This window comes from Pseudorca crassidens, chromosome 18, assembly GCF_039906515.1.
Source record: "Pseudorca crassidens isolate mPseCra1 chromosome 18, mPseCra1.hap1, whole genome shotgun sequence".
Lineage (NCBI taxonomy): Eukaryota > Metazoa > Chordata > Mammalia > Artiodactyla > Delphinidae > Pseudorca > Pseudorca crassidens.
The window spans coordinates 53,970,570-54,042,658 of record NC_090313.1 but is presented as its reverse complement, the minus strand read 5'-3'; positions in this window follow the sequence as shown (position 1 = coordinate 54,042,658).

Here is a 72,089-nt window from a genome sequence, read left to right as displayed (position 1 = left end):
TTGAGTTCAACAGTAAAGAAGGGTCTTCATTGCCATGTGGAAGTCTAGGTCTATGACTCAATTGCCAAATTCTTCCCACATTTTACAGAATGCTTTGGAGAAGAATAGTCAGCGGTTATTTTCATGAGTATGCCCTTTTGATGAGGCTGCCAAAGCATTTTTGCAACCACTCGACCAGTTTTGTGGTAGCTCTCTGAATGTCAAAGAGGTCCGAGGAGGAGGAATTAGTAGAGAATACTTTAATCAAATTAAATGAGAAAGAGAGATTTTGGCAACTGTATCTACTTCTGAAATTTACATGTATAGGGTGTACCTTGTAATCAGAATTCTAACAAGGAGTCAACGTGGTTCTCTCAGTGGAAAAATGACTTTTTAAAATTTGTTTGCTGAAGCTGAACAGCCTTGAAAGAAGATGAAAAGGTAGCCAATAAATTCAGTATCTTACTGAGAGACTCAGCAAATACTGAATAACACTATCCTAACAAATCTTAATGAAAAGCTAAATCTGCCTGTGAACAGAAGGGATTGACTGGGAATAAATTTACTTCATAAAGACTCAAATCAAGTGGTCAGACAGTTCTGTTTTGTCAAGTTTGGAAAAGCCTTCTCATTAAAAAGAAGAGAATTCTGTTGTACTTTATCTGCAATGGTGCACGAGGGTCCTGAAAAGATTTTGCTACCAGTCACACGACCTAATGTGAGCACCTAGAGAAAACATAGGAGTAATTGAAACTTGGAGCTAAACACATCTCACCTTTCACACAAAAGCTGGTGGTATAAGTGAAAATGGTCCCAGGAGTCTTTGCCTACTACATTGGTTGCCCCCAAAGAATTAATTATAGCGTCTGGTTTAAGAGTGTCTTTGGGAAGGGAAAGCACATCCTTTCAGACCTGTGTGGTCTCAGAAGCATATTAGTGCTTAAAATGGCATGAGGAAAGATTTGGACTGCTTCATTTTAGAAAAATGTGTGCCCTGGCCTAGAAAACATTTTTAAACAAATAAGTTAGTATCTTCTCTGGGCTGAAGAGTAAATTGTTGATCCAAAAGTTGCTGCTAAGTCACCCAAGGTTCATAAACATGTGGATTAAGACTAATAATAATTAAGGATGCATTCGATGTAGGATTTCCAAGGGATGGGACTAGCAGATTGCACAACAATCTCCCACCCCATTCATGAGCAAGTTGAGAAATGAGAAATGAATAAAGATAAAACAATATATCCATCACAGCCAGGTTAGAGGGCAGGACTCAGAATCTATTAGTGCAGTGGGCTCTTTAATACCAAACCTTAGCATGAGGCATACCCCATCCCCACATCCCTAGATAGCTGGACCAAAGGCTTAGCCATGGAAGTAAGTTTGCTCCCAAAAGGATAAAACATAATGCTGTACTGAGTAAGCCTAAGTGGTTATTCTTTCAAAAATTACCAATCACATAAGTCAGGCTAATTCCCTAGGAGTAGAATGAATCAAGGAGAGAGGTCTGAACATACTTAGAGAAATGTTCCTAAACCAAAGTGGATTTATTTTACAGTTCAGTTTTCAAGTTACTGTTTATATGCCAAAAAATTTGTATGTGTGTGTGTATGTAATATTTTTCTTATGGAAAAAAAAATTCCTGTGAGATGGCTAATATTCTTAGCTTAAACTCTTATGAGTTTGGAAATTTTAGGAAAATTTAAATGAGATTTTCCCCAGGAATTCACATGAAGGAAGTAAGACTATTTATGGAGTTAAAAAATAAAATCAGTAAGTGTCAGACCAGAGTAGAAAAATGCAAAATTGCCATAAGGAGACAATTATAACCTGAGTTGAATATTTTAATACAATTAAAGAAAGAATATATTCATAAGCTGATGAAAGAATATATTCACCAGCTAAGTTAGGAGAGAGAGAGAATTCTTCAGCTGGGCTCATTAAAGCACTGGCCATGGCAGAGGAAACCTTAGTCAGTAGACTCAGAAACTCAAGTCCCATTGATAAGACCTTTCCTCTGGTCCTATTAATCACTTAATTTCTCTAACTTCCACTCCTCTGATCTCTTTCTTGTTGGACCAGTTTTGACTGCTGTGCTGCCCATGTAAGTCTGCGGAGGGAGAAAATGTTCTGTTCATGAAACTGCATGTCTGTTCGGTACATGAAATTGTTGTGAAAAAAATTTCTTCATGGAATCTGATTTTCTTTTTCCTATATACAATGTGTGTCAGAGAATGTGATGACCATGTTAATGCCAGCATCCTGATCTATGTGGTATTTACAGTTTCCTTGGAAATTAGTAAATTATTATTCCAGTTTATAGATTAGTTCCCGTGAGCCTGGTAGAGGTGAATCTGATCCTGAGTAGTAGATCCACTATTAATATGCTGACCAAATAAAATTTCTGTGCATGCAAGGCTGAGGGAGAGAGTGGTAGCAAAGTAGACCACATTATTGAAGAAAAAGACAAGACTATGGAAAAATGAGGTATAAAAGATCACATTATACAATGATTATAGGAATATAGCTGCATAATTACAAGAGCACAATTCCATAAAATTTACTAAAACTTCTAAAACATTCACCAAATGTTTCTACAACAAATTAGAAGAACATAAGAAAGCATGATCTGGTCATGCAAATTGAAGGAACATAAGAACATCAACTAAGGGCTTCCCTGGTGGCGCAGTGGCTGAGAGTCCGCTTGCCGATGCAGGGGAGACGGGTTCGTGCCCTGGTCCGGGAAGATCCCACATGCCGTGGAGCGGCTGGACCCATGAGCCATGGCCACTGAGCCTGTGTGTCTGGAGCCTGTGCTCCGCAACGGGAGAGGCCACAGCAGTGAGAGGCCCGCGTACCGCACAAAAAAAAAAAAAAAAAGAACATCAACTAAAAATGACCTAGAGATCATTCCCAGCCATTTCAGAAATATTGGGAAGGCCAAACAGACATGGTATCTCTATATTAATGGATGTATGATGCACAATGATACTTTCTAGTAAGTTTCATTTAAAAAATAGTCTGAATTGATTACAGAATGCTTCCCGTTTTTTGGTTGGAAACTCAATTACTAACAGAAAAATTGACAGAACAACAAGAAGACATTATCACTGAGAGATGATATGAGGTTACAGAATATAAAGATGATGTGAGAAAAAAGAAAGATTAAAAAAGCAAATAGAAACATGTAGTTGTGCTAGAATTTTGCTCTATACATGTAAAGTGCATACCAGTGTAACAGAGAACAAACCTAACTCCATACTGGATCTATTCCTTTAGCTCCAACTTTTGTGATCTGCTGTCTGTGCTTAGTCATGCTGGCTCTGCACTTTTGTCAAAGAATGTTGTTTAGAGCCTGAAATATACATGAATAGCCTATTCTCAAGGCTCTGACCTTTAAAGGTATAACAATTTTCCTATCATATGGAGACATTAACATTTGTCTTGTTGGAGGTTTACAGGAACATTGTGACCAGTCCTCAGTGGACAGCTGCAAGAACAAGGGATTCCTGCACCAAGGAGCTTGCAACCACCAGCCACACACCCTCCCCTTTTAGTATAAAAGAAACCTGAATTCTAACTCAGGTAAGATGATTCTTTGGGACACTAGTCTTCCACCTTCTCGGTCTGCTGGCTTTCCGAATAAAGTCACTATTCCTTGCCCCAACACTACATCTCTAGATTTATTGGCATGTCATGTGGTAAGCAGTATGAGCTTGGACTTGGTAATGCCAATGATATTAATGAATAATACTACCTGACTGATATTTATTGAATTCTCATTTATGGAAGGTACCATAATTGTCTTATGTTACGTATCTTATTTCATCTTCAGGATATTATGAGTTAAATGTTATGATTAGCTCCATTCTACAGACAAAGGAATGGAGGCTTAGAGTGATGTCATTTGACCAAAGTTACATCAGTAATAAATGGAGCTGTTATCTGAACCCAGGTCTCTAACTGAAGAGTTTAAGAGCTTAACATTACATTTTATTGCCAAAATAGTAATAAAGTATATAGAGAAATATGCCAGTGTTTGTGTTTTATGGGGCAATGTATCAGATTCATTTTTATGCAAGAAAGTTAACTTGGAAGACAGACTGATAACTGGATTTTGAGCAATACTTTGAAAGATGGAAGCTATGCAATTTAGTAGATAAAAGAAAACAATATTTTCTTTGTTTTGTAAAGTACAGGCAATTTATCAGAGTCTTTTCAAGGAAAAACAAAATTTAGAGAATAATTTGCACCAGATAATTTTGAGTCTTGTGTCTGTCCTTGAAAACTATACAAAGAAGGTCACCAAGACAATATAGAGGAAGAAACAAACAAACAAAAGTTTATGGTGCTTTCTTACAATTCTATAGTGCTTCATAGTTTTTGATGTATTTTAATATATATTTTCTAAGTAGATTCTGCTGAAGTAGATATCTTGGATACATCATTTCCATTAGATTATGAGATAATTGATGCTCAGAGAGATTAAGTGACTTGCCTAAGTTCATACAGCTCATGAGACACAGACCTAGGGCTATTGATCTGTATCAGTTCTCTTGTAAAAGTGCTGAATTGCTGAGTCATTACTTTCCATGAGTCCACAATTCAGTGAAGAAAAAAGGTTGGATTTAGATGTGAAATCAGCCAGGCAAAATGATCAGATCAAATCAGAGAATTTAAAGTAGAAAATATGGCTAAATGAGAGGACTTGGAGAAAAGTGATTGCCTCCTGGTGACCCAGACTTGGACATTGGATTCGTCTTATGATTACTATTCCCCTTGTTTTCCTATAGTTTCTGAAGATAAGAGGCTTTTTATCAGAATTATTTTTACGCATAGGCCCATTAGAGGCTATCTGTATGGGTAAGTTAGGGAAACGGCTGCACTCTACCTTTCTAAGGAGACCTTCAAAATATAGTGTTCAAATTTTGTATAGTCGTTAAGAGCACTGGCTTATTGAAACCTAACTACACCACAAAGTGTTTGAGGACAGCTTACATAACCTCTCTAAGCCTCCCTTTCCTTGTAAGTCATGCAAGTATAAGACACTAACATAGATTTGCCAGGAGGATTACAGAGCATGATGTTTGTGAAATGCTGAGCCTAATAATTATCATGAAGTGCTCAATAAATGGTTACTATTATTTATTTTACTAGAATACAAATGTTTTCCATAGGAGTAAGTGAAATTTCTATCATGGCACATAAGAGTTTCACAGAGTTCTAGGAGCTCTAAGATATATATAGAATCTTGCTTACTGAAATATGTCCAATATGTAGATATCACCAAAACACATCAGATTCAACATTTCCAAAACGGAACTCATTTTCTTTCCCTCAGAACCTGCTATTTGTTCTCATTTCCCTAATTAAATTAAAGGCATCATCACTGATGGTCCAAATCAGGTGGGAAGTTGTAGCAAAGCATCTTTCATTTCCTCCACTAACAGTGTCTGATTATCTATAGCAGCGGTCCCTAACCTTTTTGGCACCAGAGACTGGTTTCGTGGAAGACAATTCTTCCATGGACCAGGCAAGAGGGATGGTTTTGGGATGATTCAAGCACATTACATTTATTGTGCACTTTATTTCTATTATTATCACATTGTAATGTATAATGAAATAATTATACAACTCACCATAATTCAGAATCAGTGGGAGCCCTGAGCTTGTTTTCCTGCAACTAGGTGGTCCCACCTGGGGTGATGGGAGACAGTGACATCCGAAGTGTTGCTTATGTCTGGTCTACTCCATAATCTTGTTTTGGTTGCTGTCACTGTCGAAAACACTGCTTCACAAAGATAGGATGTTGGAAATGGAAGCAGGCTTTTCTGTGCCTTTGTGGCAATCTCAGGATATTCCACCTTGACTTTAATCCAGAATGTATGGAGATTTGAAGTTGTCTCACACATACTTTTAAGGCCACCGTCATTTGAGATCTCAAGAGGTTGATCCTCTTCTAGCACAGACGAAGTCGATTCACCTGGCTTATTCACAAATGGGTCGTGGATCCACTCCTTCCCAGTTTGGGGGTCTTTTCTGGTTGGGAAGTAATGCTCAAACTCTTTTGAAAGCTGAGATAGGTGATTGTGCACCAGCTGGGAGAAAGAAGGCCCTCGTTCAGTCTCTTTCAAAATCTCTGCTAATGTTTGAAACACGTCAAAAATCCCAATGTTCACTTGTCGCCCCCATAGTTCCAGTTTGCCTTTGAATGCAGCCACTTTATCTGCTGACTTGAACACAGTTGCCATTCTCCTCTGAAGTGACAGATTGAGTTTACTGAGCAGATTGAATATGTCACACAAGAAAGCAAGTTTTTTGACCCATTCTGTGTCACTGAAATGTGCTGCCAGTGGTGACTGTTTTCTAAAAGAAATCTCTGGAGCGTCCCTCAAAACTCAAAAACTCTGGCCAGTAATCTCCCTTTAGAAAGCCTTCTCACTTCTGTGTATAAGAGAAGACGTGTGTGCTCTGCATCCATCTCCTCACAGAGCTGTGTGAACAGATGTGAGTTAAGGGCATGTACTTTAATGTGGTTGATAATTTTAATCACATCCCACAAAACGTTATTAAGTTCAGGTGACATTTTTCAGCTAGCCAGCATTTCTCTATGGATGACACAGTGCATAGACTTACATTCAGAAGCGACCTCTTTGACCCGAGTAGTGAAACCAGAAAGCCGTCCAGTCATGGCTCCATCTGTGCATACCCTGACACAAAATGACCAATTCCGTTTTCCTGATATGTAGTCATTCAAAGACTTGAATAGTTCTGCAGCTGTGGTGTTGGCTGGCAACAAAAGTGCACATAACATATCCTCATGCATATCCTCCTGAAAAATATATTGCACAAAAACAAGCATCGTTGCCTTATTGTCAACATCGGTAGACTTGTCAACCTGGATTGCATACCAACGTGACTCATTAAACCTCTCTAACAATTGTGCCTCATTATCCTCTGCTATTTCATCAATTCATCTAGTTATGGTGCTAGCTGAAAGAGGAATAGGTGCCACCTTTTGAACTACAGCCTCTCCTAAAAGTTCAAGACAAATGTCCTTAGCAGCAGGCAGGATCAACTCTTCACCAATAGTAAAGGGCTTCTTACCTTTATCAATGCGGTTAGCCATTAAGAATGATGCTCTCAGTGCAGACAAATTTGATGAAGTGGTGGCATTCAATAATTGCTTCTGTTCTTCGTGCTCATGTTTTTTTTTTCTTTTGAAAAATTCCAAAGGCTTGTCTTTTAATGCAGGATGCTTGCTCTCCATGTGGCAAAGCAGTTTTGAAGGTTTCATGGCTTCATTGGATAGCCAGTCACCACATATAATACAAAGCAGGCTTGGAGAATGTGAATCACCTATTGCAATAAACCTGTAATTTAAGTAGGACTCTTGGCATTTTCTTTTAAATGTAGCTTTCTTTTTGTTGGCAGTCTTAGAGTCTTCTGCTGTCTCATCATTGTTTTTTTCCCCCTTTTCAAAGAAGCTCTCCAGCGACATTTGTTTTTTACTCATTTTGGCTAGGGTTAGCTTGTGGGCTTATCAAAACTGTGACTGAGACAAGTGCACAGTGTGGGAAAGAGGCACGGGTGAAAGTGGTAAATAAAATAATGGGCAGGCCACTTATGGACTAAATTGAGTCGGATTCTGACTTATAGCCTGCCACCAGATGTAGCTGTACAATTGAAGTACATCAACTCAATTGCCACTCTAAAGCCTGTCACCAGATGCAGCTTAATTGTCACTTGCCACTCACCGATAGGGTTTTGATATGAGTCTGCAAGCAACTGATTTTTTATGGTCTCTGTGCAGTCAGACCTCTCTGCTAATGATAATCTGTATTTGCAGCCGCTCCCCAGCACTAGCATCACCGCCTCAGCTCCACCTCAGGTCATTAGGCATTAGATTCTCATAAGGAGCGCGCTGCCTAGATCCCTCGCATGCGCAGTTCACAGTAGGGTTCGAGCTCCTATGAGAATCTGATGCTGCCACTGATCTGAAAGGAGGTGGAGCTCAGGCGGTCATGTGAGCAATTGGGAGCGGCTGTAAACACAGACGAAGCTTCACTCGCTCACCCACCGCTCACCTCCTGCTGTGCAGCCCAGTTCCTAACAGGCCATGGACCAGTACTGGTCCGTGGCCTGGGGGGGTTGGAGAACCCTATCTATAGACTCTACTCCTAAAATGTTGATGAATCCAAACTCTTTCTCCATGTTCTCACCTTGGTTGAAGTATTCATCATTTCTTGCTTAGACTTCAGTAATGTTCTCCACCCACTCATATTCCATCCAGTCTTATTTTCTTCCCTACAGCTCTCCACACGGATTCCAAAATGACTTTTTTAAAAAAAATTTATTTTACTTAAGTGTAGTTGATTTACAATGTTGTGTTACTTTCTGGTGTACAGTAAAGTGATTCAGATATACAGTACATACATATAATAGTTTGCATCTGTTAATCCCAAATTCCCACTCCATCCCTCTCCCAAACCCCTTCCTCCTGGCAGCCACAAGTCTGCTCTCTATGTCTATGTTTCTGTTTTGTAAGTAAGTTCATTTGTGTCATATTTTAGATTCCACATATAAGTGATATCATATAGTATTTGTCTCTGTCTGACTTACTTCACTTAGTATGATAATCTCTAGGTCCATCCATGTTGTTGCAAATAACATTATTTCATTCTTTTTTTTATGGCTGAGTAGTGCTCTGTTGTGTGTGTATATATATATATATATATATATATATACACACCACATCTTCTTTATCCATTCATCTGTCAATGTGTATTTAGGTTGTTTCCATGTTTTGGTTACTGTAAATAATGCTGCTATGAACATAGGAGTGCATGTATCTTTTCGAATCATAGTTTTGTCCAGATATATGCACAGAAGTGGGATTGCTGGATCATATGGCAACTCAAAGTGATTTTTCTAAAATAAAAGTTTGATAATTTCATTCTCTTCCCCTTAAAATCCTTAAATACCTTCCTATAGCCATCTGGTTAAAATCTTACTCTTTTAGCCCAACATACAAAAGCTCTTCTGATCTGGCCTACTTTTACCTCTCTGATTTCATCTCTCCTCATGGCCTCTCTCTCTCACTGTGTCATGTTTATTTGTGATTCTGTGCTTTAGTTCATATGGTTCCCATCTTTCTGGCAAATTCATCCTCACCTTCAAGACCAGAATGCTCAAGCGTCTCATCTTCATGGAAGCCTTTCCTGGCTGCCTCAGGGTTTTCTCTACTCCCTCCTCTCGGTGCCCAAGCCTCTTCTGTAGAAATGATCAAAACACTTCGTGTGTCTACATTTGACCTCTGTCAGAAGATTGGGAATGACCTGAGGGCAAGGACTAATTCCTATTTGGATTTACAAATTCATATCTGGCATGCACTTACTTTCTTCAGTAAATATTTGTTCAATAAACATATTAGTTGTCAGGACATTTTTATTAGATAATTGCTGCATCTGGACTGGTTAGATTAATGAGATTATTTTGAGAGATATTAGTGTCCAGTGACATTTTAACAGCTTCATTGAAATATATAACAATTAACATAGAAAAATGTGCACCATATGAAATGTCTCGATGTCTATATACCCATATAAAAGTTACCACAATCAAGATAATGAATGTATCCATCACCCTAAAGTTTCCTTGTATCCCTTCGTAATCCAACCATCCCATCTCTAATCCCTTCATATCTCCACATAATCACTGATCTGATTTCTATCACTCTAGATTGGTTTGCATTTTCTAGAATTTTATATAAATGGAATCCTACAATATGTGTCCTTTTTCTATCTTTTTTATTTTAGGATTATTTCATGTCAGTTATGTGTATCATTAGTATCACTAGTTCTTTCCTTTCTATTGGTGAGTTGTATTCATGCATCCCACAATTTGTTTACCCATTCACTTGTTGATGGATATTTCAGTTATTTCCAGTTTTGCAGCTATTACAAAGAAAGTTGATTTGAATACTTGTGAGTAAGTCTTTATGTGAACATATTTTCTCATTTTTCTTTATTAAATACTTAGGAATGGAATGAATCATATGGTGGTTGTGTGTTTAACATTTTAAGAAATTATCAAACTGTTTTCCCAAGTGGTTGAACCATTAACCATTTAACATAACCGTCCACAGTGTATGAGAGCTCCACTTCTTCCACGTCTTTTTTATCACTTGCCATGGTCCGTTTCAGTTTTTGTAATCTTAGACATTTTAATAGGTGTGTAGAAGTATTGAGCTAACGTTTTAATTTGCATTTCCCTAGTGACTAATGATGTTGGATGCATTTTAAGTGTGCTTATATGCCATCAATATCTTTAAAGTAGTTGTTTAAATATTTTACCCATTTAAAAAATTTTGGGCTGTTTAGTTTATTATTGAGTTTTGAGAATTCTTTATACATTCAGAATACAAGTCCTTTATCAGATATGTGATTTGCAAGTTGCCTCCCAGATTGTAGATTCTCTTTTCATTCTCCTGATATTGTCTTTCAAACGACAGAAGTCCTTAATTTTGATGAAGTCTTATTTATCTTTTTTCTTTTATGTATTTTTTTAGTTTTATATCTAAGAAATCTTTGCCTAACCCAAGATCACAGTAGCGGATTTGTCTATTTCTCCTTGGAATCTTATCAGTTTTTATTTTATGTTCTTTGAAGCTCTCTTATTAGACGCATAAGTGTTTAGAAGGTTGTTATGTCCTATAGATGAACTGACCCTTTTATCATTTTCAATTGACCTTCTTAAGCTCTGTTAACATTCTTTTGCCTAAGACCAACCTCCTGTGATATTAATATAGCAGTTCTAGCTTAAAAAAAATTGTTAACATATCTTTTTTGCATCTTTTTACTTTTAGCTCATCTGTCTTTACATTTAAAAATGTATTTTCTGGGCTTTCCTGGTGGCGCAGTGGTTGAGAGTCCGCCTGCCGATGCAGGGGACACGGGTTCGTGCCCCGGTCTGGGAGGATCCCACGTGCCATGAAGCAGCTGGGCCCGTGAGCCATGGCCGCTGAGCCTGCACGTCCGGAGCCTGTGCTCCACAACAGGAGAGGCCACAACAGTGAGAGGCCCGCGTACCGCAAAAAAAAAAAAAAAAAAAAAAAAAAAAAAAAAAAAATGTATTTTCTTATAGATAACATATAATTGGATATTTTCTTTTCATACATTTTCTTATAGATAGCATATAATTGGATATTTTCTTTTCATACATTTTGATACTTCATGTCTTATAATTGGTGTGTTCATACCTTTTGTGTATAGATGTGGTTTAAAATCTTTTTTCCAGCTATACTGAGATATAATTGACAAATAAAAACTGTCAAGCATGATGTAAAACATGACTTAATATACATATACATTGTGAAATAACTAACAATTACATCAATTAACTGATCCATCCCCTCACAGTTACTCTTCTTTGTGTGTGTGGTGAGAACACTTATGAGGTTTTTGATATGGTTGAGTTTACATCTATCATACTGATACTTGTTTTATATTTGTCCTATCTGCTCTTTGTTCCCTCTTCCCTCTCTTTCTGTTTTCCTTAAGATTAGTTTAATATTTTTATGAGGTCATTAATTACCGATTTTGGCTGATTAGCTACAATGCTTGTCTGTGAGTGTGTGTGTAATTTTAGTGGTTTCTTAAACTTATCACAGTCTATCTACAGGTGATCTTACGTCATTTCAACTTTAAGAGCCTTTCAACCATTTACTCACATTTCTTCTTTCCAGACCTTTATGCTGTTGTGGCAATAAGTTTTACTGTGATACATGTTATAAGCTCCTATAATATATTGTTAAAAAATTCTTTTAAGGTGTAGGTGATGTGTCTTTTTTCCACGGATGACTTTATTATTAGTTTTAAATATCTTGACTTTGATGTGCCTTAGTTTTCTTCATGTTTCTTGTGTTTGGCATTTGTTGAGCTTCTTTCATATATTGATTTATATTTTTCATCAAATTTAGAACATACTAGCCATTATTTCTTCAAATATGTTTATGTTTGTCCTTTTCTCTACTGTCTTTTGGGGACTCTAATTACATGTGTATTAGGTTGCTTGCAGTTTTCCCTTAGCTTGCTGTTGCTCTGTTCACTTTCATTTTCAGTCTTTATCCTCTTGGTGTTTTATTTTATATAATCTCTCTTCTCTGTTTTCTAGTTAATGAACATATTCTTCTGCTATGCATAAGCTGATGTTACTCCTATCAGGTTAATTTTTCATTCTGGATATTGTAGTTTTCACCTCTGGAAGTTTGATTTAATTCTTTTTTTATTTGCCACGTCTCCACTTATCATGTTCTCTCCTCTAGCTTTTTGAACACATGGAATACCATTAGGTTAACTATTTTTCCCTCTAATTGTATCATCTGTTTTATTTTAGGGTCAGTTTTGATCTTTCTCCTCATTATTTGTCATATTTTCCTGCATGTTTGTATGCATGGCCATTTTTGATTACATGCCTAACATGACGAATTTTACCAGTTGGGTGACAAATATTTTTTGTATTCTTATAACCATACTCTTAAGCTTTCTTCTGGGACCCATTTAAGTTACTAGGAAATAATTTGATCCTTTTGGATCTTGCTTTTAAGTTTTATTAGACAGGATCAGAGTAACACTTAGTCTAGTCTGAAATTTGCCCCACCAATTGGCAAACCATTTCTGAGAACTTTTCCTAATTCTCCAGGAATTAAGAGGTTTTTCACTCTACTTATGAGAACAGGCACTATTTCCACCCTTGTGTGATCATCAGGATTACTTCTAATCCTTTTGTGTGGCCATTTTCCAGGCCTGTGTAGTGTCTTTACATGCATGGGCTGAGCAGTGCTCAGCTGAACACTCCAAGGGAATGAATACTTTGAAGATCCTAGGTATTCTCCATGCAGCTTTCTCCTCTCCAGTAGTCATCTCCTGAACTCTAGATGCCTTATCTCTGGACTCTCAGATCCATTTCCTCAGCACTGGATGTCTGCTGTGCTTTGCCTGCCTTGTCTCTCTGCACCATAGCCTAGAAACTGTCTTCTTTAGTAATCAGGAACTGTTGGGCTCACTTTTTTTTTTTTTTTTTAATTATCTGATGTCTAGTATCTTGAGAGCTGTTGTTCCATATATTATATTACCTACTTTTATTTACTTTTAGTTGTTGCAGTCAGGGGAATAAACCCGTTCCTTCTTAGACTATCTTTGCTAGAAGCATAAGTCTTCCTAATAACTTGTGTGTGTGTGTGTGTGTGTGTGTGTGTGTGTGTATGATAAGAACAGATAACATGAGATCTACTCTCTTATTAACAAAATTTTAAGTGTGCAGTACAGTATTTTTAACTATAAGCATAATGTTGTCTAGCAGATCTCTAGAACCTTTTCATCTTGCATAACTGAGACTTAATACCTGATGAATAGCAACTCTTCTTTCCCTTCCCCCTGCCCTAGCCCCTGGTAACACCATTCTACTTTCTGCTTCTAAAACTATTTTCAATATCTCATATAAGTGGAATCACATAGTACTGTTCTTCTTCAACTTTTTAATAATGCTAATTAAAAAGAGAACTTTTGTGCTGGTAAAGCTCACATAACTACTGCAGCACTATATGAATTATACTAATACAAGGAGAAGAAAAATGAAAAAAAAACACAACTGTAACCCCACTTTCCAGAAATAATTGCTTAAAGCTTTATTTTTATCTATTGTAAGTGTGAGAATTACTTTTCATAAATGAAAATTAGATAATTCTATTTATTTTGTATTATAACTCAACTTTAATTTATCTGGAATATTTTTATATGATTCAATCATTTCCTCCAGTATAATTTTTAATTGTTCCATAGGAGTCCACTTTATGGATATGCCAATAAATTATGTGCCATAATTGTGCATAGTTGTGTCATAATTTATTGAACCAATCACTTATCATTCAGCATTTATGTTGTATCTAATTTTTCACTATTATGAATAGTGCTATGGTGATCATTCTGGTAGATAACTCTTTTTTGCTATTTATCATAATTTCCCCAGAAACACTTCCTAGAAGTAGAATTACTGATTCAAGGGATATGTACATTTAAAAATCATTGAATATTTTTGGCAAAATGTCACACAACTGTATACAAGCAGAACACCAACTTCCATTTCCCCCTTACTCCAGGCTATTCTAGGTATTATTTTTTTAAACACTTTTACAAGTGGTATCTTCTTATTTTACTTTTAATCAATACATTTGATCTTTGTGTCAGAAACCTCTTCCTCTGCCCTTCTCCCACCCCACAATGACATGCCTTTAATTCCATGCAGAAAAAATCCACAAGGCATTTTGACTTGTCACTTGGTTTTCTTCATCCCTTGGTAAATTTTAGTACCAAAGTAATGTGCCCTGTTAATTGCCTCTTTCTCTTTCTTGTTTTGACTGGTTCTTTCTTTCTCCTCAACTCTCAGTTCTCTTTTTTCCTAATAAAAATATTGAGTTTTATATGTTAAGCCCCAATTTCTTTCCTTATAGTGTGAGATATTCTTTAAGGTGAAACCAATGCATTTCTACCTCATTAATCACCCACCAACCTATTCGGGGCTTCAGAGAAGCAATTCAGAAATTCACAGCCAATTCAGAATGCAACATGAGATTAATATTGTATCCAATGTAAGGAGGTAGTCTAGTTGTTACGTTTTCTTCTTGTCTTAGGGCTCAAACTCCTGGAACTGGTTCCAAGATAGGTATATCTGAAGCATCAGACAGATATTATAGCACAAAAAGAATTAAAGAGGATAAATATAGATGATCATGCTCAAAAAAAGCAATAATAGTACTCCAAGCAAAATAGAAATGTTGGCTTAGAATATGGACAGAATCTTGTTCAAACTTCTCAATTTCACATGGGCCAAGATATATTACAGAAATTACACCTTGTTTCCATGGCCACTGCTGCTTATGTTGGATCTCTTCTTATTCCCTCTTTTAATCCATGATATTTATTGAATCTATTTGTAAGCACCCATGATAATGAGATAGACTTCTTCACGTCTCCCCAGCAGCTTATTCTTCTCTGGTGATGATGCTTATCCATTGGTTAAAATTGCTTCCTGGATGATTCCATCTTTTGCTCCTTTTCCTTTGACATCCCCCAGCATCCCTTCTTCAAAGATATGAAGTCTGCCTTCATACCAAACCTTCACTCCTCTGGTTAGTGAAGGATTATAGGCTCAAATGGAGAAAAGAAGGGCATGAACATAGGGTTCATTTCTTAGCAGTTCCTGGATTCAAAATAGATGCCATAGACTATTATAATGTCACACTGTTTTTAGAATAACCAGATAGCTTAGATCAAATCACTGGAACAGAGAAAAATAATTATTTCAGGCTTGGCTAACCAATCATTAATATTTTGCCTGACTCCAATTTTATTCACGAACCATTCCTACACAGGTTTTTTTTAAAACCTTACTAGAACTCTTCAAAAAAAAAAAAAAAAAAGTAAAATTAGAATGCTGGAAGATACAATCTTCCAAAATATCAAAATAGAATTGTATCCAAATTTATAACTCAGAGAAACTATTCTAGGCCAAATTATATAAAGCTAGGAAACCTTTATAACATTCGCTTATTTTCTTATAAATCCATTCATGAATTTCTGTTAAATTGCAAATCCAAAATTTTCAGGCTCCATTGCATTCTGGTCTGTAGGGCTAATTCTCTTTAAAGTGTCATCATAATCTAGCAATCTCCTCATAACCAACAAAAGCCCTTAAGACTGCTGAAATGTGCCAGCTTCCATCTCCATATGTAGCCTGTGCCTGCCGGGGCAGAATAGCATGAATGCTTGGATTTCTCTAGTTATTCTACCCAACATTTGGGCATGTTGAGCTCTAACTTGGTCCAGATTCTTTCCATGTTTCAATACATACAGAAAGAGAATTCTCTGGCCTGGCTTCTTTAGTCCACCTACACTGATCCCCAAGTCTTATCCTTTTAGGAAAATGAATCAAGATACTGCTTTTTAAAAACTCCAACTCTTATTTGGATTGAGTTCCATGTTCTTCTCAGCACTTCCTCAAATTTTGCTTTGCTTTAATCTTAATAAGTGACTGAATCAATAAATTAGGAGGAATCTGTTTAACAGTTTACTTCGTTCAATGACTCTCAATCTTGTTTAAATGGCAGAGCATTTGAGAAATATGCACACCTCATATAATTCCATAAATGACATATCAAACTTACATTAGCCACATATACACATTTTTGTTCTAAATTTAAAAATTGGATTTTAATATAGCAATATATATTTTAATATAGGAAAGGAAATTATGGCATAAAATAAAATTGAGAAAATTTTATTAGATGTTTTTTCCCTGCAAAATTAGAGTCTACCATTACTGATGTAATAGATTGAATCCACTTTTGATATTTTATTGCTGAGTATTTGAAGCCCCACTGCTATCCTTTCCCCTCTGCTCCATATCTGTCAAAGCAGATAAGAAAGCCTGATGCTCCCTTTTTTAGAGCCTGGTGGGAAGTTCAAATAATACATATGGGATCCCTCACCCAATCCCATTCACTAACCACAATAAAAGCCAAGCCAGTCTCCTTTCCCTGTTCTCCCAAGACACTTTTAGACCTGCTTGAGAAGCCTGCCTTGCTCTTTCCAGAAAACTTCATTATATGTCATACCTTCTTTGTACAGGCATGATTATAAGTATGCACATTTCCTACCAAGCTAAATTTCATGGAACTTTGTTCTTTATACAAAAGGTTAGCATATTTTTGTAAATGCAAAATGTTAGATTTTTTTTTCCATCAACAGCAATACAATTTAGGGTCAGGGAAACTGCAGTGTAATACAAAAGATATGAGAACTAATTTCACAAGCTTGGAAAAAAATTAGGTAAGGGTTGAGAAATAGGCCTATAAAATTATGGATAGGTCACCCTGAGCCAGTCTACTTACTATTTCTATAGTAGAAAAATTAGAGAATGCTAAATGAAATAAAGGCTGCATCATTGAAACAAATGAAAGGAAAACACATTTTTACACAGAAGATTCTGTAATTAACCTATGGGGCTCTATATGATTATAAATTATGGCAGTAAATTACTGAGAATGACTCAAATAAGAAACATGGAAAACAGTCTCTGAGTAGTTCCTGAATTAAAAGGAAGATGATATACAATAAACTGACCAGCTGAGGTCAAGAATGAGATCTCTTGCCATCTTTCTTTTTTTGTGTGTTGTAATATTATACAATTAGGGCCTTAGCCTTTTTCAAGACTCAGGCTGTTATGGAGATGAAACACTGTACAGAAAGGTGTTTGTCAAATTTTAATATATACATAAAAGAAACCATTATCTTTGAGAAAACTGCCAATAGGAAAGTGTTTTCAATCTCGTGGGAAAATGCATAAAATACACTCTCAGTCTTAGAGTTACGTATTTTTTCTTTCAAATGAGCAGCAAAAGTGAGAACCTTAAAAATGTAAAAGAGCTCAAACAATATGCAGGAGAAGTACAGCTTCAGAGGTGAAAATATTCCTTCTCTTATGTCTTTCTGGATTTGGTGGCTATCATCTTGCTGATGCCATAGATGCTGTACTGTAATCAAAGTCCTACATTTTGAGAAAATATTTCTTTTGCTTAAAAGAAAATACCTTTGGTTTTTTGTCAAAAAAATGTGGTTATTGTAAAAAGGAGAAATTATATCTCTGGGCCCCTGTGGTTATCTGCTGATTCCAATTAAATTCATTTAATGTGTGTGTCTATGTAAAGAATCTCCTTTGTATTAGATTTTGTGCTATATTCTGCAGCACAACAGTGTACAAGGTGGACTTACCTTCAGGAAACAAACAGAGAAGGGAACTAAAACACAATGCCAAAATACCTTGAAGGAGGGAATAAGTATTATGAAGGGGCCTTTTCCTCAGATGTAGGGGCTTTTAGGAGGTCACTAAACAGAGAAGAACTCTAACCAGGTGACAGGGGAGGGGATGGATATTTGCTGAATACAGCTTTAGAGGCAGGAGAGAACACGTTATGCTTTGGAAATTGAAAGAGTTTAATGTTTGCAGTGTACAGTGTGAGACAGAGTGGTAGAGATAAGGCTGGAGAGGAAAGTGGTGGCAAGCCAAGGCAGAGCCTTGCAAGGTTTATTTATTCTAATGGCAGATCTTGAGCAAGAGAAATGTACCAATTTATTATCATAATTGGGAAATTTAAGAAGATGTTCTTAGAAATAACTATATTAAACTATATAACTATGTAACTACATTAACTATATTAAAAAGAGAGAAAACTAGTCAAGGTAGAGAAAATCTAAAACACAGGTTATTGGCCAATAATCCATAACATAGAGACTATGATCTCTGATCATAAAATGAAAACAAAGAGAGGAAGAAATCTTATGTGTTGGCAAATTTAAGAACACACTTCTAAGTAGCTCTTGGATAAAATAAAACATAATGCAAACCAGAAAACAGTTAGAGCTGAGTAAAATGAGAATACTTCCTACTACAACATAAGGCAAGGTTAATACTATACTGAGAGTCGCCATCTTGGATTGCTCTGTCATGTGCAGCCTCTCTGCACAGAGCCCCTGGCTGTCATCTTGGATGCAGTGTCCTTTGCCCGACTTCTGCATGTGGCCCACCTGAGCTGAGGTGCCGGTGACAGCCATTCTGCACTAGGAACTCTGGTCAGAAGATCCGGGTGCGAGGCCTCTGCACCTGGCCCCCATGAGCAAGTGAAACCCGACTAAGCACAAAGAAAGAAAAAGCCATCTCAGAGCTGTGACCATTTTCAAGGCTATTGTTTTTCTCTGTGGAACACTGCCTTTGGGGCAAAACAAGGAAGAAGAAGGTGATTCTAATGTGCAGAAAAGAAGGACAGCCACTGCAGGCCAGCTTCTCCAACTCTGAAGGCACTCCAGCCGTGTGGCTGACAGAGTCTTGGTGCTCTGGCCGGGTGTCAGATCTGAGCCTCTGAGATGGGAGAGCCAAGTTCAGGACACTGGACCACCAGAGACCTCCTGGCCTGACATAATATCAATCAGTGAGAGCTCTCCCAGAGATCTTGGTCTCAACACTAAGACCCAGCTCCACTCAATGACTGGCAAGCTCCAGGGCTGGACACCCCATGCCAAACAACTAGCAAGACAGGAACACAACCCCACCCATTAGCAGAAAAGCTGCCTAAAATCACAATAAGTTCACAGACATCCCAAAACACACCACCACACGTGGTCCTGCCCACCAGAAAGACAAGATCCAGTCTCATCCAGAACACAGACACCAGTCCTCTCCACCAGGAAGCCTACAAAAGCCACTGAACCAACCTTACCCAATGAGGGCAAACACCAAAAACAATGGGAACTACGAACCTGCAGCCGGAAAAAAGGAGACCCCAAACACAGTAAGTTAAAGAAAATGAGAACACAGAGAAATACACAGCAGATGAAGAAGCAAGATAAAAACCACCCAGACCAAACAAATGAAGAGGAAATAGGCAGTCTACCTGAAAAAGAATTCAGAGTAATGATAGTAAAGATGATCCAAAATCTTGGAAATAGAATGGAGGAAATACAAGAGCCATTTAAAAAGGACCTAGAAGAAATAAAGAGCAAACAAAAAATGATGAACAACACAATAAATGAAATGAAAAATACTCAAGAAGGAATCAATAGCAGAATAACTGAGGCAGAGGAACAGACACGTGACTTGGAAGATAAAATAGTGGAAATTACTACCATAGAGCAGAAAAAGAAAAAAAAAGAATGAAAAGAAATAAGGACAGAGACCTCTGGGACAACATTAAATGTACCAACTTAAGAATTATAGGGGTCCCAGAAGAAGAAGAGAAAAAGAAAGGGACTGAGAAAATATTTGAAGAGATTATAGTTGAAAACTTCCCTAATATAGGAAAGGAAATAGTCAATCAAGTCCAGGAAGTGCAGAGAGTCCCATACAGGATAAATCCAAGGAGAAACACGCCAAGACACATATTAATCAAACTATCAAAAATTAAATTTGAAGGAAAAATACTAATAGCAGCAAGGGAAAAGTAACAAATAACATACAAGGGAATCCTCACAAGGTTAACCACTGATCTTCCAGCAGAAATTCTGCAAGCCAGAAGGGAGTGGCAGGACATATTAAAAATGATGAAAGGGAAAAAACTACAACCAAGATTACTCAATCCAGCAAATATCCATTCAGATTCAAAGGAGAAATTAAAACCTTTACAGACAAGCAAAAGCTAAGAGAATTCAGCACCACAAAACCAGACCTAAAACAAATGCTAAAGGAACTTCTCTAGGTAGGAGACACAAGAGAAGGAAAAGATCTACAATAACAAACCCAAAACAATTAAGAAAATGGTAATAGGAACATACATATTGATAACGACCTTAAATGTAAAAGGATTAAATGTTCCAACCAAAAGACATAGACTGGCTGAATGGATACAAAAACAAGACCCATATATATGCTGTCTACAAGAGACCCACTTCAGACCTTGGGAAACATACAGACTGAAAATGAGGGGCTGGAAAAAAATATTCCATGCAAATGGAAATCAAAAGAAAGTTGAGTAGCAATTCTCATATCAGACAAAATAGACTTTAAAATAAAGATTATTACAAGAGACAAAGAAGGTCACTACATAATGATCAAGGGATCAATCCATGAAGAAGATATAACAATTGTAAATATTTATGCACCCAACATAGGAGCCCCTCAATACTCCTAAGGCAAATGCTAACAGCCACAAAAGGGGAAATCAACAGTAACACAATAATAGGAGGGGACTTTAACACCCAACCTTCACCAATGGAAGGATCATCCAAAGTGAAAATAAATAATGAAACACAAGCTTTAAATGATACATTAAACAAGATGGACTTAATTGATTTTATAGGACATTCCATCCAAAAACAACAGAATATATTTTCTTCTCAAGTGCTCATGGAATATTCTCCAGGATAGATCATATCCTGGGTCACAAATCAAGCCTTGGTAAATTTAAGAAAATTGAAATCGTATCAAGTATCTTTTCCAAACACAACGCTATGAGACTAGATATTTTATAGGAAAAAACATGTAAAACATAGAAACACATGGAGGCTAAAAAATACACTACTAAATAACCAAGAGATCACTGAAGAAATCAAAGAGGAAATCAAAAAATACCTAAAAACAAATGACAATGAAAACATGATGGCCCAATACCTATGGGATGCAGCAAAAGCAGTTCTAAGAGGGAAGTTAATAGCAATAAAATCCTACCGCAAGAAACAAGAAACATCTCAAATAAACAACCTAAGCTTACACCTAAAGCAATTAGAGAAAGAAGAACAAAAAACCCCAGAGTTAGCAAAAGAAAAGAAACAATAAAGATCAAATTAGAAATACACTAAGAAGAAATGAAGGAAACATTAGCAAAAATCAATAAAAATAAAAGCTGGTTCTTTGAGAATATAAACAAAATTGATAAACCATTAGCCAGACTCATCAAGAAAAAAAGGGAGAAGACTCAAATCAATAGAATTAGAAATGAAAAAGGACAAGTAACAACTGACACTGCAGAAATACAAAGGATCATGATAGATTACTGCAAGCAACTATATGACAATAAAATGGACAACCTGGAAGAAATGGACAATTTCTTAGAAAAGCACAACCTTCCATGACTGAACCAGGAAGAAACAGAAGATATAAACAGACCAATCAAAAGCACTGAAATTGTAATGATGATTAAAAATCGTCCAACAAACAAAAGCCCAGGACGAGATGGATTCACAGGCAAATTCTATCAAACATTTAGAGAAGACCTAACACATATCCTTCTCAAACTCTTCCAAAATATAGCAGAGGGATGAACACTTCGAAACTGATTCTATGAGGCCACCATCACCCTGATACCAAAACCAGGCAAAGATGTTACAAAAAAAGAAAACCACAGGCAAATATAACTGATGAACATAGATGCAAAATTCCTGAACAAAATACTAGCAAACAGAATCCAGCAGCACATTAAAAGGATCATACACCATAATCAAGTGGGGTTTACCTCAGGACTGCAAGGATTCTTCAATATACGCAAACCAATCAATGTGATAAACCATATTAACAAATTGAAGGATAAAAACCATATGATGATCTCAATAGATGCAGAAAAAGCTTTTGACAAAATTCAACACCAATTTATGATAAAAACTCTTGAGAAGGAGTGTTAGAGTGAACTTACCCCAATAAAGGCCAAACCCACAGAAAACATCTTTCTCAATGGTGAAAAACGGAAACCATTTCCACTAAGAACAGGGACAAGACAAGGTGGTCCAACCACCACTATTTTTCAACATAGTTTTGGAAGCTTTAGCCACAGCAATCAGAGACAAAAAAGAAATAAAAGGAATCCAAATCGGAAAAGAAGAAGTAAAACTATCACTGTTTGCAGATGACAGGATGCTATACATAGAGAATCCTAAAGATGCTACCAGAAAACTACTACAACTAATCAATGAATCTGGAAAGTATCAGGATACAAACTTAATGCACAGAAATCTCTTGCATTCTTATACACTGACAATGAAAAATCAGAAATAGAAATTAAGGAAACAATCCCATTCACCATTGCAACAAAATAAATAAAATACCTAGGAATAAACCTACCTAAGGAGAGAAAAGACCTGTATGCAGAAAACTATAAAACACTGATGAAATAAATTTAAAATGATGCAAACACATGGAGAGATATACCCTGTTCTTGGATTGGAAGAATCAATATTTGTGAAAATGACTATACTACCCACAGCAATCTACAGATTCAATGCAATCCCTATCAAACTACCAATGGCCTTTTTCACAGAACTAGAACAAACAATTTCACAATTTGTATGGAAACACAAATGACCCCGAATAGCCAAAGCAATCTTGAGAAAGAAAAACGGAGCTGGAGGAATCAGGCTCCCTGACTTCAGACTATACTACAAAGCTACAGTAATGAAGACAGTATGGTACTGGCACAAAAACAGAAATACAGATCACTGGAACTGGATAGAAAGCCTAGAGAAAAATCCACACACATATGGTCACCTTATCCTTGATAAAGGAGGCAAGAATATACAATGGAGAAAAGACAGTCTCTTCAATAAGTGCTGCTGGGAAAACTGGACAGCTACATGGAAAAGAATGAAATTATAATACTTCCTAATACCATACACAAAAGTAAACTCAAAATGGATTAAAGACCTAAATGTAAGGCCAGACGCTATAACACTCTTAGAGAAAAACATAGGCAGCACACTCTATGACATAAATCACAGCAAGATCCTTTTTGACCCACCTCCTAGAGAAATAGAAATAAAAACAAAAATAAACAAATGGGACCTACTGAGACATAAAAGCTTTTGCACAGCAAAGGAAATCATAAGCAAGATGAAAAGACAACCCTCAGAATGGGAGAAAATATTTGCAAAGGAAGCAACTGACAAAGGATTAATCTCCATAATTTGCAGGTAGCTCATGCAGCTCAATATCAAAAATACAATCAACCCAATCCGAAAATGGGCAGAAGACCTAAATAGACTTTCCTCCAGACAAGATATATAGATTGCCAACAAACACATGAAAGGATTCTCAACATCACTGATCATTAGAGAAATGCAAATCAAAACTACAATGAGGGATCACCTCACACCAGTCAGAATGGCCATTATCAAAATATCTACAAACCATAAATGCTGGAGAGGGTGTGGAGAAAAGGGAACCCTCTTGCACTCTTGGTGGGAATGTAAATTGATACAGCCACTATGGAGAACATTATGGAGGTTCCTTAAAAAACTAAACATAGGACTACCATATGACCGTGAAATCCAACTACTGGGCATATACACTGAGAAAGTCATAATTCAAAAAAGTCATGTACCACAATGTTCATTGTGGCACTATTGACGATAGTCAGGACATGGAAGCAACCTAAGTGTCCATCAACAGATGAATGGATAAAGAAGATGTGGCACATATATACAATGGAATATTACTGAGCCATAAAAAGAAATGAAACTGAGTTATTTTTAGTGAGGTGGATGGACCTAGACACTGTCATACAGAGTGAAGTAAGTCAAAAAGATAAAAACAAATATCGTATGCTAACAGGTATATATGGAATCTAAAAAAAACAATGGTTCTCAAGAACCTAGGGGCAGGACAGGCATAAAGATGCAGATGTAGAGAATGAACTTGAGGACACAGGGCAGGGGAAGGGTAAACTGAAACGAAGTGAGAGACTGCATTGACATATATACACTACCAAATGTAAAACAGCTAGGTAGTGGGAAGCACTCGCATTGCACAGGGAGATCAGCTTGGTGCTTTGTGACCACCTAGAGGGGTGGGATAGGGAGGGTGGGAGGGAGACACAAGAGGGAGGGGATATGGGGATATATGTATACGGATAGCTGATTCACTTTGTTATACAGCAGCAACTAACCCAACAATGTAAAGCATTATACTCCAATAAAGATGTAAAAAAACAAAACAAAACAAAACTGTACTGAGAGTGATTTTTCTGACTTAAAAGCTTAGTTAGAAAATGAAAGTGAAAATTGATGAGTAGTTATGAAAAATGTAACAACAAAGATAAATCCAGAGAAAGAAGGTAAAGGGGTATGATAAACATAAGGTGTTAAACTTAGTGAAATAGAATGCAGTTACAATAAAGATCTTTGAAATCTAATCATACTGACACATCATCTCATAAGATGTTCAGAGCAAAGCAGAGTCAAAAGAAACAATATTATGAAGGAAAAAGGAGATTTAACTATAAATACAGCCCTCCCCCAATACTATGAAAGAATATATGTTCATAAATTTGACCACTGGAAAAATGTACAGTGTCTTAGAACTATATTGCCAAATAAAACTGGATCAACTATAAACAAAAAATCTGAATAAATTAGATTCTACCAAATATGTACAAGAATGGTATTGCAATCACAGTTTTCTAACAGCAAAACTGTAAAAACAACCTGTCTGTCCCTCAAAAGGGAGTTGAGGATACAAAAATCTGGTTCAATCAGACAGTAACATAATGGCATGTAAAAGAATGAACCAGATAGTTACCATGGTGGATACAAACTACAGAATAATATGCACAAAGTACTGTCACTAAAATAGAAACTTAAAACAGTATTTATGTTGTTTATTGATAAACGTATATTTGATAAAACTATCAAAATATGTATTAACATCTTACACACTACCTGGGAATAAATGATTATAGATGAGGACTACTTGAGAGGCAAGGGATGAGAGAGTGAGCCTTAAACTGTAAAGTTTTATTTCTTAAAATAGTGATCTGAAGGAAAAATTACAAAACATTAACATATGAACATTGGGTAATGTGAGGTCGTTTGTATGTTTTGGATTATGAATTTATGTAAAGCCTAGGCCAGAAAGAGAAGTCATAATTTTGGCAGTTTCTAAAGTGTAGAAAAGAAGTGGTATTTTTGTGTGTGTGTGTGTGTCTTTTAAAGCTCCTCTCTCTGCATAAGGTCCTGGTTATTCTCATGAGTCAAAATAAGTAATTAGATAATTTATAATCATCAGTAAATTAAATCATCAGTAATTTATTTTGTACCATGCCCAGCACAAGTGCCCACACAATCTGATATTCTATATATATTTGGGATTATAATATTATTGATTCAGATTGCAATACTCAGATTGATAATTTAGAATTGTAAATTCATATTTCTTTGTCAATGTAAAGTTTGACTGTGGATAACCGTTTCTTGAATAAAATAACATAAAGTCTGAGTCAGATACTTTTCAAATTCCTAATGAATGTGAGTTGAATGAACACATTCCATGAATGTGGAGACTCAAGCATTATGCAGGTAGCTCAGAACACAGACTATTAATGCTATTTATGTCTCAGAATTCTTGAGATGATGGTTATTTAGGAAATCTCTGGTTATGTTTCCCTAGGTCCAACTTTAATATACCACATGGTTAAAAGGCAAAGGCAAATTCTTCCTTCCTGTATCTTAGGCAAACTCTCCAGATTTCGACTATTTTTCTCCTGTATCATTCAAAAACATCAGTATCAATTTCAATGTTACAAACGAAAGAGAGAACTAAGAAAAATCACAGTTCAATTATTCCATTTACCTGACTCCTCAGTACATTTTCTAGAATGACAGTTAGTTTAAAGACCTAGTTTAAAAGTCAACATTTCTCCTTTTTTAAATTCTCACAAACTGTATGTAGGAATTTATCTTCCACAATGGAATTTGCATTGATATAAAGAACTGAGAAAGTTTTCAAAACAACGAGGTTTCAACAAGGCAACAAATGTAAGGCAGTTCATTAGGTAAATGGATTGTACTAGTAAATGCAATACATGTTGAGAACAGCAGCCTATTTGTTAATTTACCCAAATAGCATATCTGAGGATCAAAGATTTATTAAAGAAACGACTGACATGCAGGTTTTCTTAACAACATTATTTTCTGTATATCAGGAGAGCATTTTGTAAGATAGCACAAATGACAAGAATTTGGTGACTGCAAGTATAAAGACCATGCTGCTAATGAAAATCAATCAAGAGAGAGCACAATATTTATAAAAACTTGATGATAACAAAGATGCAACTACAGCAATTGCCCTGTGATAATGGAGAGAACAGATTATAAGGCACGACATAATGAATGCCTTGTTTCCAATCAGCTTGTATAAACAATGATGGATCCATCACCCAAAATTAGCCAAAACATCAGAGGGCAATGACGGTTTAATTAAAATAGGAAGGGTAGATAAATGGATCAAAAAATGAATGCTGAAAACAAACAAACAAAAAATGAATGCTGTACATAAAATATTAGCTAGCGAAGTGCTTTGAAATAAAAATCTTGAGCCAGAATTCATATATAAATCTAATATTACTTCTCAAAAAATTGAAACTGTGGTTTTGTTCCAAGTATTACAATTACGGATTTATCTGCATTTATCAGAATAGTTTGAACTTGGGTAGACAATGGCACAGATATGCAGCAGACTATATTTTGGAGAGATTTCACTATGTTTTATATGAATCATTCATATAAAAGTATTTATTGACTTAGTCTAAAACAACTAGACTGTGGCCAAGCTATGGTGATACATTTTGGAAAAATAATGCGATTATTATTAGATCATGAGGAGTTTTCATACACACAGTATAGAACTGGTTATTGGTGCATAATTTTAGAATTCTAAATTAATTAGAATTATAGTGTTTCAACTATTTTCATATCATTTTGGAAATATCTGCTTTATCCTTTATTGGAATTTCAAAATATAGTACCTTTGGCTCTAGAATTTTAGAATACAATGTAAATTTCCATCTTTAATAGCAATTAAAAATTACATGAAGCATAAAATAACTTTAAAGATCTTTATTTTGGCAGAAAAATATATTTTTAAAGTTTTGAAATAGACTTATTGTTTAGGTTGTAACAGGTCCCAACATCTGATCAATTTGACATAAGAGTAAAAAAAAAAACATAAAAAAATGGGCTTCCCTGGTAGCACAGTGGTTGAGAGTCCACCTGCCAATGCAGGGGACACGGGTTTGTGTCCCGGTCCGGGAAGATCCCATATGCTGTGGAGCGGCTGGGCCCGTGAGCCATGGCCGCTGAGCCTGCGCGTCCAGAGCCTGTGCTCCGCAACGGGAGAGGCCACAGCAGTGAGAGGCCCGTGCACCGCAAAAAAAAAAAAAAAAAAAAAAAAAAAAGCAATCTTTTCTCTTAATAAGGATGTGTTCTCATTAAATTCTACATTACTGATAAAGTAATATCGAACTGTGAAAACCATAAATATGGGATTGTAAACAAAACTTTAAAGGTCAGATTCAGAGAGTTAAAATTTGGTATGTATACAGGACAATTTTGAACAGGAAACATGAGATATTTTTAGAAGGTCCATTATTATCTTTAAGCAATCTAAAAATTCCTATGTGAATGTTTTATCCTTATTTAGATAGTGGTTGTTTCTGTCTTGCCTTTCTAAAACTCAAGATATAATTTTTTAAAAAACATATAAATATAGGAAACTGGAAAGTACCTTTGCTTAAAATGATCACTACCTGCCAAGCTCTTAGTCTCAGCGACGAACTGCTTGTCCTTTACAGAAGAGACTCTCACTTTGAAGTCGATGCTTGCTCTTTGCAGATATTCAGGGCATGAGAAGAATGAAATCTGGTCTAAGAACTGGAAGATAAATGACTAGCTAAAAGGAATAGCTTTTATTAAGTTAGTGTACATAAAGAAGATGGAGCTTCTAGACGTTGATGAAATTACCTTTCAAAAGGGATGGAGAAATATATAGATAAGAAGACCCAAAGAAGTATAGTTTGTGTAGAGTACTCAGAAAGTCAGCTTCCACTTCCAGTTCAGACAGTGATGCTTATTTCATTTTACTTCCTCTGCTCCATGCCATGTATCTTCTGTGGATCTGAGGATCCTGCTACATGGACGGTCAGATTACATCTACCCTTCCTCCCTACTAGAACATTCAACATTACCTTTGTCCTAACTCTGTAGTCTTGGCTTGCACCTTTTATTTTTTAATTTTTTTTTTTTTAGTTTTAACTGACCAACAGGTATTTATTAATGTAGTTTTCCTTCTCTTGCCATAATACATAAGCATGACCCTGATGGGCTGATACATCAGTGTGAAGGTGTTGAAAGCCCCACCAGTCATTGATTCCAATGTTACAGGATTGCACTTATAGTGTGGTTTCAAGTCCATACAGGAAGCAGACCAACCCTAGGGTCTCCCACATCTGCCAAGCTCACTGGCTGTGCTGTGGTTGTGCTTTCCCTTACAGAAGCTGGAGTTGTCCACCCGCAAGGCTGCTCTGTTACAGGCCTGCTTCCCTGGGAAGCATCTCCCTTTGGCTGTGGGTGGAAGACTGCACACCCAGATCACCCTGAGAAGCAGTCCCCACATGCCAACCTGAGCCTGAGCTGCTATCACTGTCTTTCCCGTGGGTCTGCACAGCCCGCTGGTGCCACTGCTCTTGTGTGGAAGGGCTTCTTGGTTGTGAGGAGCTCCCTGGTGATCAGGGTGAGGATCAGGCAACCCACTGTGGTTGCCCGCAGGATGCAACCACAGTGGGTGGGTACCACCTGACTCCCCTGTGGGTGACTGCCCTCCTAGGGCAGAAAGGAAGGTCTGGAGCTGGAAGTCTTGGGCTTGAAATCCAGCTGTCACCTTCAGCAAGTCTCCCCTGTAGAAGTGGGGAGGGTACCTCCTCATGCTACAGACCAGGGCTCCTGGGCTCCTTCATCAATAGAAATTGACAAGAGGCCAGACAAGAAATTCGGGCAAGGCTTTATTGGGGTCCCTGCTGCAGCAGAGGGGAGCAAGAACAAGAAACAGGTTTCCTTGCTCGTTTGCTGGCTTGATCCCCAAGGTGGGGGCAAGGTGGTTCTTCATTTGGGGTGAGGTTAGGGGTGTGTCCAAGAGTCAAGCCAGAGAGGTGGCTTAGGTGACTTGCCCACCCCTTGGTGGTGGTGTGTGCAGGGGACACGAGCAGTACCCTGACTTTTGCTCCTGGCTCTTCAGAAATGGCAGTTAGGGTTTTGCTCTTTTTGTATGTTGTAAATAATTTACCCCAACTGCACATGTACGCAGTTATTTTTAGTCCCTTTTAGTTTCTTTGTATTTTGTTTCTAGAGGTCCAGGTGCAGGCACTGCAGCAAAGGGTCCCAGGTCCCAGGTCCCAGCCTGTCTCTCTCACAGCATCAGACTCCAGCAAAGTGCACAAGAAAGCCCAGTGAAGGTCAGCAGCTAGGCCCAGCACACAGTGGGCCTACCAAATGCTCCCTGCTTCCACCTCAGGGCTCGGCCCCACCTGGGTGGGAAGAACCTCAACCTTGATCCTCCATGTCTCATGTCTGAGTTCACAGACTGCTAGCCTCTGGGTTGCACAGAGGCTTCAGACTGCGGGCTCCCGCCTGGAGGAGCAGCAAGCAAGGAGGCTTTTTACAGTTGGACTTCATCCCCATCTAACTTGAGAATTACTCCAAGTTTGAGAGATTAGAGGAGCAGACACCAGGGGTCAAGCCACAGTTTCACCTCTGCTTCAGGTCCTGTCCCTTCTCCTATCTGGAAAAGCAGGGATTGCCCAAGGACGACTCACCCAGAACCCTCCCGGAACCCAGCTTTGGGACAGAGGGACCGTATACTCAGGCTACTCACTGAGCTGAGGATATTTGAAAAAGTCACCATGACAGATGCAATGGCCGAAGATGTGGTGAAATTGAGGCTCCGGCTAACGAACATTCACGTGAGAGAATTGATGGTAGCCATTACGAGGACGCCTAAGCCGGATAAGCAGAATCCCATACTCACCTCGCTGCTGAAGACCTGCGCGGTGGAAGCTGCGCCAGGGCCCTGAATGCGCATGCGCACAGGCAGTTTGAGCACTCCCCAGAAGTGGTACCGCAGCATGCAGGCTGGGAAGTGCGCCGCCACCTCCATCTTAATTTTTTTTTTTTTTTTTTCCCGGAATGCAGGCCTCTCACTGTTGTGGCCTCTCTTGTTGCGGAGCAGAGGCTCCGGACGCGCAGGCTCAGCGGCCATGGCTCACAGGCCCAGCCGTTCCGCGGCATATGGGATCTTCCCGGACCGGGGCACGAACCCGTGTTCCCTGCATCGGCAGGCGGACTCTCAACCACTGCGCCACCAGGGAAGCCCTCCGTCTTAATTTTTAATTAATTCATTTTATGTCTCTTCTTCCCTCTCTTTGAATTGTGTTGTTGTTTTTTTAATCTTCTGTATTGATTTGGAAAGTGAGCACTTTAAAATTTTAACCATATTTACCGACATAAAAAACAAACAAAAAACATTTACTGTAACAGCTCTTGGATGAGTTTTCATTGATTATCAAACTCAAGAATACAATGACACCTTCTGACTTTGATTTTTTTATGCACCTTCCCCCTCTCCTTCACCTTTTCAGTCTTTGTTAAAAGAAACTCAGTTCGGATCTAGGTTTATGTTACAACTGTTTCTTCTTAACATAGTGGCTAGCATTTTGACAGTCATAACAGTGTTTCTGTATGACAGTTACCACCATTAGTGTTTTTTTTTAAAGTCATTCTTTTTCTTGCTTGTGATTTCTTGCTCAGTTGGTTTGAATTCCAATATTTCCCAAGAAAGGCAAGTGTTTGATTTAGAACATGTGAATGCTTTTTATTTACTTTCAGCAAAAAATAATAGGCTATGTAAAGCATCTTGTGCTGCTGTAGTTTCCACAAAATATGTGTAGACATTTTCATTGTTTAATGGCCATTAACCAGAATCTGAGTGCAACCATGCTATTGATGTTTTATAATGTGTTTTGCTGCCCTTACTTATCTGTGAGACTTTAAAATATTTTGTTTATAATTCAAAAATTTTTGGATATATAAATGATGTTCTTTTAATCTTGGCTAAAACATAATTCCTTTTACACCATAATGTTTCCTTCCATATTTTAATTAAAAATTTAAAAACTTTAAAAAAGTGAAAAAAATAAGAAAACAAAAACCTATATGCCTTTCACATATCATTAGTATGTTGCCACATTTGCTTTATCTCTCTCTCTCTCTCTCTTTCTCTCTCTCTATATATATACACTCTATATATACTTATATACATATGCACATCTCTATAGGGATAGATGACATATATCAATCAATATATAGGTTGGTCAATAGATAGATGAGTAAATGTGTGTGTGTGTGTGTGTGTGTGTGTGTACTCAGATACTTGTGTGTGCATACATAGGTTCAATCAGTTGGAAGTATGTTGCAGACATCATGGTATTTGCCCCAAAATACTTTGAGGTATTTTATGAGAATAGTGGCACCTTATAATTATAATGTCATTACCTCATCTAACAAAGTTAAGATTAATTTAGTAATATTGAGTACACCATATCTTCATTCTCTGTCTTCTGTATTTGTCAACATCATTCTCATCATTTAAAACTCTTCTGTGCTTTTCCTTTTGATTCTGGCTTACTTTGTAAATATATTCAATGTTTTTTGTTTCAGTTTTATTTAGTAATATTTCTGTTCTTTGATTGCCTCCAATGGATAACTTAATTCTGCCAATGAAGATTCGTCTTTGTATAATATCCATATTCTGTTTTCCCATCTCATCTTGGTATCATCCTGATCTGTTCTTATGATTTCCTGCTTTTTTGTCTTATGGCCATATTTAATTACATCATGTTGAGAGTTCCAAATAACATTATAGACTTCTATGTCTATATTTCATTATGATTTTAAGATACAGTTTCTCTTCTTCTAAGTTTCTAAGCATTTTGTTTTTCTTTTTTGGCCTTAGAGTGATCTTTATTGTTGGTTCATGCAGCTTTTTTTAAAATTAATTTTTATTGGAGTAAAGTTACTTTACAACGTTGTGTTCGTTTCTGTCTAAATTGAAAGCCCGTGTTACTTTCTCTATAAGTGTTATTCCAAAAAGAAGAACATTTTATTTGCTGTAATATTAATTCCTCCTCATAATGTATATAGGTATCAAATGTGAAATCATTACCAAAGGAGATAATGGTGGGAAAATTAGTCTTACCTGTTCTCTGCAGTACATATAATTTGAAGGGATTAATGATCAATCTAAAAATATTGGTAACTATTTGATATATTGGATTTTTCTAAAGAAATCTAAATGCCAGGACATAGGAATATTATAAAATTGCTTTTTATAGTTTTTTGCAAATTGAATGCACAGCAAAAAAGTTATAATTTGTTTCTAGGCATCCAGATTCTCCCAATTCTTCTTTCAAATATTTCTTCCTGGGGAAACCTTTGCAATAATATTTAATTAATTATTGTTTCCCTTCCCTAGAAAGCTGTTTAGTAAAAATCTGCTTTGGACTGTCCAAACCTAAAGTGAGTTCACTTAAAATGCTTCGTGGAAATGTAAAGAAAATGTACAGTCTTTTAAATAAAAGGTGCTGAGTTAACTGAATATTCATATAGAAAAAAGTGTATCTTGGCTCCTACCTCACCACACACACACACACACACACACACACCCATTCCAAATGGGCTGAAGATCTAAAAGAAAATTTTTTTTTCTACTAAAACATATTTTTGTAGAAAATTTAGTAAGAATATCTTCTTTAATTTGGAGTAGATTTCCTAAATATGGCACAAGAATAAGTAAGCATAAAAGAAATAAGTTGATAAACTGAAATATTAAAAATCAGAACTTTCTTTTCATCAGAAGACACCATAAATGAGAAGACAACGTGTAAATGGGAAAATATATTTGCAATACATCCACCTGCCAAAAACTCCTGTCTGGAATATACAAAAGATTCCTATAAGTCAGTATGAAAATTACAGATGACCACTGCAAAAATTGGCAAAAGAACTAAAGATAATTTTTACAAAAGAAAGGAATCAAATAAACCTGAAAAAGTGCTCAACTTCAATAATCCAGTAAATACAAGTTTAAATCCACAATATGCCACAAAAACACATCCTTACCTGAATGGCAAAAGGGAAAAGACTAAAACATACCAGACTGTGGAAGTGTAGTTAGGTATAACTACTGTGGAATATTATTTGTCAGTATGCACTAAAGCTGAACTAAAGTTGAATATTCCCCTGATTGGGCATTTTAACTCCACAGTATGTACCTGATTGAAATATAGGTATGTGTTTTTCAAAAGACATATATTAGAATGTTCACAGTATCACTGTCAGTAATAGCCTAAAATTGGAAATTATCAAGATCCAGTAACAGAAGCAAGGATAAATACATTATGATATATTCACACAGTGGAATATGATAGAGCAATGAGAATGAATGAACTACATTTAACATGCCAAAAACATCGATGAATCTTAAAAACATAATTTCAAACAAAAGAACCCGGAAATGAAACAGTTCATGGTTTCATTTATACCAAGCACAAAAGATGCAAAAGATGGAAAACTAATCTATAATGTTAGAATTCAGGAAAGTAATTTCAGATTTGGGGGTAAGAGTGTTAATAACTAGAAGGGGCACAAGATGAACTTCTTGATAGTGGTTCTTGATCTGGGCACTGGTTATACAGTTTTGCACAGTTTGGGAAAATCCGTTGAGGAGTACATCTATAATATGTGCACTTTTCTGTGTCTATATTATACTTCAATGAAAATGACTCGATCTTTAACCTGAAAGTTGACTGGGAGTTAAAGTTTCAATTTTTTGTAGGTAAAAAAATGCAAAAATCTTTTGAATGTACCTGATACTGTAATATATACTACCAATGATATATACTACCGCATATGGGGGCAGGTACAATGTTACAATCTGGAAGATTATCAGAGAATCCTAGAGATTGTGACATCCTCTATTTCAGACTCATGATTTTGAGTCAACTATTTATTGTTGTTTTTATTAAGTAATATCTATTCATCAGGCTCAGAGGTGTCAAACTGCTTACACAGTTGATGTGGGTAGTATATCAAACCTCTCTGAGTTGTGTAGGAGCCCTACTTCACACTAGAATCATGGAACTGGCTGATTCTGTTTGATTCAATGTAGAAATTCCATTTAAATCTAGCCCCAGAGCTAAATGTAGTCCAGTATATCACTGAAGAATTAACTTCCGAACATAAAGGAGGTGTCTCCAAAGACTTACGATGAGCAGGCTAAACGTATATATATTAAAATCACCATCATGTCAATATGACGTGTACTGATATGTATGATATATGTATTGAAGGCTCTCTAAGCTTGAAAAGCTTTCCAAGCATTGTTACTTTGAAACTTAGCTGAAGGTCATCATAAAAGAAATTATAATGTAAGAATAGGAAGAAGCACACACTCTCTGTTCTGTTAAGTTTCTCATCTTTGAACTATAGTTTCTAGAACAATTAGCGGAAGTAGGAAAACCATAACAATCGCATCCAGGAGCTAGAGAACTGAATTTCAGGCTAATTTAACTGGTAGCTAGGTGTGTGATCATGGGCAGTTGTTAAAATTTCTCAGGCATAATTTTCATCACTGGTTAAATAAAGAGATAGAATTTGATTATCATTAATTCCCCTTCAAACTTCATGATTATGTAGTTCTTATCATAGAACCAGCATTTACATAAATGTATTTCATGCTTGCTTTTCTGAAAGTCTATATCTCATTAACCCCTCATTTTTTTTTTTTTTTTTTTACTTTATCTGGACCAAAAATTGATCTTTACTGAAACCTGAAATTCAGCTAACTTCAAGCTTATTCATTTACTGTGAGGTGTGGGAAATATAAATAGAAAATTACTAATTTTGCAACTAATTTAAGTACCTCTAATGATCAGCAATTATCAGAAATAAAATGGTGTGAGTAATACTTTATAAGCCTCGTTAATTAATAAAATCTTTGCTTGTGCTTGACAAAATTAAATACAAAGGAAGCACTTATAAGTAATCTCAAAATTACCGCAATAAGTATATTTATAAAAATGTCAATTCAAGCTCTGGCTAATGTTGAGAATAAGTTGAATTTGAACCAGCGTTCAAGTAGTAATAACATTCAATTCATGAAGAATTTACCATATATATATTCTATCTTAAAATTATGTGCCTGAAATTGATGTTCAATTTCCAAACCTCCTTTCTTAAATCAGCTCTCTAGAAACTTTGTTCAGAAGAGTTTGAAGTTGTGCTAAAAATATAGTTATTTTTTAGCATATTTATTTTACTTTAAGATTAGACTTAACTAAATGAAATAGCTTTGTTAGATAATTTTAGAAAATAATCAAGCATACAAAATAAGGTCAACAATAGGAAAATTTGAAGAATGAAAAGGAAGAATATGAAACAATTAAACCTTTTGAACTTCTTTGGCTTTTGAAGAATTCAGCCGATAGATGAAGAAACTACCAGAAATTATTCCATTTGTAGATACCAGGTGAAATTGAAGAGTTCACGTACACAAGAAAGATAAATTACACAGGCAGTACTTCTATCCATTTCCTAATTTTAAAGAAATGAGAAAATTAAAGAACACTATTGTAAGAGAAAAATCTATGTTAAGTACAATCCATAAACATCTTTAAAATGGTAAGACCTTGGTAAGGAAAATAAAAGATGTAAATGTCTGACACCAAGAAAACTAAAATTTTTAGAGTGGAAAAAATCATTATATAGCAAGTCTATAACAGAAGTATTTATTGACTTATAATATCAGTACAAAAGGTTAAGATCACGTAACACTAAAAAAGTAAGTTCAAAGCCTCTCTACTCAGCCTTGCCAAAGAGCTTTCAATAGCACTTCTATTCTGCCTGGAAAGGATAGCTGGGAAAATGGACAATTTCTGCACCACTGAAAACCTGAAGCCATTGTTATCAGTATAAAAATACTTGGATGTGGACAACAGAGCTAGAAACTGGGCTTGGCTGTTCCAGGAAAGAGCTTGAAAGAAAAATCTCCCTCTACAAATGCACTAGAGATAACCTGATCCAAATGGACAAATAATCCAATTACTGTACAAGAAGTTCTTAAAAGCAAAATCATCTAAAGCAGAAGCTACACAAAGGAAGACTAGAAAGTTCTTTAGGGATTATACAGTGGTGATGTTAAATGGCTGGTTTGACTTCTTCAAATCAATTTCTTTAATAATTTTTACAAAATAATTTAAAAAACCCATGAGTTCAAAAGTTGTACGTATTAACTCAATAACTAAATTCTTCTAGCTCATTAGTAGGCTGCAAAATACCTGAAGTAACAAATGAGCAGGGGTAATTTGGGTAATAAGAATTTATTTGAGAATTCAAATAATTTAAATGTACTACATATTTTGTAATGTATTTTCATGTGAAGCTATCAAAAATACATTCATTCTTTCAATCACTTTGCCCTTTTAAAATCTACATGCATTTCAAATAAGATTAAAGCAAACTTTATGATTCATTGAATTTTATTCATCAATACATTGCTTTTTCAGAGTTCTTTGATGTTTGAGAAACCTTGTGTGTCTTTTGGATAAGCCTTCTTAAACCTTTTTCCCTCAAGTCAGAAAGTTATACTTCACTAACTATAAAGAAACATCCAGGGACTAAAAATTGCTTTGCCACAGAGAACCCAGGATATTCCAAAGAGGTGCCAACAGAACATCTTCTTTATCCACAAACTAAACAGAAGTAAGGGAGCAAATAGTTGACAAGTGATCAGTGTATTGGAAAATAATCAACAGCAGAGAAAGAAACTAGAAATCATATTGCAAGACTGGAATAAAATATAAAAATAAAAATACTGCTTCAAAAGTAAGGGTACTGACAAGATATATGATGAAAATGCATTCTAAATGGGATATGTCCAGTGTAAAAAAAAGGTGAAAAACCAAGAAAAGTGATCTTTTTTCTTGGATTTAACTTTAGAGAAAAACAAAGAAAAAAAAATGTACCCCAAATTGAGTTTTGGCTGTGAATGTTTTAGGAAGAACTTGAAAAAAATAGTATTTTTTAAATCTCTAATACATTAATATTTACCACTTTGCCCACTAACAAGAGATCATTAGCCATGTCAATTGCACCATAGATAATATTTACCTTTGACCTAAGGGATATGCTGGAAAGTGTATATACCTGAATACTACATGCTTATCACATTTTTTTACCATAGAATATAAACTAGAAGGTTTAACATTAGAAAAAGAAAACAATTCAAACATGTTCCATGAAAATTATGGGCAATAATAGTATGATGTAGCAGAAAATTAGGTGCATTTTATGTCAGAAATTCATGGCTATGAATCCTGGATTGATTTAATCATTCTCAAATTCAGTTTCCATATTTGTAGGATAGTCACTAAATTATACTAAAATGTAAATGAAACAATATGTGGAAAGGGTTTAGGACTATGTCATTTCTCAACAAAAGATTGCTATTAAAAAGGATTCTGTAGAGGAACTGATGATGGATTTTGAACTAGAGAAAGCAGAAAGGATGATCTTCTCAATGTAGGTGGTGAGTTTGAGAGTGAGAAACTGCCACATCTTCCCTGTATAAATACATGGTTTGTGCACCAAGTGACTCTATGGTACTCGCTTGATAAGGCTTGCACACTGAAAGAAGTGCCTGGAGTTGTGCAGTTCCCTAGTTTCACAGTCAGCCAGGATAGTCCTGCAGACTACCCGGCAGACAGTGGTACATTTACTTCTCCTTTTCTATTCAATTTAATTCAGTATAAACTTATTGCCAGATATTAAAATTTTCAAAGGTAAATAGTGCATGATTTGTTGTTATTAGGCACACACAAAAAAAGAAGGTCACAGTAAAGAAGGTCAATGCTTTCAAAAAAATTTTAAAGGGATTACTGGAGCACAAAAGTGGGACTCCAACCATAGTTTTGGGAGAGAGGGTATTAAAGAGGGTCATACAAGACTGATGAGAAGGTGAGTAGATAGCCTTAAAGAATACACGTGGTCAGGCTTCCCTGGTGGTGCAGTGGTTGAGAGTCTGCCTGCCGATGCAGGGGACACAGGTTCGTGCCCCGGTCTCGGAGGATACCACATGCTGCGGAGTGGCTGGGCCCATGAGCCATGGCCGCTGAGCCTGCGCGTCCGGAGCCTGTGCTCCGCAACCGGAGAGGCCACAGCAGTGAGAGGCCCGCGTACCGCACAAAAAAAAAAAAGAATACACATGGTCCAATCAAGTGGAAGAGTGTTGGTTGTAAAAAGGAGACACCCAGAGTCATAAATAATCTAGGTGTTTGGGAGGCTACTAGAAGTTGGATATATCTAGATAATTGATTAGAAAGATAAATGGACTGTAATGTTGACAGTAGATACACTAACAAGACAAAAAAGACTAGAAGAAATCAACTGGTGGTGGCTTAACTTCCTACAATGCCAAAGAGTTATTTATCCAAAGGGAATCTTCACTTTTCAAATACAGTATAAAACAGTCTTGCCCAGCTGACCTGTGTCACAATCCCTTATCATCACACTGAATCAAAGCTGGGGAATTTGTGCTGAGATACTGCCTGTCTTGGGCTTTTAGAGAGAAGATAAAGACTTCAAATATTGAGTGACTTCATTGGTATATCAATAATCATGAAACAGACCAGACAGGGTCTGGTATCAAAATATTGCATGGGAAGTGGTAGTTTAAGACAGTAAATGAAAATCCCTTCATGCTGAGGCCCATGGATTTCTCATTTGTCAAACAAGAGAACTGAATTAAATCTGTATTTCCAATATTTTTGACACAATATGATCTTGTTAATATATAAACTAGTAAATCTAACTAGGAATGATTTTTTTTTTTTTTTTTTTGCTATACGCGGGCCTCTCACTGTTGTGGCCTCTCCCGTTGCGGAGCACAGGCTCCAGACACGCAGGCTCAGCGGCTATGGCTCATGGGCCCAGCCACTCCATGGCATGTGGTATCCTCCTGGACCGGGGCAAGAACCTGTGTCCCCTGTATCGGCAGGCGGACTCTCAACCACTGCGCCACCAGGGAAGCCCAGGAATGATTTTTAAGTGCTTTTGTCATTTGGGGGCTCAGTATTTACATTTAATTGATTATAAATTAAAAATACGATTTGTTAACACATTAGTTTCCTAGGGCTGCCGTAATAAATTACCAGAAACTGGTAATTTTAAACTGATTTAAAACAACAGAAATTTATTATTTCACAGCTAGGAGGCCATCGTCTGAAATCAAGGTGTTGACGGGGAGGTGCTTCCACCAAAGGCTTCAGAGGAGAATCCTACTTTTCTTCCAGATTCCGGTGACTCCAGGGTTGCCATGGTTTGGAGCTGTATCACACCAGTCTCTGTCTTCATTTTCGTAGGACCTCCTCCACCATGTTTCTGTTTCTGTTTTCTTTTCTATATCTTTCTTACAAGGACACTAGTCACTGGATTTAGGACACACTCTAAACCAAGATGATCTCATTTCAAGATCCTTGTCTTAATTACATCTGCCAATACTGTCATTCCAAATAAGGCCACATTCTGAGGTTTTAGGTAGATATATCTTTTCAAGGATCACTATTCAAATCACTACAGTCATCAACAAATTATTGAGTGATATTCTTATTTTTGCTTCTCGATATGAAAGAATAGCTTGTATCAGACCGTTTCTCCAGCTAAGAACTTTGAAATCTGTATACAATACACAAAAACATCAGATCTAAGACCAAGCCGAGAATAACTTAGGCAGCCAGGACTTCAAAGAAGCCAAGATGTGGGGAAAAGCAGAAACATCTTGAGAAGAGCCAGACTGTCTACCACTTAGCCTCCTGTCTATTCATAAGGAGCAGAGGCTGAAATGCTAGGCAGAAAGTCATGGCTTGGAGCTTTTGATAATCTCATGGGATGAGGGAGACAAAAATAGAGTGTAGGGTGATCAGTGCAGCCAGGATTTCAGTGACTAAAATTTTGAAGAAATGGAAGCAACAGATTTTAGCTTCTGGAAATATTTTTGAAAAGTATTTGTGGTTTCATAAATGCTACCTCACAACTGTTGGAATGGCTATCATCAAAAAGAAATAATTAACAAGTGTTGCCAAGGATGTAGAGAAAAAGGAATTCTTGTGCCTTAGTGGGAATATATATTGGTACAGCTACTATGAAAACAGTATAGAGGTGCCTCTAAAAATTAAAAGTAGAACTACCATATGATATAGCAATTCCCCTTCTGGATATATATCCGAAGGAAATGAAATCAGGATCTCCAAGAGATACCTGCACACCCATGTTCATCACAGCATATTCACAATAGCCAAGACAGGGAAACAACCTAAGTCTATTTATATGGATAAATGGATAAAGAAGATATGAAATTGATAAAGAAGATATATATGTATATATCTCATATATAAATATATATATGCACATATACACAATGGAATACTATTCAGCCATGAGAAAGAAGGAAACCCTGCCTTTTTATGACAACATGGATGAACCCTGAAGGCATTATGCTAAGTGAAATGTTAGACAAAGAAAGATAAATAATGTATGATATTACTTATATGTGGAATCTAAAAAAGCTGAACTCATAGAAACAGAGAGTAATTGGTGGTTGCCAGGGCCTTGGGGTGGGGGAAATGGGGAGAAGTTGGTTAAAGTGTACTAACTTCTAGTATAGATGAATAAGCTCTGGGCACCTAATGTGTAGCATGGTGATTGTAGTTAACAAAACTGCATTATATACTTGAAAGTTGATAATAGAGTAGATCTTAAATGTTCTCATCTGAAAAAAGAAATAGTAATTATATGAGGTGATGGAGGTGTTAGTAAACCCTACCATGGTAATCATTTCACAATATATAAGTGTATCAAATCAACATGTTATACATCTTTAACTTACACAATGCTAAATATCAATTATATATCAATAACGCTGGAAAAGAAAAAAAATAAAGATGATTACAGACAATTCAATGTGTTCCTAGTTACTCAAACTTACACTATTACTTATACCATTTCCTTTGCTTATACTGTATATATTTTGGTAACTCCTCTGTAACAGTGGAGTTCCATCGTACATAAACACATTTAATGTACTTAAATTCAAATAAATATGCTTAGAGAAATGCAAACATTATTCCTTCCCCAGTTCAACACACAAGCACAAAATAAATTACAAACCATAACCTAAAATCTTGTAGAGCTTGTGAGTCCCTTCTGAATGATAAGGTGAGTATGTGATCTAAGCAATGGATGCAATCAAATCTGAACTAGTAAATGTCTGTCGGCCAAAACCAATGGAAAACATTATGTGAGTAATTTAACATCTCCCTGACCATTAATGAAGAAGTGAGATATTTTGTTCAGCTGGCCATGAAATTTGTTGTGATAGCCTTTATGTGAAGAATCATTTATAGAGGAACAATGCCTAATGAAGAGTTAAAAGTACTGGTCTATAGAAAAGAGTTAAAAGAATAGTCTATAGTCTAACAGAGATCAGAGAAAAGCCTAATTTTATTCAAGTTTTTCTAGCAATGAGACATTTGAGAGATTAGATTTCTGAATATTGTTTCTCTCTGAGATTATTTACCCTACATTACTATATACAGTAGACATCCTTACATCCCTAGGACTATGCAGGATTGTATATACAAACTGTATACCACATTTTATGGGTGAGTGTAAGCATCTCCAGTAGGGTTATTTTGTTTATGGATGACTTTTGCATTATGTGCTGATCTTAGAAATTAACCTGCTACATCTACCTTATATGCTGAAAGTCCCTTGTATATTTAAATATTACACCCAAATGCTATTTTTTTGGGAAATCTTCCTTTTTTAAAAATCCCATCAGGATAAGTAAGATTTCCTTAGTTTGTTGGCAATTTCACCAACCCTCTGCCCAAGCACTTATCTCTGCTCTCTAGTTAGAGGTTTGATTGGATTGTGAGATTTTCTAGGGCTGGGATTGACTTTTATTTGTTGGCTCCACTTGGCTTACAGCACCATGACGGTAGCATGCTATGTGTTAAAGGCATTTGCAATGAATTAATTTTAAAGTCTGTTTTTCAAAAGGGCAATTTGATGACTCTCACACAAATATAAAATGAACATGTGTCAGAAACTTTATTCAGCTCATTAATTAATGAGAGAATCAAATCGGTAAGATAGTATAACTAGTGCAAAGAACATTTGAGAAGGAAAGTCTGTGTGTGCGTGTGTGCACGTGCATGATTTAATCAGGGAAGTTACGAATATTTCTGGCTTATATTCAAAACGAGTGAATGTATTACTGTATAATAAAAGTCTACAATCTAACATATGACTTCACTTAGTCTGAGGGCTTTAATCAATAGTAAATAGTGATTTGATATCAGTATATTCCCCTAGAAAATGCTTAAGTGGCTTTTACTCCTGAGTGATACTGAAAATACATGCTTTCTCTAAGCCACAGAACAACTGCCAACTGGCTTGAGCTGATGGGTTGCATTACCAAACACTTGTACAGTGCAGAAGTTTCTGGAACTGGAGTGAGGAGGTTCCAGTTGTGGTTTAGTTCCTCTACTAGTGTGAAAACGCTATATAATTTCAACTGAAAAACATTCTGAAAAAGGCAAAATTATGGGTATAGTATATCATTCAGTGGTTGCAAGAGATTTAGAGGTAAGAGAGGGATGAATAGGTAAGCACAGAGGATGTCTCGGACACTGAAAATACTTTGTATGATAATGACAGACACATATCATTACACATTTGTCCAAACCCATTAACTGTGCAACACCAACAGTGAACCCTAATGTACACTCTGGACTTTGGGTGATAATGACTTGGCAATGTAGGTTCATCAATTGTAATAATGTATCACTTTGGCTAAGGAGGTTGATAATGAGGGAGGCTATGCCTGTATGGGGTCATGGTGTATATGGGAAATCTGTACTTTCCACTCAGTTTTGCTGTGAACCTAAAACTGCTCTAAACAATAAAGCTTATTAAAAAGTAACTAAATAATTTCCCTTAAAATATATTTCCTACTTTTTTTTTTACCTTATTCTAACTTTGTCTAATTTTTCATAAAGGAGTAAGTTAGTTTCTTCTTACTAAAAGTATCTGTTAATTGAATGTAGCAGCATTTCTTCTAAGGGGTCACCAGGTAGGTGCTGATTCTATTAACTTAGAAATTCAGTTACACAAAATGACCAATTTTACTATCATTGCCAGATAATTGAGGACTCACTGTAATGGTTTAGTGACTTGATTTCTCACCATTTTGTTAATATGCTGTATAACTTGTTCTCTGAGAATGGATTACCTTTGAATATTTTAGTGGCAGTAAAATCAATGCTTATAAAGCACAAGATTACAATAAAAATCTCTGAACTCTAATTTAAGTCAACTTGGAAATGGAAAATAGGGATTTGTATTTTTTTAACATCTTTATTGAGGTATAATTGCTTTACAATGGTGTGTTAGTTTCTGCTTTATAATAAAGTGAATCAGCTATACATATACATATATCCCCATATCCCCTCCCTCTTCCGTCTCCCTCCCATACTCCCTATCCCACCCCTCTAGGTGGTCACAAAGCACTGAGCTGATCTCCTTGTGCTCTGTGGCTGCTTCCCACTAGCTATCAATTTTACATTTGGTAGTATATATAAGTCCATGCCACTCTCTCACTTCATCCCAGCTTACCCTTCCCCCTCCCTGTGTCCTCAAGTCCATTCTCTACGTCTGTGTCTTTATTCCTGTCCTGGCCCTAGGTTCTTCAGAATATTTTTTTTTTTTTTTTTTAGATTCCATATATATGTGTTAGCATATGGTATTTATTTTTCTCTTTTTGACTTACTTCACTCTGTATGACAGTCTCCAAGTACATCCACCTCACTGCTAATAACTCAGTTTTGTTTCTTTATATGGCTGAGTAATATTCCATTGTATGTATGTGCCACAACTTCTACCTAAGTGTCCATCAACAGAGGAATGGATAAAGAATATGTGGGATTTGTATTTTTAAACAATAATTAGGAGATGACAGTTTACCATATGAACAATTAATGGATTTATTAATCATTTTTAATAAGAAATAAGGATGCATACAGTGAACTTGTCAGTGTTTACATAAACAATAGGATGTTAGAACTGGAATGGACCAGGGAAGTTGTTGGTTGCAACTGATTCATTTTACAGGTGAGGAAACTGAGGTGCATTCATAAAGCTTGTTAGTTATTATGAAACACTAAGTGGATAATGAAGTAATATGAAGTTTTACAAGAACACAGCACTTCCTTGTATGAGTTATAATCATTGTCCAGTATTTGACTGTGCTATTTGTTGTATTATTAGAGATACACTGGATAAGCAGTATATATATATTTTACAGTCAGTAAAATTAGTATTTTGAACCAAAAATGACTCATAAAACATAACCAACTTCACTATATGTGGGTTTCCACCTACGAAATTCACTGGATTTTAAAAAGTGGAAATATTTTGAGGTAGGTGAAATAGGTTCCTGGGGAAAATATATGAAACCTGTGATTCACTCTGAAATAAAATTTTATCACTCCCAAATTTATGTTTTCTAATCTTGATGAAGAACAGCTTATCAGAAGATTGTATTATTTTTTGTAGTTTTCGTAGGTCCAGGCCTTTTTCTGTTAGTATAAAATATGGTGGTTTAGAAAGCTGGAGACAAGCAAAAGCTAAGAGAATTCAGCACCACAAAACCAACTTTACAAAAAATGCTAAAGGAAATTCTCTAGGCAGGAAACACAAGAAAAGGAAGAGACCTACAGTAACAAACCCAAAACAACTAAGAAAATGGTAATAGGAACATACATATCGATAATGACCTTAAATGGAAATGGATTAAATGTTCCAACCAAAAGACACAGACTGGTGGAAAGGATAGAAAAACAAGAACTGTATATATGCTGTCTACAAGAGACCAACTTCAGACCTAGGGACACACACAGACTGCAAGTCAGGGGATGGAAAAAGATATTCCATGTAAATTGAATCAAAAGAGAGCTGGAGAAGCAATTCTCATATCAGACAACATAGACTGTAAAATAAAGAATATTACAAAACACAAAGAAAGACTCTACATAATGATCAATGACTCAATCCAAGAAGAAGATATACCAATTGTAAATATTTATGCATCAACATAAGAGAACATCAATATATACGGCAAATGCTAACAGCCACAAAAAGGGAAATCGACAGTAACACAATCATAGTAGTATTACCTCAACATAATAAATGCCATAAATGACAAACACACAGACAACATCTTTCTCAATGGTGAAATACTGAAACCATTTCCACTAAGATCAGGAACAAGACAAGGTTGCCCACTCTCACCACTATTATACAACACAGTTTTGGAAGATTTAGCTACAGCAGTCAGAGAAGAAAAAGAAATTAAATTGCATCCAAATCAGAAAAGAAGAAATAAAACTTTCACTATTTGCACATGACCTGATACTATACATAGAGAATCCTAAAGATGCTACAAGAAAACTACTAGAGCTAATCAATGAATTTCGTAAAGTAGCAGGATACAAAATTCATGCAGAAATGCAACACAAAGCAACAGAAATCTCTTGCATTCCTATACACTAATGATGAAAAATCTGAAAGAGAAATTAAGGAAACACTCCCATTTACCATTGCAAAAAAAGAATAGAATAGCTAGGAATAAACCTACCTAGGGACAAAAAAGACCTGTATGCAGGAAACTATAAGACACTGATGAAAGAAATTAAAGATGATACAAACAGATGGAGAGATATACCATGTTCTTGGATTGGATGAATCAACTTTGTGAAAATGGCTATACTCCAAAGCAATCCCTATCAAACTACCAATGGCATTTTTCACAGAACTAGAACAAAAAAGTTCACAATTTGTATGACAACACAAAAGACACCAAATAGCCAAAGTAATAATGAGAATGAAAAGTGGAGCTGGAGAAATCAGGCTCCCTGACTTTGGACTATATTACATAGCTACAGTAATCAAGACAGTATGGTACTGGCACAAACACAGAAATATGGATCAATGAAACAGGACAGAAAGCCCAGAGATAAACCCACGCACATATGGTCACCTTATCTTTGATAAAGGAGACAAGAATATACAGTGAAGAAAAAAGAATCTCTTTAATAAGTGGTGCTGGGAAAACTGTACAGCTACATGTAAAAGAATGAAATTATAACACTCCCTAACACCATACACAAAAATAAACTCAAAATGGATTAAAGACCTAAATGTAAGGCCAGACACTATTAAACTCTTAGAGGAAAACATAGGCAGAACCCTCCATGACATAAATCACAGCAAGATCCTTTTTGACCCACCTCTTAGAGAAATGAAAATAAAAACAAAAATAAACAAATGGGACTTAATGAAACTTAAAATCTTTTGCACAACAATGGAAACCATAAATAAGACGAAAAGATAACCCTCAGAATGGGAGAAAATATTTGCAAATGAAGCATCTGACAAAGGATTAATCTCCAAAATTTACAAGAAGCTCATGCAGCTCAATATAAAAAAGACAAACAACCGAATCCAAAAATAGGCAGAAGCCTTAAATAAACATTTCTCCAAAGAAGATATACAGAGTGCCAACAAACTCATGAAACAATGCTCAGCATCATTAATCATTAGAGCAATGCAAATCAAAACTACAATGAGATATCATCTCACACCAGTCAGAATGGCCATCATCAAAAAATCTAGAAACAATAAATGCTGGAGAGGGTGTGGAGAAAAGGGAACCCTCTTGCACTGTTGGTGGGAATGTAAATTGATACAGCTAGTATGGAGATCAGTATGGTGGTTCCTTAAAAACCTAAAAATAGAACTTCCATACAACCCAGCAATCCCACTACTGGGCATATACCCTGAGAAAACCGTAATTCAAAAACAGTCATGAACCACAATGTTCACTGTAACTCTATGTACAATAGCCAGGACATGTCAGCAACCTAAGTGTCCATCAACAGATGAATGGATAAAGAAGATGTAGTACATATATACAATGGAATATTACCAGCCATAGAAAGAAATGAAATTGTGTTATTTGTAGCGAGGTGGATGGACCTAGAGTCTGTCATACAGAGTGAAGTAAGTCAGAAAGAGAAAAACAAATACTGTATGCTAACACATATATATGTTATCTAAAAAAAAAAAAAGTGGTCTGAAGAACCTAGGGCCAGGACAGGAATAATGATGCAGATGTGGAGAATGGACTTGAGGACACGGAGGGGAAAGGGTAAGCTAGGATGAAGTGAGAGAGTGGCATTGACATATATGGACTACCAAATGTAACATAGATAGCTAGTGGGAAGCAGCTGCATAGTACAGCGAGTTCACCTCCGTGATTTGTGACCACCTAGAGGGGTGGGATAGGGAGGGTTGTAGGGATACACGAGAGAGGGGATACGGGGATATATGTATACATATAGCTGATTCATTTTATTATACAGCAGAAAATAACACAACATTGTAAAGCAATTATACTCCAATAAAAATGTTAAAAAAATAATAGTTCTGTGATCCACTTAAGAACAATAATTCTCAAGCTTAATTCCACAGGGCACCTTTGTTGTAATCAGCAGAGTGTTTGTTATAATGGTAGATTAGAAGAGGAATGATTGTCAGGGTTCATTTTGCAGGCGTGGCTTTCCTAAATAAAAAGTTTACCAGTAGGTTATTGTGTAGCTCACAAAGTTGACATAGAGGTCAGAAACAAAGGCTTGGTGAACAGGCAAAAGTTAGTGATAGTTGGGCAGCAGAGTCATGCTGTGGTGATGGGCATGTTGGGTTCCATTTCTGGCACCACTGTTATTGTACTCCTGTCACTGCCACCACTCTATTCCTGATGCCATCTCTTCTACTGTCTCTGAGAATTACTTCTCAGTCAGTTTTGTGTTTTTTCTGAATTCATTCTTGGATCATTTCAAATTATTGTCTTAAGTTAGTGCATCCATTGGCTAAGTACCTGTGTCTTAATTTCCTCCAAGTTTGAATAATAGATTACACAACCATCTGGAAACCAGTAGGAAAAAAAGAGAAAATAGCTGCCAACTACACTGGTCCCACCCTAGTGAGACCCATCCAACCTCTTGTAATAGGGAAAAATCTTTGTATTTTATTACAAGTTAATCACTAAAGAGATATTGCCAATAAGCTTAAATTATACATAATGGCCCATCTCTGGGAACCCTGCCTCTCAAGTACAGAGCATTAAGCTAAAACACCTTTGTTTAGCTCACAGGAAGCATCCTGACCAGACCTACCTGTGAATGACTGCAGGAAGGCAGAAATTAACACATCTCACCAGAGGCTGACCAGAACCAGGAAAAGTATGACTTTACTCTCTTCACTTTTAGTATAAAAGAAGCCTGCATTCTAATTCAGGCAAGATAGTTCTTTGGGAAATGAGTCCACCATCTTCTTGGTCTGCTGGTTTTCTGAATAAAGTCGCTAACCCTTACTCCAACAAAATGTCTCTCGATTTATTGGCCTGTCATGTGGTGAGCAGTATGAGCTTGGACTTGGTAACACTATTGAATCAAAGTCTTAGAAGAATGATGAGATTTAGCATTTTTAAACAAATACAGTCAGTTCTGCTATAATGTGACATAAATGTTCTTGTAATTCACTGTACTATACAAAACCACACAATAATAACTTCAAGGACTTATAAGGAAAGTGAAGAAAGGAATACAGCACTAAAAATTTCATTAGTGATGCACTGGAAAAAGATAGGACACAAATGAACACAGCAGTACAGTTTGACACATGTTAAATGGCTAAGAAATACATAAATACTACAATAAAAATGGTCCTTTACCCTTAACAAGACCTGAAGTTTGCTTGTAGAAGTTGCATCAGGAGGGTTGTAGCTTGTGTTATTGGTAAGTAATGGAAGGAAGGTTATCTGAAATCAAGTGGAGAGTTGTAATACCAGATGTGCAGGAGTTTGGCTCAAAACACGTGTGCTGAAGTGAGGTAGCTGGTAGAAGTTTCAGGCCTGTGGTTGTGTGTCTTTTGTGTATTTCACTGTGGCTCAGTTCAGTTGGGTGCATTTTTGGGAACTCACCTATGCTTCTCCAGGTGAAATCTCACATAAGCAAAGGCGAAATTTGCGTTATGCTCAAATGGTTACCTAATATACCAATAATTTGGAACAAATTCACACTTTGAAACAGATTTTCTAGCAACATTGACTGTACTCCTGTGTGATTTTTGTGTAAATCAAAGCATTCAGATCATTAGAGGTTTGGGTCTTCTCTGACTATGCCATATACTTTTCCTGTTAAATGCCCTCTAAGAGGTAGGGGTCATGATTTCTCATTCCCTCTCATTGGGCTAGTGTAGATATGGGAGAAGGGACACTTTCACCTTTTCTCTCCTGAATAACTCCTTGCTTTTCAAGAGTTGATTTACAAGTCTTCCCTGTAGACTTTGGAGTCACTGCAGCTATAATCTTGTATTTGCTCTCATCCAAAAGGACCCATTTCCCCAACATCGATGACTTCAGTACCTGACTTATATTTTTTCTTTCCACTCCACCACCTATCATCATCTTCAGTGATGTTTTAACTTCTTTTGTGGTGTCTCCATTGACAACTTGATCTCTTAGATCCTAACACTGAAAAGCTACCAATCTTCATCTTCTTTTCATGGCAGCCACTCCCACACTCCTCATCACCCCAGTCTTTTCATCAGTATCTCTGCTGCATATTAGTAAGCCTGAATCAAGTGTGTGTCATTTTCTCATTTTTCTTTATTTTCAGGTGAAATTTAAGCATAAAAACATTGTTTAGCAATGCATTTCCTATTTGGTCTATCTCATTTGCCTATGTGCAAGTTATTAATGTAACCATCAGAGCCTACACCGGGCCACATCATTGACTTGCTTTATCAAATGTGAATAAGAGCAGAATGTTGAGATTCAACTAGTGCTAGGAAGGCTGCAACCTTATATCTTCTCCAAGTAAAAACTATATGAATTTTCTTTTAATACAAACATTTTTCTTATGTATTTCAGTCCCTGCTGCTGTGTTTTTAACTTTTAATTTTGTTGGAGAGATTAAAGAAAGAGGATCATTATGAGTCTTCTAAGAAGCCAAGGGATGGCAGTTAGATTAAAAGCTATTTATTCTGCACTTTGTATTTTCTTTGGTCCTTATTTTCATATTGAACATAAGGTATCTGCTGCACAGATTGCTTTCAGAAAGATGAATTTGACTAAAAATCATACTATGCATTCATTCAATAAGCATTTATTTTTGAATGCCTCCTATAATTCAGGGTCTCTGCTAGCCCAGGGCACATAAAAATGAATAAGAAAAAAATTTTGCCTTTAGGGAGTTGTAGTGGGTTTCATGGTGCTCTGCCCATATAACATCACCCCAGCAGATGGAAATGTTGGTGATTGCCAGTTTTTAGCTAAGTCTCTCTTTGGTCCTTATCCATAACTCACTTAAGGAAGCCTACCTCCCAGAGGAATACTGCATCTAATGACTGGTAAATATGGGGATTATTTCTCTTGCCCTAATTTGTGACAACTCTGAAGGGCCATTCCAGCTTCAGAGCTCCCATAAGATTGGCTGAGGCTTTTGTTGTCATTGCATCAATTCATGGCGCAATTTCTCCCCCCTGTTTCCTCCACTCCCCCCCACAATCCTTGATCCTGAGAACACGAGAACACATTCCAGTGACCTTCCTGTATGCACATCTGTATTTCAGAGTCTGATTCCTGGAGAGCCTGCCTGCAATGAGAATTCACTGTCTGGCTGGAGGATTAGTAACTGTGATAATGTCTGTCACGTTTTATTTCATGTTCTTCTTTTTTTGTTTTGTTTTTTTTTGTTTTTTTAATTTCCCTTGGAATATCAATGTCTTTGTTACTGGTTTCTAAAAACTCATTTATGACTAAGGATGTTAACCATTTGTCATGCAATGAAAATGAAATACTATGTCTTATTACCATCAATTTACTCTGGTGTTTTGTATTTTGGTTGTGTTTTAAAATATAATCTTGTTGTATTTAAAAAAAAAGAAAATTAGTATAGATACCCCATGTCACCAACAGCATTAGCAATTGTGATCATATTTTGAAAATTACTCTAGTAGTGGTAACCCCATGTCATTAGGATTGGGATGGAAGTGGGGTCAGGAAAGGTTTTCTAGAGAAGGTTACTTCTAAATTTAGATTTTTGTTATCAATAAGAGTTAAACAGAGATATGGGCAAGGAGGAGTGAAAGAGAAGGCCTTTCTGGACAGAGAAAACATTATGTGCAAAGGCAGACCTATAAGTGGGCTTGGCACATTCAGGAAACTTCTGGTAGGCCAGTATGAATTAAGCGTACTGGCAAGAGAGAAAGTAGGGAGATGTGATGATGAAGTGGAACTCAAGACCCAGTTCATGAGGACCTTGCATCTCATGCTGAGGAATTTGCATTTTATTATGAAAACATGTGGACTTTTGAAGTTTTAAGCAAAAAACTTAGAAGGTTATATTGACAATAATGTGAACATGAGTTGGAATGAGGTGAGGGTGAGATGAGACATGGAGGTCCTTTAAGAAGATGTTGTGGAAAACCAAGTAGAGAAAGTGGATAATATCAGGGCAGACAATAGGATGCAATGAGAGGATCTGGGGATTCATTGGATGTAAGGGATAAGGATGAGGAGATCTATCATTCTAGGGTGAACTTGTAGGGAGCATAAAAGAAGGGATTTGAGGGACAAATATGTTAATTTTAGTGTTGTATACATTGAGTTTGAAGTATTTATGGGGTATCTGAGAGGATAGATTCAAGAGAAAAAGGGACAAAAGGAGAGAGAGAGACAGAGACGTATAGGTTGTACTTGAAGCTGTGACTTGGGCTGCAGGGAAGAATGGACAGCATAAGGAGAGAGAAAACGCAGTCGCTTTGGGGAAATCAGTGTGTTAAAATAAGATGAAGGCAGGAGGTCACAGAGACAAGCTTCTAGAATTGGTGCTGTTGACATGGTTACTATCTACTTCATAACAAGGTGAAGACGTTTAAGTTTTCAAGTGTTTTATACTCTGTGTATTTAAGTATTTTTCACAATAGTTTTTTTTGGGGGGGGCGGGACCTTTAAACTATAACTGAGGAAACTAACTTTAAGAAGGGTTCTGTGATACTACTCTTATTATATAGTAAGTTGATGGCTTGACCAGGCTATTAATTTGAAAGATGAGTGGAAAGTAAAGACCTAGGGAGAGTTCAAGTTAGTTTACAAGTCATTTCCTCCCATTTGCAGCAGAATATGACTTTAATTATCATATCCTCATGAATCAAATTATTCTGAAAATATTTTCAGACATTCACATGTATAATATTTTCAACATCCCAAACTTTCCTTCCTTCACACTTCCTCCCCCCATAACATTTTTTTCTGCCCTCTTCTTCTGATTTAAAGTTAACAGCTATTGACAAAAACTATATACAATAAAATGTAAATATTGATCCTATACCTGATCTTTAGTAATTTTTTAAAATCTTTTAATAAATGTATTCATAAGGCAGGTTATATAATCTCACATTAAACTACATATTATCTCAAAGTGTGGCATATGACATCATTCATCCTCTAAATTATTTCTGCTTTTTAGCCAGTATGATTCTTAATATGGATGCATATGGCACACCACATATTCCAAACAAGCTGCAGTTCTTATTTTTTTTCTCCTTTTGCTTTTTTCTTTATTTAGAATGAATGATTCATAGTAGCTTTCGGAACTTACAGGTATTTAACTAAGTGTAGGTTGTATGGTACATTTGTGACCATCAAACATTATGTCTTTCAGCAGGCAATTAAAAAGGGCAAAATAGTCTAAATTGATTTTTAAATACCTTCTTCCAATCATTAAGCACAGTGACCACAGCCATATTTTGTAAATGTAAAACACTGGAGTTCTCACAAGTACGCTCGTTACAGTCGTTTTTATTGATGATCTATCTGAGCTTCATTTCCTAGCTGAGAAACCTTGTCGGTCAATTTATTCCAACATAACACCGTTTGGTTGGGTAGTTATTAATCCTGTAATTGTTCATGGCATGTCAGGAATAATTCAGTTAATTATTACAATATGTCTTACTTTGCTATGCTTCTCTATGTCAGAATACCTTTTGCATATATTGTAAGAAAAATCAGATGCTTATTTAAATTCTAGACATAAAAATTGATTACTAACTAAAAATATAAAAGAAAGACCTTTTTTGTTTGCCCTACATAGAATATCTGCTAGCCTAGATGCAGGTTGATGAATTATAACCTCCTGATTTTAATTGATCCATCATCTCTATTTTTTTTAGGAATCTGGAAGAAGGAATTATTTTAACTATTAGTTTCAATTAAATGTCATAGTATAACAATTCACTCTCAATCATATTAAAAAGAGAATTTAATTTTTTTCCAGCACAATATATGGAAATAGAGCTAATGTCTACAATTCCATTATGGCCATGAAATTAAATGATGTACAGCTAGGTAAAAAGCGTGATGATGTACATAATAACTTTCATGCACAGAATTAAATTCAGTTAAAAGTATTTGGGGTTGGATATGACTGAATGGATTCCAGAATGTAAAACCCTATCAATAAAACATAATAATGTATGGATTATTACATTCTAACACTCACAATAGTTTATTTTAGTTCAGTATAGAAATGGAAAATGCAATATTCATTATGTAGTACTGTACTTGCATTAAATCAAGTTCAGCAGGGACCTTCCGTGAGAGAAAGGTATACAACCACTGAGTTACAGTTAGCTTCTGTAGCTAGCTTCTATCTTTCTATGAGCTTGTTAACCAAACTAACGTCCTTTTTTCAGGTCAAAGGAACAACAGTATTAATTGGCTGTGGCCAAAGGACTCTGCAGGAATATAAAGGCAAAGATGATTTCATTCCTGTTGATGACAGTGAAGGAGCATAGAAACAAAATAATAAACACAAAAATGCATTCTATTTCATCAGATAAAAATCACAAGCGTTAAAGAAGAAACTGTGATGTTAGCTGGAGATCACTTAATTTGGAGTCATTTCACTCTAGATTTGCTACAGCGTTTTGCGAGTTTAGGCAAGTCATTAAATCTTAATTTACCTATAAAGATGGCATTTTAATACTTACTGGACATAACAATAGAATGATGTATTATAGTAGAACCTCTTTTTTAAAAAATGTTTAAGCACTGGACACATGTAAAAAATGATGGAGGCTCAAGGAGGCGATATGGGGATATATGTATGCATATGGTTGATTCACTTTGTTGTACAACAGGAACTAACACAGCATTGTGAAGCAATTATATTCCAATAAAGATGTATTAAAAAATAAAAGCTACGGTAAAGGAAAAAAAGATTATAAATTTGCACCTAGAATATTTAGAATTACACACCAGTGCTAATGTATATTAGCAATGAATTAACTTATTCACTACTTCTACTGTCTATTGATTTTTCTGAAGTACTTCATAGCTTAACATACTTTATAATATTTTTGGTATACATGATTGTAGTATAATAAAGAATATATCTGGTCCTTGTCCCAGGTTCCTGGCATAGAGCTTCAAAAACCCATGGAATTTTCTGAGTGAAGAGTGTTTTTGTTGAGCTAATGATGTGACTCATTGTTGGGCCTTATATAGCTTCAAGATGGGGAAACTGGTTCCCAGAAAGGCCAGCCACATATTAAAGGTTGGAACTTTGAGTCAGCCCGGCCTCCAGGAAGGGGAGGGGGACTGGAGAATGAGTTCTATCATGTGGCCAGTGATTTAACCAGTCATGCTTACATAATGCAACCCCAATACAAACTAAGGACAAGAGGATTAGTGGAGCTTCTTAATGGGTAACCCACTGATATCCAGGGAGGGTGATGCACTTGACTCCCTTGGGAGAAGGCATGGAAGCTCTGCATGTGGGACTGTCCCAGACCTTTCCCTTTGTGTCTCTTTCTTTTTTGGTTGTTTTTGACATATATTTTATAATAAAACTATATTTATAATCAAAGTGCTTTCTTGAATTCTTTGAGCTATTCTAGTGAATTATTGAAGCTGAAGGGGTTGTGAGTAACCCTGGAGTTTTAACTGATCAGGCAGAAGTGTGAATTGCCCCTGAGACTTATAGCTGGCATCTGAAATGAGAGAAGTCTTGTGAAGAACTGAGCCCTTAAACCTATAGAGTCAGACAGTAAGGGTAGTTAGTGCCAAAATATTATTGCAGTACTGTACTTGGAGTGAAAATGGAATATTTATGATGGAGAAAACAATCAGAATATTTATTTTCCCTAAGCATAACAGTATGATTGCAAACTGAAAAAAAGAAATTCCATAAAAGATTACTATAAAAAGTGTGCAAGATAGCATATTCAATTTTCAAGGAAATATAAATTATATATAGTGCAAAATGCCTTGATGAAAGTCAGTTGAATTAAGCCATATAATTAGCTCTGTTAAAATTTGAGACTGTAATTCTATTTTTTAATTCACTGACTTTCAATAAATAGGTGTGCCAAAATTTTAAGGGACAATGTGGTGGAATGTAAAACCTGATTATACTACTGCTATAAAAGTCTAGGAATGCTACAAAAATAATTATAAAATACTACAAATATTCCTTTAAATGCACACAGAACCTTAAATAAAGTAATTTAAATGTTTACGGAGTAAAAACAGAGAAAACTAAAGCCCTGTAAATATCCTATTTGAAGAAAGAGGGTGAGAATGATGGGAGGATGTTGGCTTAGGCCAAAGTGTGCTGAGGCTAGAGCTGGGAAAAATGTGTGAAGGCCACATATTTGAGAGTTGGAATATTTGGGGCTGCCTCATTAAAGCTGTATCCTTGAGAGGTTCCATGCTCAGTAAAAATTTGTATTAGGAAGAAAAATCTGCCATTTTTTCCCCTGATAGTCTCGTAAATTTTGTTATCTGATCTTCCCTCTTATTAAATATATTAAAATGCATTAATGGACTAACAAGAATATAAAGCATACTCAGAGGCCAGAAACTAAGTAAATGCAAATCCTTTGGAGTAAACAGCAGTGGAGCTGGCTTAGGCCTTGAGGTTATTTGCCTCATGTGGTGAAAAATGCCATGGAATGCCCTAAAGGATTATTCTAGCAGAGTGCAGGTGATGATCAATAAACCTGTCACCTATGAGACTCCACTGTAGGAAAGATTTCTGTCTTGGTTCTGGATAGAGATGAAAAAAATCTTTGAAACTTCCTATCTAAAAACTGGATCTTGGGGCTTCCCTGGTGGCTCAGTGGTTAAGAATCTGCCTGCCAATGCAGGGGACATGGGTTCGATCCCTGGTCCGGGAAGATCCTACATACTGTGGAGCAACTAAGCCCGTGCACCACAGCTACTGAGCCTGTGCTCTAGAGCCCACGAGCCACAACTACTGAGCTCACGAGCCGCAACTACTGAAGCCCACATGCCTAGAGCCTGTGCTCCACAACAAGAGAAGCCACTGCAATGAGAAGCCCACGCACCGCAACGAAGAGCAGCCCCTGCTCGCTGCAACTAGAGAAAGCCCGCGCACAGCAATGAAGACCCAGTGCAGCCAAAAATAAATAAATAAAATAAATAAATTTATTAAAAAAATAATAAATAAAAAATAAAAACTGGATCTCAGGTGGCTTTGCAACTCAAAGTCACATTATGTGGCAGGTCTGATAAACTCAAGACAGATACCTGGCAGATAAAAAAATAATAATAATCCTCTCTGGAGGGATAAACATTGCATAGCAGAACTCAGATAATTTTCACAGATAAAGTTTTAAGAAATATGAAGTCTCAGAGTGAAAAATTTCAAAACATTCAAGCAAACAAGTTATCACTGATTGTATTCAGCAGAAATAATAGATAACAGAATTAGACCTGCTAAGAATTCACATATAGGAAATATAGAGACTAAGGAATTTATGGGACATCATCAAGCAGACCAATGTAAACTATATGGAACCACAGAAAGAGAAGAAAAAAATGAAAGGGGGATAGGACTTATTTGAAGATATAATGGCCCCAAACTTGAAGACATAATTGCCCCAAAAGTCCCAAATCTAGGATAAGAAATGGACATCCAAACTTAAGAAGTTCAAAGGGCTTAAAATATTTGGAACCTAAAGTGGTTCACACCAATACACATTATAATCCAAATAACAAAAGTCAAGGACAATTTTGAAAGCAGCAAGAGAAAAGTGACCCATCATGTACAAGTGAGCTCTCATAAGATTATAAGCAGATTTCTCAGCAGAAAAAGTAAAGCCAAAAGGGATTGGATGGTATATTCAAAGTGTTGAAAGAAAAAAAAAACAACTGACAACCAAGAATACTGTATCTGACAAAACTGTATTACAAAAATAAAGGAAAAATATGGATCTTCCCAGATAAACTAAACTAGGAAAAGTTTATTACTACTAGTCTATCTAAAGAACTGCTAAAGAGAGTCCTTCAAATTGAAATAAAAGGCAGCTAGAAAGCAACATGAAAACATATGAAAATATAAAGATATCTGGTAATGGAAAATATAGAAGTTTAGACAAATACATATGCGGAACTCTGTAATACTGTAATGGTTGTGCATAAATCACCTTTAATTCTGGCATAGAATTTAAAGGTAAAAGCATAAAATAACTAAAACAATAAAACTGTGTTAGTGGAAACAAATTATTAAAAAAAATGTAGTTTGTGACATCAATAACATAAGGTGAGGGCAGAGAGATGTAAAGGAGTAGAGTTTATGTCTGTGATTGAAGTTAAGTTGCTATCAGTTTAAAACAATTTACAAAATAACAATGGTAAGTCCTTTCCTAACAGTAATTACTTTAAGTGAGAATGGATTAAATTCCACAATCAAGAGACACAGAGTAACTGACTGGATGAAAAATAAGACCTAACTAAATGATATCTACAAGACACTCACTTTAGATATAGGGAAATATATAGACTGAAAGTAAAAGAATTATAAAAGATATTCCATGCAAATGGTAACCAAAAGACAGCAGGGGTGGCCACACTTATATCAGATAAAATAGACTTTAAGTCAAAAACTGTTTTAAGAGAAAAAGAAGGAGATTATATAACAAATAAAGAATCAATTCTCTCAGAAATATAGCAATTATAAATAAATATACACCTAACAAGAAAGAATCCATATATCTGAAGAAAATATTGAGAGCATTAAAGGGAGAAATAGACAATAATATAATTATAGTAGGAGATTTCAGTACCCCATTTTCAATAAAGGATGTATCAACAGACAGAAGATCAATAAGAAAACAGAGGACTTGAACAACTTTATAGACCAATTGAGCTTAACAGATATATAGATAATATACATTCTTCTCTGGTGTGCATGGGACATTCTCCAGGATAGATCACATATTAGGCCACAAAAAGTCTTCTTTTTTAATTTTTATTTATTTATTTATTTTAATTGAAATACAGTTGATTTACAATGCTGTGTTTGTTTCAGGTGTACAGCAAACTGATTATATTGATATATACATATTCTATTTCAAATTCTTTTCCTTTATAGGTTATTACAAAATATTGCACATAGTTCCCTCTACTATACAGTAGGTCCTTACTGGTTATATATTTTATATACAATAGTATGTATCTGTTAATTCCAAAGTCCTAACTTATCCTTCTCTGCCTTTTCCCTTTGGTAACCATAAGTTTGTTTTCTATGTCTGTGGGTCTATTTCTGTTTTGTAAATAAGTTTATTTATATCATTTTTTTTAGATTCCACATATAAGCAATATCATGTGATATTTGTCTTTCTCTGTCTGGCTTACTTTACCTAGTATGATAATCTCTAGGTCCATCCATGTTGATGCAAAAGACATTATTTCATTTTTTTTTATGACTGAGAAATATTCCATTGCATATATATACCACATCTTCTTTATCCATTCATCTGTCGATGGATATTTATGTTGCTTCCATGTCTTGGTTATATAAATAGTGCTGCTATGAACATTGGGGTGAATGTCTCTTTTTGTATTATAGTTTTCCCCAGATATATGCCCATGAATAGGATTAAAAGATCATATGGTAACTCTATTTGTATTTTTTTAAGGAATCTCCATACTGTTCTCCATAGCAGCTATACCGATTTACATTCCCACCAACAGTGTAGGAGGGTTCCTTTTTCTACACACCCTCTCCAGCATTTATTATTTGTAGACATTTTGATGATGGCCATTCTGACCAGTGTGAAATTTAGAAGACTAAAATCACATCAAATATCTTTTCCAATCACAATGGAATTAAACTAGCAAAAGAAAAACTGGAAAATTCACAAGTGTGAGGAAATTGAGCAACACACTCTTGAAAAACTTATGAGTCAAAGAAATTACAGGGTAAATAGAAAATGTATTTAGACAAATGAAACTACAACATACCAAAACATATGAGGTGTAGTAAAAGCAGTACAGAGAGGAAGTTTATAGTGATAAATTTCTACATTTAAGTAGAAGAAAGATCTCAAATCAACAATCTGAATTTACACCACCAGAACCAGAAAAAGAATAACAAACTAAACCTAAAGTTAGCATAAGGAAGGGAGTAATAAAGATTAGGAAAGAAATAAACAAAATAGAGAATAGAAAAACAAAAGAAAAAAAAAGACAAAATGAAAAGATCAACAAAATTGATAAACTCTTAAGTACACCAAGAAAAACAGAGATAAGTTTAAAATAAAAAAAGAAATGAAAGAGGAGACATCACAGTTGATGGTACACAACTAAAAAGATCAAAAGAGACTACCATGAACAAGTATATTCCAACAAAGTAGATAACCTAGGAGAAATGGATAAATTTCTAGAAACATACAACTTACCAAGACAACATCATGAAGAGACAAAAAATTTGAATAGATATATAACCAATAAAGAGATTGAATCAGTAATCAAAAACCTCCTAATAGAGAAAAGCCCAGGACCCAATAGCTTTTTGGTGAAGAGACAATACTTTCTCCATTATGTAGCTTTGGAAGAATTTTTGAAGATGATTTGAACATGACCAAGTATACTGCACACTTAAAAATGGGTATGCATGTACATTTTATGTTATGTGTTCACCACAATTTTAGAAAAGAAAAAAATGATTGAAGACATAATTTAAAGAATAAAAAAGAAAAGAATGAGAATCTAAAAGAATAATATATGTAGAATGATAAGTAAAAGGACCACATAGAACTTTTAAAACTAAAGAATATGGTCATTGAAATTGAAAACACAAGGATTGGTTGAGCTGAAGAGTCAATTAGTAAAGCAGAAAACAGATTGTAAAAATTACACAGAATGCAGCAGAGTGAGATATAGAGATGGAAAATATGAAGAGTTCAGAGACATGGAGGAGATAATGAAATGTCTAGCAAATGCCAAAAATAAGTTCCTGAAGGAGAAATAGAGGGAATGAGAGAGGCTCAAGGTTTAAGAGAAAACTTTGAAGAGAATTGCTGAAAGAACTGTTTACTCAGATTTAGGAAATACAAAGAATTCCTAGTGGATTAAATACAAGGAAATTCACACCCTGACACCAGTTATTTAAATTTTTTGACTCTAGACTCAAAATAAAGATCTTCTGAGCAAAGAAAAAAAGAGATTGTAAAAGCAAACAGAGATCTGCAAAGAAATAATAAAGAAACTTACAGCAGATATCTCTAAAGCAAAATTAAAAACCATAAGAGATACAGTAAGATCTTCAAAGGGCTAAAATAAAAACAAATGAACCTAAAACAAGTTATAAAATCCAAGAATATAATTAAACAAGGAATATTTTAATGTAATTCCTTCTATTAATTTAAAGATGCCATTAAGTGAAAAGGCAAACTGCAGATGAATACTCATACGTGTACTGACATAGGACTTGGATTGAAGTAAAATAATTCCTGCAAATACACAAGTAAAAAAACAGTCAACCCACTACAATAAAATGACAAATTTCTTCAGTAGAACTTTAACACCAAAAGATGGCTAATGGGCCAATTAAAATATGAAAACATGTTCATAGTTGTAAGATTATCAGTGAAAATCCAAATTAAAGCCACAGTGCACAGCCATCAAAATGGTTAAAATTTTAATAAAGTGACAAGTGTTGGAGAGTCTATGGGTCAATTAGAACCCTCTGTAGAAGGAAAGTAAATGTGTTTCAATGAAAAACAATGTGTTATCTAGAGCACACTCTTGTAAGTCATTTGATTTTAGCTTTTCTTTGTCCTCAAACTATTTTACAACAATGCGTTGTCTGTATAGGACAAACTCTTTCCAGTAATCTGGTTCTATCTCTGTTTATTATCTTTCAGCCATTTTCAACTCTATATAAGTATGTTTTTTCTTTGGATTCTCTTTTAAACTGATGATAACTTCAGCCTGCTTCTCTCATTGAATGCGTTAAATAAAATTTTAAGGTGTTCATTTTTATATCTGTATGATATATTATGAGAGCCATAATTCTACCCATTTATGAAAATTATTTTTACTCTCTTACACTGCTGGTGGAAGTATAAAATGGTAGCACTCCTTTAGAAAACTCTTTGGCAATATCTACTTAAGGTGTACATATTCATATACTATGTATGTATCTTTGCAAAATATGTGTATATGTGCACTAAAGACAGGTGCAAGAGTGTTCATATTAAGACTTATTTGTAGTAGCCTATGACTGGAAGCAATCCAGATGTCACAACAGCACAGTGGTGAAATAAATTGTGTTATAATCAAATTATGAAATGTATCCATCAATGATATTTGAAACAAACAACAAAAAGAGAAACCCTCTATAAAACATGAATGGATATTACCATCATAATGTAGAATGAAAGAAGCCCAAACAAAACACTACATGTATAACTCCATTTATATAAAGTTAAAAAAAAGGAAAATCTAATCTAGAAGTAGTTAACAACTGAGGACTATTGTTATGTTGAGGCAGGGGAATAAGAACTGAATGGGACATGAAGAAAGACTGGGGTGAGAGTAAAATTCTATTTCTTGCCCTGGTTTGGGTTTATTGATATGTTTACTGAACAAAAATTTATCAGAATCTGTATGTCAGCTTCATGAGCATTTCTCAATGTATGTTACACTCCAACAAAAATATATACATATTTGTATATATATGCATATGTCTGTCAAAAAAGAGGATAAAATAAAAACATTTTCAGACAAAGAAAATTATCTGACCCACAGACTCTAGCTAAAAAAAGTACTAAAATATATCTCATTAAGAAGAACATCATACTTAGAAGGAAGGCATGAGATGCAAGAAACAATTCTTAGCTGCACTCAAGTGTAAAAAATTAGAAATGCATTTATTTTGTGGGGCAATATTGTCCCACAATATTGTCTTAAAACTATCTTGATAGTAAACACTAAGTGAAAACATGTGTGATTACTATTACACATGCAAGTCTGGATGCAATATTGTCTTAAAACTATCTTGATAGCAAAAACTAAGGGAAAACATTTATAATTACTATTTGACAATTTTGACCTATGAAAACAAAAATTACATATACATTTAGTTCAAGTGAATGAGTGATTATTCAGGTTTTACTCTGACAAAATGATATCATAGTATCATGACAATTTCTATTTTGTTTACATATTCCTGAAATATTTTTCTAACTTTACTTCTCAGAGGGTAGTGGCCAATTTTCAGGTGGGGAGACTCTCTGTGAAACGAACTTGAGAGAGAATCAGATTGAGAGAAAGCTTTTACAATTTTTTCTTACAGGGACTTTTGAAAGTTTTATTACTTGTCTCTATGCCTTGACAGATAAGAAAGACAGAGACTTGTCTATTTTTTTCTATTTTGAACCCTCAGAATCGAGAAGAGCTCAGAATGAGTAGGTAGGCATTAAATATTAGCATAAATGCACAAATGAATACTTCTATTTTTATAGCTGGTGTATCAGGAAGGCAAATAGAAACATATTAATTGAACACTTACTGTATTCTTGGCACTTTTAAATTTTTAATATTTATTAGAATTTCTTATAACAAAAGTTATATGTGCTTATTATTAACATCTACAAACATTCTAGAAATATGTAACAGAAAATGAAAATCCACCTAACCCAGTTCCCAAGGTTGCAACCATTTATGTGTTGTGGATATTCCCCTAGATTTTTTCTATCATACATATTTACATACTATACATATAAAGCCATCTTGAAAGCTAAAATCCAAGCCATTGATTTTGGCTTAGTATTTCTTTACTCTTTCATCACTGGAGTTCTTTTCTCTTTGCTCGATAGTGAAGTCCGACCCTTTCTTCTCAGAAATGATATGAAGGATTGAGGACATGTCTTATGAAAAAGATCTAGAGAGTTGCTTCTCTCATCCTATCCTCACAATATCCCTATGAGTAGACATCATTAACCCCATTCTTAGTAAGAAACTCAGAGATATTAAGGAGCTTGTCAGAGGTTCACACAGCTAGTTGAACATTTAGTTTTGCTTCACTAAAGTATCTGTGCCCCATGGATCTTGGCTTGTCTTTTCTATACAATAGCCAAACTCAACATGAAAAGACGTCAGTTGCTCTAGACATCCAGAGTTAGTATTACATTGTTCAGTTACATGGAATGGTTAAGTAAAGCTTGTTTTCACACTTGTCATCAACTAAGAATAGTGTTTGAGTTTAAATTCAAATGTCAACACTTTAGTTTCATTTAAAATGATCAAACAAGGGGAAAACAGAAATGGACCAGTTTGATGGGATAAAGGCAGCACCTGGCACCAGTAGAGTAGAGATGTGTGGAGTTGAAAATGTATGTCACACTAGCATAAGATAAAATCTTAAAAATTATCTTCAGAGGAGAAAAAACTTAAATTATATGCACTAAGAAAGGATACATTATAAAATCAGTAATAAACTGAATTAAAAATTTAAAGGATGCAAAGAGATTTATCTAGAGACCCAGAGTTTTGCAATTTCCCCTCTAACAGGTTAAGGTTTTATTTCTGTCTTCTTGAAGGATCATGCAAATTCTCTATTAACAATCTGAGTGGGGCTTCCCTGGTGGTGCAGTGGTTGAGAGTCCACCTGCCGATGCAGGGGACAGGGGTTCATGCCCCGGTCTGGGAAGATCCCACATGCCGTGGAGCGGCTGGGCCTGTGAGTGTAAAAAAATGTGAAAACACTTATTTGTAAATAAAAATTACTTCATTTGCTCTCTTCGTTATAGCAATGCCTCTTATGCCGAAGTATTTGTATGTTAACGTGAGAGCTAGTTTGATAAAAGAAAGTATGCCTGAGGCCATTACAGAAGAAAAATGGTGACATGTTCTAAACCTTTACAAACAGAAAGCTATAAGAGGCTGTTTAATCATTTGTCTTACAGAGCATATGTTCACATATTGGTGTCTTAGAAACCTGAAGGCATCAACTGCATTTGTCACTAACTCCAACCCAATATTTGTTTTCAATCATTTCTAACCCAAGAGGCCTGGACGATACAAACCCAGTTTAAAGGCTAACAAAATTGTCTTCCCCTCCATGTATTGCAACAAGTTATATACCTCATATAAACGGGGAGGACTTTACTGTCTCTCTGTTCTGGCAGCTCTTATTTTGTTCAGCTTTTCAAAAATGGTCTAAAAACAGTTGTTCCAAAGATTTAGATGTGTCTACAACATCCAGGTGGTAGAATAGGTTTATGTATCCCCCTGTCTAACTTGGACTGTAGTCATTTTTATTTTCTTTGGTGCAAAAAAGAAACCACAAGTGTTTTGCCGGGCATAAAATTAATACATCTGAATTGGTAGTGGGATCCAAGCAGTAGCCCTTTCTGGGAGGTGGCATGGCAGGAGATCCTGGGCATGGGTTTTGCAGATTGAAAGGCCTCGCCAAGGTCCAGACTTGGGCAGGTTATCCAGCCTCTCAGTATCTCATTTATTTATTTTTTCTATGAAATGAGGATACAACTACCTATTCCATGGTGTTGTTGCGAGGATTAAATAGAGGAATATCACACATGTGAATGAAAAAATTGCCTGCCATAACAGTAAACAAAGGATGTTGTAGCCATCAAGCCATCACATTACAGCTGCCCAATGGTGAGCCCTGAAGGAACTCAGGATAGAACCAGGATGCCCACCATCAAGCCATCAGCCACTGCAGCCACCCCACAATAATGCACCATGAGGAGACTCAGGATGAGAAAGCACAAGATACTGGCCCCAGATAGCTGAAGTGCATATTAAAGGAACAATTTCAGTGATCCCAGACTCTTGCATCTTCCCATAAATAGAAAAGTGCTAAATTCCTTAACTTGAGATATCTGGTTTTCTTTAATTAACAGTAATCTTTTGATGTGCTGCCTAGCTGGTCTTTGTTGCAAAAACTCCTATACATCCTGGCTCGCCTTCTTCCTCTTTGGAACAGTTTCTCAGTGTTATCTGAGATGTTGTGTCTCAGGCTTAATCCTCAGTTTTGTCCAATGAGTAAAACATAACTCTCAACATTTAGGTTGTGCAATTTTTTCAGTCGACACACACAAAATAATTTCATCATACATGTAAACTCCTTTCCCCTCCATAGATGTCGATTTGATTAGCTTCCCCTTGACAAAAATACAATGTTGACCTTTTCCTTACCAAGTAGGATATGGAGTAGAATCTCCTAGAGTTCAGCCTACCAGGTTTTTATGCTTGCCAAAATGACATATAGAGATGGTTTGACTCTATGTTGAAGATAGAGCACTAAGAAATTGGGTCCATCGCTGTCATTTTCCTCTCAGATTCCTCTCACCTGTCACGACAGAGCAGTCATGAAAAATGAAACCATAAATTCAATTTAGAGGGCAATTTGCAGCTAATCTTTGGAGTAATTCCAGTGTGAATAATGCAACAATTTGAATGTATGGTCAGTCAATTCAGCCCTGATTTATTAGTATTTAAGAAAGCTTTCTTTCGTTAATGATAATTACTGAGCAAGAGAAAATAATTTCTCCAAAAGTATTTACCTTCATATCAGTGTTTTCAGTTTTGAAAAAAAAGGCTACATTTTTTCTTAAAATTATGACAACTACAAGCTTGTGTATTGCTATTTAAACGCACAAGAAGATGTGTTTAGATTTTGAGCAAAAATTCTTTCCAGCTCTTGTGTGAACTGCTCAGTCTTAGGTTATATCAGCCTCTTTTTTTTCTGATATGGCTCAGGTATTTTGAATACCTCAACAGCAGGACCCTGGGATTTGCTACTGATTTCCCACACTCCTTACACCTTGAAGGATGTATTAAAATCTAGCTGCAAAAAGAATGACATTTCTGTTCATATCTTAGAGTCAAGTTTATCTGAGATTTTTTCCTAGTTATTAAAACTCTACATTCTGACATGTTCAATATGCTCTGAGCCAGTGAACTTACAAGAGCATGTTTAAATAGAGGGTAACATCACATTAAAATCTGTAAAGAGTAGTTCTCAGAAAAGGTTTACATACATTTCCTTTTCTGTATTTTATTGCATGGGCTTTAACTGTTATGTGCTTAATTATGGAAACAGATATTTCAAAACAAAGTGAAACAAAACAGAAAGATAAAATGCCTTCTCTTAAAATTTTTTTTGCTTCATTCCAAGAAAAAAAACATTATTTTCTATTTATTCTCCCCTCTCCATTTAGTCTACCTAAAAGTCAGGGTAATGAATTGTCCAGATTTTTTATTATTCCATTAAACAAGGACAGTACTTGCAGTCCTAGGTGTATAAAATCCCCTTCAGTTTTGGCGTTCATTAAAATGAAGTAAATAAACAAAAGGTGAATGATAGCCCCAAGGTCGTAGTGGTGACACATGTCATTGCAGGTGGTCTATAATGCAAAGATGGGAAGGCATATACTTGAAAGATGCCATTGTGGTGCCGAACCAATTGCTTTGTGGATATGATGGTATTCCATTCTATGCAATGTAATCTAAATTGCAAACTGATCAACATTACCATGGAGTTGCCCAGAGATTTTATATTTGTAAACTTTAATGTATAGTAGGTATTCAGTCAACACTGAACAGAATTGAAAGTGAATGGACACATCAACATACTATTTATGGTTTGACTTTAAGTGACAGGGGTTGACAGTGCTAAGTCCCAATGATTCCTGTAAAAAAGTGAATTAGTTCTAGGGTGCTTATGGCACTTGTTAAGCTCATGGGCAGAGGGTGGGTGTACTTCTCTCTTTGTGGGAACCATGCTCTTGAATGTATATTCAAAATTCTCCAACTAAAGAGATAGAAGACCCTTAAACTTGAACTCTCCACACATTTGGCTATGTTGCTTCAATCCTTTTTAGGTTGCTGTCTCCTGACTTTCTAAAATGAGGTCTGGGGTTGAGGTTAAAGGCCCTGGCAGGGAGGAAAGGAAGAGGCAAAGAGTGTGTTTGGAAGTGATTCAGCCTCTGCTCCAGCCATTTCTCACCTGCCAGGAGTTCAAGGACAATTCTCTTATCAGATGACATTGTGAGGCTGGAACGACCCTATCTTCTTTTTCCTACTCCAAAGAGCACTGCTTTAAAGAAATGCTCCATGCACAATGGCATCTTTATTCTATTCACTTTCATACTCTGAAAATGACATGCAATTCTATCAGAAACCATTTTTTATAGTGCTGGTTCAATTATATTTAACTGTTTGCATGAATGTTTTAAGTTTTCACTTAAAACTTATATGTTGTTTTTCTGTTTAGAAAGAAAACAATTTTGTCGTCATTGTTGTTTGTTTTGTTTTCATTTTCTACTGCCCACAAAAAGACTGGCGACTGCAAACGTGGGGAATTTACACTTTCCATTATATCAAAAGAAGATACTTCTTCAGAAGGCTTTCAGTTATACAGGAGTCAACTGTCTACAGCACCCTGAAGCTGAAGATCCCCTATTAGGACAGGGAATGTTTGGAGGTAGAGGCCTCCTGGCCCATCAGAGCACTGGTAAGGTTTCAGATTTGGTCCAGGCACCTCAGAGGGGCCTTCTCATGGTCCTGTAAGAAGCTGCTGTGTCTTTGTTTGGTTTGCCCTGTGTTATTTGCATTAACTTAAATCTGTGGGTATCTGAGTAATTTTGTGAAGCATTATTTACCTTACCTGAAATAACTGTGGGCTTATTTTATTTGCTTATTTATTTTATTTTATTTTAAAAGTGGGCTTAACATGTCTGCTTGTTTGGTTAGCTAAGTTTAAATCATTTAAAAGTGAAAATGGTTGTTTCCTTGGTCTAACTATTTAAAGTAGTGTTTTTTGTCTCCTTGCCTATTCTAGTGTCTGTGTTAATTCAAACAAGTTTAAAATTCTCATATTGCCTCTGAGGTTTAATTTTTCTGAGTCTTTTAGATTACATAAATTATATTTGCATTTTCTTCAAGAAAAACCTGTCCCTCTGTACTGTTCCCAGACATTATCCCCTTTTAGTCAGAGCTAATTTTGTGTTTCTGTAGCGCTTTTTACTATACATTTATCATGATACTTACATGTTTATTTAATTTTCTGATTTCCTGTCTAAACTTTATTGAGTTTACAGACAGGGCGTAATTCATTTTAGGACACTAGCAGCTTTTATAGAGTGTGATACATAGAAGGCAATCAATATGTTTGTTCACTTGAGTTTCAATTTTGCTTGTCTAACAGCCGAGTGATGCCTATGCTGGTCCTTTCTACTCAAAGTGTTCAACCTGTGGATCAGAAATGGCAACATCACCTGGGAGTTGGTTACAAATGCAGCGTGGAAAACTCCTCCCCAAGCCTCAGAATGTGCATTTTTCCAAGATCCCCAAGTGATTTCTTTTTTTTATTGTATTGTACTCTATTGTATTGTATTATTTTTTATACATCTTTATTGGAGTATAATTGCTTCACAGTGCTGTGTTAGTTTCTGTTGTACAGCAAAGTGAATTAGCCATATGCATACACATATCCCCATATCCCCTCCCTTTTGAGCCTCCCTCCCACCCATCCTATCCCACCCCAAGTGATTTCTGTAAATTAAAGTTTTAGAAACACTGTAACTCAGTGGTTCTGCGAGTGCGGTCCCTAGACCAGCAGCATCAACATCGCACGACGACTTTTTAAGAAGGCAAGTTCTTGGGCCTAATCCCAGATGTACTGAATCAGAGATTCTGGTGGGAGCACAGCAATAGCCACAAGATTTCTAGGTGATTCTAATGCATGCTAATGTTTGAGAGCTGCTGTTCAAGATGTCATCCTCTTTCCCAGCCTCTCTTGGGAAACTAAAGAAAATCAATCAACACCTGGTCTGAACTATGATTAATGCAAAGTAGAGTCATGACATCAATTATGTGAGTGACTAAAGTATTTATTTACCTCACATAGCAATAAATATCTGGCCAATAAATTCATTGATACAAATTTGAGAATGGTAATGAAATTACATATGAGTAAATTTTTAAGCATATGTAGCCATTATTTTGATTCAAAATTAATTTCATAGGAGTATTTGATTCATTTAGTCCAAGCTATTCATTTAACCAATAAGAGCATGGAAGCTGACAGTTTAAATGATTTGTCCCCTATGAGAGAGGTATAACATCTAAGCCAGTTTGTCATTTTGCCTGTAGATGTCTTCAGTTAATTTTATTTTTTCTGACCATTTTATTTTTCCTGAGTGGAGCTATCACATCTACAAAAGCATCATAAGTGGATGGATTTGGGGACTTTGTATAGCAACACTCTTATTTTACAGATGAGAATACTAAGGCATGGGGAAGCATGATGAACACTTTCATGTTACTGTATGGTTGGGACATTCTGGGCAAAATAACGTACATGCTATAAGTAAAGAAAATAATATAAAATTTCCCTAGATCATTCATTTCTCATATTCCAAGGACATAGAGCCACTCATCTATTGTGGAGCCATTGGCTCTCATTCAAAGGATAATAAAACAGATTTTCTCTGGAGCCAAATACTTGGCTTCCTCCTCCTCTTCCCAGTGAAAATTCCTTTACTTTATGAAGATAAGGTCTTTCTCTCTTCCTTTCTTCTCTGGAGGGTGGTAGTTGAGAGGACATCATGTAGCCTATATAAACTCCCAGATTCAAATTGTGGGATTCCTCTCCTTTGGTGGTGTTGGGGGGAACCTGTAGTATGCATAGGGTTAGCAGGTTCTCTTTCTGTTCCTCTGAACGGGGAAATTGGGCATAAGGAAACAATGTGATTATTGATGTAAGTAATAGTAGTCTGTCCCTGATTCAGAGAACTTGTGTTTGCTTTCAGGGTAGTATAAACACAGTTGATCCTTGAACCTCAGTAGGGTTAGGAGCATGTGCTGTCAAAAATCCACATAGAACTTTAGTGTCAGCCCTCCCTATCTGCTGTTCAGCATCTTTGCATTCAACCAACCATGGATTGTGTGGTACAGTAGTAAGTATTTAGTGAGAAATCTATGGATAAGTGGCCCTGAAAGTTTAAAGGTCAACTGAAAGCATATATAAAGACATATCTCAGAGATACGCAAGTTCAGCTCCAGACCACCCGACTGCAGTAAAGCAAATCTCACAAAAATAGCAAGTCACAAATTTTTTGGTTTCCCAGTGCATATAAAATTTATGTTTACACTATACTGTACTCTAGTAAGTGCACAATAGCATTATGCCTTAAAAAATGTACATACCTTAATTAAAAACTACTTTATTGCTAAAAAATGCTAACCATTATCTGAGCCTTCAGTGAGTCATCATCTTTTTGCAATAGTAACATCAGAGATCACTGATCACAGATCACCATAACAAACATAATAATAATGAAAAAGTTTGAAATATTGTAAGAATTACCAAAATGTGACAGAGAGATACAAAGTGAGAAAATGTGGTTGAAAAAACTGGTGTCAATAGACTAGTTCAGTGCAGGGTTCCCACAAACCTTCAATTTGTAAAAATCACAATATCTGTGAAGAGAAATAATGCCAGGCATAATAAAGTATGCCTATATTAAAAATGTATCAGAAGTCTCACAGAGGTGAAGAGACCCAACTGAAACTCATTTTAGAAGTGGTGCAAATGGTAAAATTTTCTGTCTTGTTCTAGATTTATTCTATTGTCATTTTGCTTGGACTCTATCTGTAGCCCCGCCTACTTTGCCTACTTGACAAAGGAGGTAAATAGTTAAGCAAATAGACTATTTAAATCATGCAGTTAGCAAGCCTGGTTAATTTAGAAAAATAGCTTTATCTTTTTTTTTGAACAATTAATGGGTTTCAACTTATCCTGTTGAATTTAAAGTTCAGGCAGACCTAAGTTTTTCCTCTAGTGTCTGCCACCCTTTGACTCATAAGCCTCAGTTTGTTTATATGAAAAATGGGGATACTATTATTTACCTTATATGAGTGTTGTGAAAATTAAATGAGACAACAACTTAGTGTAGTAGTTGGTACATTTTAAACTACCATAATTCTAATTTAATTCCTAATGTTGCAGATAATGTAACTGAGGTCCCAAAGTGGTTCCCCAGGGGGGATATAGATCATAAGAGGGAGAGGAAAGAATAGAACCTACTCTTGGGCTCATGGTTCATTGTTATATTTCCAATGAGATTCTTTCTCAATATTACATGAGCTTAACTAACCAAGCCCTCCTCTGGGTT